The sequence below is a fragment of the Styela clava genome, chromosome 13 (assembly GCF_964204865.1).
Source record: "Styela clava chromosome 13, kaStyClav1.hap1.2, whole genome shotgun sequence".
Classification (NCBI taxonomy): Eukaryota; Metazoa; Chordata; class Ascidiacea; order Stolidobranchia; family Styelidae; genus Styela; species Styela clava.
Genome location: NC_135262.1, coordinates 708,767 through 774,307, shown reverse-complemented (window position 1 = coordinate 774,307; position 65,541 = coordinate 708,767). Strand labels below are relative to the sequence as shown.

The following is a 65,541-nucleotide window of genomic DNA, read 5'->3' as shown; positions in this document are numbered from 1 at the left end:
ATCCATATGGCGAACCACGGCCTCTCGTCCGGTTACCATTCCAAGTCGGGTATGGGATTAGTTATATTGTTTGTTTTCGAAAGCATGGACTTGGTGGTGGAGGAAGCCGTAACCGCGTGAACCACCCAACCTCTCGCACATAACCATCCCTGCATGGGATTCGAACCTGCGAACCCATGCAGAGTAATTAGAGGTGCGGTGGAGAGCGTATTCCTAACGCTTAGCCCGTTGAGCCACACCGCCGCGCCAGAATTAAAATTCCTTGGAGCTTATAGATAATGTCATATTTGAATTACCGTACCGCCTTGTTGACACATTTCGACGCTGCCGTTGTGAAATTTCATTGATACCGTTATTGCTCTTTTGCAAAGCTATAAAATTCGCCAAGTCAGTGTTTTAATAAGTTAACGAATAACTTGGGGAGCCCTTAGGTTACTCTAATGGAGCACTTTCAGAACCTACGGTATGTTATAGATCGGGGTCACTCAACTGGCGGACCGCGGTCCAAATCGGGACCTTTCGAGTATTTGATTCGTACTGCATCTAATTCTTTATTTTGGATCATTAGCCCCACTTTTAAAGTTTCCTCTTATAAAACCATTATTATAGATTTAAATAAATATGAAAAGAACTATAACACCAGGATAAACAATCTTGATTATCCAATAATCATTAGCCGATGGAAGGATGCCGAAATATAATTTCTGGAAAGACCGGACTCAAATAATTTTGAAGTTTTGTATGTGGATCTTGGGTAAAAATAGTTGAGTAGCCCTGGTACAGGCTTTCGGGTTTCTAGATAGCGCAACCAGCGCTTGTCTCTGGAAAATAATCTTTCTGGTTGCAAATATCTACTGTTTTATCAACAAAATTTGTGTTAACTGTGAGACCCTGAAAAAAGCTCCAACCGAGCAGCTGCAGATATGTGATGCTTTCCCGCTCGACAATGAGTACCCAATTTCATCACCTTTGCCCATGAGTGAGAAGGGGTCCTCAGGCATAGATAGGTCGACACCAAACCCAGTGGCGTATCTAGGGTATGGCAACCATGGCTCGTGCAATGAGCGCTGTTTGGACAGGGTAATTTTTAAATTGGGCCGTAGTCTTAATTTTACGTAAAATATGCCACTGCCTAGCCCCATATGTTAGTGATTCTTTTGCAATCAGTAATGTTTTCATTTTTTCAGAATTTTCAAACGAAGAAAAGAGAGAAAATTAAAATTCATCGAGGGAACGCTGCCTGTCGCACAACCACAGGAACAAGCGATAAACTATAATAATGACGAAGTGTCAAGGAACTAATGAAATGACTTTATCGTGATATGGACAACAGAGAATGTGTGGAAGTCGATGCATATTCAATGATTTTTTAAATTATTCACGGCTTCTATCCATGCCTTTCGCTCCGAAGAAGGCTCTGTACAGGCAGCTACTGTTTCCCCACCTAATCTATCACACCACTAAAATTGTGATTTTCAGTCTATAAGTTGTGCATGCAACCTAGGGCCTTGGTTTTGTGGGTCGGAAATGAGATGTAAAAAGAAAAAAACTTAAACCCCCCTCTGATATTTCTTGGCTACGCCCCTGATACAAGTCAAAGAGTTGTTAGTTTACAGAAGCATGTGCAGATATTTGAATATCAAATTTAATTAGATGAATTTAATAAAGTGATTTTTCTATGCATTGTCTCCCTCAGTTGGTTGTCAGACCAGGTATTTTTGTTACAGACACGCTACTATCATGGAAGATTTGTGTTGCCGTTGTTTTATGTGTCATCTGTTTTTGACACCCCTGAGAACATCGCAGCAGAATAGTTAGGACTCAGTTTGAGAAACGCTGACCTATACCGATCACAACAACCTGGGCGTGGTAATAAATGTCTATTTCAAGCTCTGCTCGCCAGGATCCAGATGCATAAGAACGCCTAGTGGGTGACATGGGTTTGGACCCGACATGTGTAAGCTTTGATACCAACAGGGCTAAATTTAAACGCTTCAACTACTAGGCTCGGGTCATCAACCTTTAGCATTGAAAGATCCATTAGGCATCCTTTCAGTCAAACCTACTCGAAGCTGCAAGGGCAGCAACCCCACCCGAAAAAAACTATTCCTTCGTATACTACAATATAAAAACAAATTTGAAACCACAAGATTTATTATGAAATTAAAAATAAAACAGCCCATGCAATGTATGGTCATCACTCCTGTCGAGGATATTGCTGGCCTCATAAACTAACGAAAGCTCGAAGCTTGCTGGCTATTGAAGCGCAAAATTTAGCAGCAATTCAAAGCTTTAGTTTACATTCAACAAATTCTGCAATTCATCCACTCTGAAAATTGAGACAATACTGCAGCTAAACAAAACCTTGTATTTCATGACTTGCTACAAAACACATTCAGGTAAATTTTTTAAACACCAACAATTTGCTGCAGCGATTTCTCATTACAAGTTTGGAACATTTTCCGAATTCACCAAAGCTAGTTCCGTCCTTTCGAGTGTCTGACCTACAACATTGGGACAGACCCAACTAAATTCAATGTCAGAGGAAGAATGTGCGCTTCTTGGCTTACCAGGACCAGTATGGTATAAGCCAGTTTCAGCCCCCAGAATTGGTACCCTATAAATATAAGTTATATCATCATCTTGAACAGTACAGAAGGAATATGCAAATGAGGCAAAATCCATAAACATTATCAAAAGCCCCAAGGTTTTGTGTGGAAATAGCCTACTTTCAAAATCCTGGATCCTTGTAATTAAATCCTTCTCAGAACAGTCAGCCATAGCTCTTTGCATTTCAGTGGTCTTTGTAACTTCGCCCAGAGATAAGTCTACGTGAAGAGTGCGCGTGACCTTGCTTAGAGCAAATTTTTCACGAAAAATGAATCTCACAACAAAATTATTGGATCATGATGTTCTTGACTAAGTCATCAAACAAGGCTTTAATAAGAATATGATTCTCATGAATAAGCCATGCCACTCGCCTTATAAGTTGGTCACTCCTGTCGACCAATCATTTGAGTAAGGATGCGACATCATTTGCTTCGGTTTTTCTTCCAAAAGTTTTTCATAATCTGGCTCGTTCATTCCGCCACACGGTGGCTCAGGTTTATAAACGGAATAATAATCGTTCACTTTCGTAAAAAGAACATTTTTATCGTTCAAAAATGATTTCCTTATTGGCTGAACTTGGGTAGTGGGTGCATGAACGTCTAAAATAAAATACATTCCGTTTCTGTGCGTCTCTCCTTCAGATCTTTTCGAAGCTGGCAACCCTCTCGAGCCAAGGCATTGTATTTTTCGAACCACGTTTCCGTTATTCATGACGTTCTTCAAAAGTCCTTTCATGGTGCTCACCGTCTCGGGTCTCTCTAAAACTTTCATTATGAGTGCGATCTCATAGCGAGGCATTTTTATTATTTCTCTAAAAAGTAAAAAAAAAACAGTTGAAACCGAGTATAAAATTATTTGCTACACTTCACTGCGCAAAAGAATTGCTAGTCTCGTTGCCACTGTAGAGTGGTTCACGAAACCACTGGTCAGTCACAGCTTTCTCCACCATCAAGTCCATGCATATGAAACTGATAACTAACTAATCTCATCCCCGATATGGACCGGTAACTGGACAAGAGGCCGTTCATAATATGGTTAAGCTGTATCATCGACTTTTCTCTCCTCTCAGAATAAATATTAAAAACCTGTGTTATGGAATTGCTGAATTTAGCTCCAAATTTTTTTCAAAAAGCAGTAAAAATGTTACCCATGATTAGCACTTAGCCGTGATAAATGCAAGGGAATTTAGAGTGGAACTACAGGTAATCTATTGCTACAAACACATAATTAAGTTATGAGTATTAAAAAAATTTGATATATACTGATTCGCATCCAAATCCATATTATAGAACAGCGGTTCCTGACCGGAGCCACAGTGGCAGGCGCATAACTCATTTTACTTTTCAATTTACAAGAAAACTCCTCGTTCTTCCTAATTTCATTGCTCGATAAGGTTATTTCACAGGACGTTTTCACTTTGTTGAGCATGAATTGTTTGAACATAATAGGATTTGGAATCTACCAATCAAAATAACACTGGGATGATGAACATGAGTGCCAAAAGCCGCCTGAAGGGGCCTCGAGCTGTGAAACGTTGGGAACCACTGTTATAGAATATGAAACATCGAATATATTCAACATAGGTTATGCTCAACTCAGAAATAAATTTCATCAATGTGTTTCTGAGTTAGGATTAGGTTCTTCTGCGCAGACATATTTCACAGATTAATTAGAGAGCTTCATAAAACCTGAGTCAATGAAAAAAATTATAATAAAAAGAAAGTAAAATATTGCAATAAAAATACAAAAATTTGTTCGTTGATCATCCAAATCAAAAAGTCATTGTCAAGTTTAACAACATACAAAATTGAGAAAAAAAATTAATAAAATCAGCACACTTTTTGCTGGGGAAAGGAAATGCGGAGAACCAAAACTGGATATCATTATCCCGAATGCATTCTTCGTGTTGTTCATTTGAATTTGTTGAATTATTTTGGCAGTGTTCATATTTGTCAAGAGGGACATCGCACAATCGTGTTTCAATTAAAAGTGTCGCACATAAGCTGAAACTACGAATCAGAACACGCTGGTTCGGAAGAAAATTTAGTGCAATCTGAGTCAGTGACGTAGCCAGGGGGGTGGTTTTGCGGGTCAACCCCCCCCCCTTTCAAAATTAAAAAAAATAAAATCATTCTTCTGTATTATAGATAGCAATTTGAAATGCTTATTAGACCCCCAAGACTACTAAAAACACGTGTATTCCAGCGTTCGATCGGGCCCGCTAGCAGTTTCGATCTAACTTTGCGAAAAAATAATTCAGAACCCCCCCCCCCCCCCCCTTTTAAAAATTTCTGGCTACACCCCTGATCTGAGTTATGCTAGTATAAGCCGACCACTTAGTTTGGCATCTTTTTTTTGAGTTGTAAACTCAGCTTATATGCGATATGCCCCTCTCGACTCATAATCCCTCATGCGTTCAATTATACAATTTGTTATTCATCGAGACAAACCAATTATATTCATTCAATATTTGGGCGTCATATCACGAAATACTCTTAGAATTTCACCGTTGTAAAATATGGGAAAAAATGATCAGGAGTCAGAGGATAACCATAAGCTTTCCCCAGGAGCCATCTCAAGAATCAAATAAGCATGAAATGACAGAATACGCTGTTGGCGATTAAGTAGAGATTATTCTGACCAGTCACAGTTCAATGATTACTCAAGTAAAAAGGAGAGGTCAAATTGGAACTAAAGATATAACAGATATATTAAATGGCTGCATTTCATAGCAAAGTCACTCTAGGTCTGTATTCTAGTAACAAAGGCTGTGCTTTTGAGCGCCATCGAGTGACGAGAACAAATTTTAACGAGTGATCTCGTCCAAGTATTTCCTCATTGCATAAAATATCAAGTTCGCTCGTAATTCCGATATTTTTTGCAACAAATTTTTTCAAAATTTTAATCGTAGCGTTTACAGAACAAATCATAAATGGTTTTTCCAATGTTTTTAATTTGTCACTCCCACGGACGAGAGAGATTTGAATTTGTTCGTCATGACGATGGTAGTTTTGAGATTTTCCTCGATCTTCTGGTGAAGTTAAATTTTCCGTTTTGATAGCGACAACATCTTTTCGAGGGCAGTCCAATCCGCGCTCATGATAAAATTTTTCCTCCCTTGCTGTTTCAAGACGCTGTAAGCTCGGAACTAATTTGTTGACGACATCTTGAAGTGTTCTGTCGTAACCAATATATTGTAGCGGATGGCTATGATGAATTTGATTTCCGCATTTCGGGCAATCATAATTTTTGCTGAGTAATCGTTTGATGAGACAGCTTTTACAGAAAGTATGTAAGCAGTCTACGATGGTTGTTGCTTCTATAAGGTATCCGCCACATACGAAGCAGGTTATATGCTCGTTAAGATCTCGAAGTTTGACGTTCCGGTCCAATTGAAGTTCCATGTTGTCTTGAATATAAAATTAAATTTACTGAAGTAATTAGTCACTGAAAATAACAAGCATTTATAAATTCTATTTCGCTTGAAGGAAAGGGCACGTTGCAAGCTACCTCTGACATCATAAAACAGAACAAAGTGAGCTAAGTACCGTAATGTGAACTGACATCATCTAATAGAATTGACTCTTCTCAAAATATGAAGAATTTCCTCTAATGAGATTTGTAGATTATAAAATCCAAATTTCACTCCTTTTACTTATTGGACACGTAGTGGACATAACGATCGTTTCAATATTATGTTTTTCTTGTTGTTTGACACAGAATAACACACCTAGTGGAAATATTAAAAAACCGCTTTTCTCTTCGAATACTGGACCAATTGCTTTGAAATTTTCAGTGGTTGAAGATAAATTTTTTCCCCAGAAGGCTATTACTTTTATTCATTTTAAATATTTCTGGGGTAGTATAGTTTAGTACCACAAGTACTTCCAGTGGGCGTAGCATAACGAATTTTGCATATGCTATTCCTAACTCCCACCTGACTATGCCATCCAAAAATTACGTCACTACGACGTCACCATCACGTCATAGGGATTGCCAAAGTATAATTACGATCGCCCGAAATGACATCTGCGCCGCCGATAACGAACTTGCTAAAGCCGGCGATCTCTCTTCTATAGTGATCGTTGTGACGAGAAAACGAGAGAAATTGCTTGCTCGATTTCGAGTGATCGTCTGCGCGTTTTGGACGACCATCCCATACTTCGGTGGGCCTTATTATGCCACTGTGACGTCGAAATGACATAATTTTTCGGTGACGTAGTCAGGTGGGGGTTAGGATTGACATATGCAAAAATTGTTGAGCCAGGTCAACTAGAAGTACATGTGGTACCGGTACTAAACTATACCAGACCCTATTTCTGTTAGCTCTGTGAGATTTGTTTTTTGTTTGCTATGACGTCATTAAACGTTCTGCGGCATCGGACCCCATTTTGTGTCCTACTGTACCGGTACTGCTTCGCTTGGTGTAAATATATATGTAGACTGTGATCTGACGGTACGGTAAACCGTACTGTACTGCGAACAGACGTGTCCATATATTTGGGCGTAGCTCTCTTGTTTTATTGTGTCTTTATTACTTCTTTTGGCAACCAGGGTTTCCTCAGGGTTTTGTTTGCTGTCCTAATTTTGTAATCAGTTTGTTTTTATTTATTTTTACCAAGAAATATACAGAATATATGAATACCATACCGTAGCGTCTTCAATTATGCTGATTACGGAGCCGAAATAAACATATAAAAATACATAATATTAACTCATGCATCCAACGGATCCAAGTAATCATAATCAACCTATTATTATTAATCTATCCAATGCGTATCCAATCCTATTTATTCGAATACGGTACGGCATTTAATATAGAAAAGACACTTACTTACTTACACTTACACTTACTTACTTACTCATGCTATCCAGCCAGATCTTCGCCAAAATCGTTTATTTGCTCCATAGTGTCGCCATGTGTCAACATTGTGGAACAAAAAAAAATTGAGATTTACATATTTATTTTCAATTTGCAAAAATTAATTATGTACGGTAGAATTTCGCAAAGATTTTGATATTAGGCGCAAAAGTAAAACAGAAAACGCTCGCCAGGGTGATTTTTTTATTTTGGTTTTTTTTTATTTTTTTATTAATAAACGCATCACTTTTTATCCACATGATAACTAGGCTTGCCATAAATCTGAAACAAAAAACCGGGACGGTGCGATTTGGCAAACATTCGGTCGATTGCCAGTCTTGATAATATTGGAACGTCTACCGTGCCATTGCGGGTATATACGGCTGTAAATCTCTACTGATCATTGAATTAGAAAAAACACAAAAAATTAGTTTGTATTATTCATTTAGACCAAAAGTATTAGTCCGCAGATTGAACCTTTCTCAAAAATTCTTGTTTTGATTTTGTCATAAAACTGATAACAAGAGACATCACCATTAAATTTGCAGGTTACGGAGTGGTTTTATATTTTCTTCTGGCATTCTGCACCTGCTTTCGGACCAAATTTTTTTAACAATGGAAAAAATCTTTTTAACAGTAGGCGATGTTCCTTAAAACAAAATCAACCAATTTGCTGCAAATTCGAAATGCTAATATTTCTGTTAGAAAAAACGTTAAACATCTCTGTCCACTTAATTTCAACCGGCAAAGTAAGTCAAATTGCATTTGAACCATGCTCAGATAAATATCTCTTTATCAGTATTCGTCGAAAAGTGCATCGCTATTCAAAACCTGATCAGCTAACCAAACATATCATTTATCAATTTTGCAGACCAAACACTTCAGTCCAGTTTATTTCACTCTTCAAATTTGTCAATATGTGTGGCAGCATTGTAGGCTTCATCGTGCAGCTCTATATACGATAGACATTTCTCGTAAAAATCGCAAACATTCTTTTTAAATACAAATTTTTTCCCTGCAAATTTAGCTTCACCTCTGACAGAATATTTGCAACATCTACGGCAGGGGTCGGCAAACTTTTGTCGCCCGCGGGCCAAAATTAAGGATTGCGAGTCATTGGCGGCCGGCCGCACATATTTTTAGAAAGTTGAAACTGAACGGATGATACTTTTTATATTAAAAATCAAGCAGTGATACATCTCTCGAATAGAATATAGATTTATTTCCTCATTGCATCTCAAAAAATTCCATTTGAATATTTTCAGCGCCATTGAACCCTTTGCACTTAGCATCAACTTTTCTGCGTTTTGTTGCCATTCGAGCTTGAAGTAAATCATCATTAAATTTAGAGGAGAACAGCGGAGCAATGCACCGACTCTCATTTATTTCTGGCTAAACGTGCAAAATCAGCGAATCCGCTTATCAGACAGCGGACATCAGAAATTCTAACTGTGTATATTTACAAGTTAACGCAAATTTAGCCTCAAAAAAATTTGAAATTAATTTAGAGGTGCAGTCAAAACTTTGGTCATGAATAGCAGTGTGATAGGTAAATGTCGGCTCCCAACGACACAGAATCATCCGAGTTTGTTATCGCAAAATTGGTCAGTCGAGCATTTCGACAACTTAACGACATTGCAGTTAACGCCAGAAAACGCATTAAACATATATAGATATACTGTAATGGACCTTTCCCCGAGCATCGACTTCCTTGTTTACCTCGTGACATTGGCCAATCAGCAAGATGTATAAAGTGACGTAACAATGCCCCCTTTTCGCATCCGCTCAGACACTTTTCTCACTCAGGCAGATTTTCAAGCGTGGTTGTAAACATTACCTCGTTTTCGCGTTTTTGAACTCTATTCGTTAGTTTTCAGTTGTGTTTCGGATTTCGAACTTAAATAAAAATCAGATAATTCAATGATTACTCTTCTTCAATGATTACGTCTTCCTAGGAGTTTTAATTTAATTGCAGTAATGAAAAATGGTGTAGAAATAGCTGTGATACACTATCCTGAAATTCTTTAACAGTACTTTTAAAAAACAGATTGTTGTATGCGATGAATCATAATGATGGTTTGAAACACATAACCCATCTACAGGCGCTAGCTCGCAAAAGCACTCTTAAAATAGCCCCGAAAATGTTGCAATGGTAAAGTATGGGAAGAATTTTCCGGGGTTCAAAGGTCGGGGAAAGGTCCATCAGGTCATTTGTCAGATTTTAGTTTCTTAGGGTCAAAGGTTGGAAAAGCAGTTTGCCTTCCTTACTTTAGCAAACTTGGAATTTATGTGGATTTTATCACATCGTAGGGTTTCGTGATACGTTAGTTATCTATTTTATCTGCGCAGCTATAAAGCTATGAGCTACCGATATGTGCAGTACTACGGTACCGGTACTGTATAGGTATTTATTTGTAAACTAGTGAGGTAGTCCTATAATTCCAGTACATTGATTTCTGGATTTGCTTGACAGGGAACTTAAAATGATATCAGGATATACCGGTAGCACTTCTACTGGCAGACTGGTATATACTGGAATAAATAGCTTTAATTCTCACTTGGATAGCCTTTGTGTGTGCTAAAAATTTAGTTTGTAGTAGGCGGGTAATTCAATTGAATTGTTGTTTTTCGCTTGCTTTTTTTCATTAGATTTTTGAAAAATAAAACAATATTGCGAGAAACAATATCAATCAACAAACAATACGATTCCAGATCACACTATGCATACCTTTTATTTTGGATTTTTATAAAATAAAACATTATTGCAGTAAACAATATTAATAAATAATATTTCATCCTATCTAGGCTATAAATTAGGGCCCTTCAGTTTCGTACCTAACGTACTTCTAGTAGGCGTAGCATAACCATTCTTTGACATGCCAATCCTAACCCTCACCTGACTACGCCATCCAAAAATTACGTCACTATGACGTCATAATCACATCATAGAGCTTGCCAAATACTCGTAAGATCGCCCGAAATGGCATCGGCGCCAACGATAAACAGATAAAGAACTGACCAACGTCAGCGATCTCGTCTTCAGGTTCTCGTCTGCTCGTCTTGGATGACAGTTCGTCACTGTGACGTAATTTTTGGATGGTGTGGTCAGGTGGTGGTTAGGATTGATACGTGAAAAATTGTCATGCTATGCCCACTAGAAGTATGTTAGGTAAGAAACTAAGATCTAAATAACACCCGTTTTGACTTAAGACATCGCCGTAGAAAATGCGAAAAGACGGAGAACTTACCATCGGTAGTCAAGTTGTCTGTGTAGTCGAGTTGTCGCCTTTCGTATGTCCCATGGCCACATTGCGTTTAGTGTATAGTATTCGCGCAAAACGGACTTCTATTTTATTTTTTTTCGAATTTGGGTTGCATTTGGCAATATTTAAGTACTCACAGCATTCATTTTCACATCACATTTGTGTTTGGTGTTATTTAAGCAGTTACGACGTTTACTTCGCAAGACGCCATCTGTTGATTACTATTAAACGAAATCTGTTTCCAATTTGTAAGATATGAAGATGTCACAATACAAGGAAAAAATTGATTTTAATTTTTTTTTTTTCAGTAATTTATTTAAAATATGAGTACGATCCTAGAGTCTGGCATGGAGGCGTCAACGTCAGAGCGAACTCAGTTCTTTCATCAGTCGGCTCGGCATGAAAGTGAGGGCGATAAAGAGCACTTCTCTGACTCCGAAGTTTATATTACACACCAACATGAGCGCCATGACAAGCGTTTGAAACATGGATCAGATTTGAACACCAAACCCCACCTAGAGGATGAAAATTCTTTTCAATTTGTATTTTATTTAGCGCATCGTTGCATTTCATGGATGCAAATTGTGACGAAAGATCGATCCTCGCAGACGATTGTTTCATTCATTCTGGGTGTTGTTCTCGGGATCACTCTAACAGCTTTATTATTCCAGCACCGATTTCTGATTGGGGGGATGGAAACGAAGAAATCTGAATATTTTTTCAATGACGTTTTACAACACACCATCCCATATGAAGTCAGGTTAAAAGAAATTAATAATATGATGGGTAAGGATCCGATTATGGAGCCCGAATTTGGAAAAGGGAGGGGAGATTACCCTGTCGTAAAAGCTGATAGCCCAAAACACGTAGTTGAAGAACTCCCATCTGAAGAGACCGTCCCTAAATCGATAAATAAAGAAATAAATTTTGGATCCAAAGTGTTTGTTGGGGTTATTACTGCTGAAATTTTCCTCGGATCACGAGCAATAGCAGTGAATTCAACATGGGGGTCCCAAGTCGATAAACTCTCATTTTTCACCGAGCTTGGATCTGCGGAGAAATATGGCGTTCCTGTGATTAACCTAGAGGGCGTTAGCGATAGGGAGTACCCCCCACAGAAAAAAGCGTTCAAAATGTTGAAACACATGTGCGAGAACCATATCGACGATTATGATTGGTTTATTAGAGCTGACGATGACGTCTATATCCGCGTTGAAGAGCTAAAAGAGTTTCTGGGCTTGATTGACAGCAATAAACTAATCTACATGGGTCAACCGGGGCATGGGGTCCCAGAAGTGCGGGACCGACTTGGACTAAACGGACATAATTTTTGTATGGGCGGCCCTACGGTGATGTTTAATCGAAAAGCACTCAAAAAACTGTGCCCACATCTCGATGAGTGTATGGCTGAGGTTGTCTCTGGTGAGGAAGACGTTGAAATAGGTCGTTGCGTGAGTAACCATCTACATATTGAGTGCACTCATGCTTGGGAGACTTTGAAATTATTTTATCATTCCTACCAAGAAGAATACACTGAGGAACGTCCGTTTTTAGGGAATTTAGCCGAGAATGTTCATCTCCAGAAAGCAATCACCCTCCACCATGTTAAAGTACCGTACATTATGTACAAAATTCATCGACATTTTACAAGTTTACTTTTGAACTCTTCGACCCAAGAAATATCGTATTTACGACACCAATCAAAAGCTTTGAACGAGCACCTTCCAGTTTTCAAACACCGCCAACTATCGACGGTAAAAATTCCTCCCCGGCCTTACAAAGCTGAAAAAATTAACGGTGTTACATCGTGGAAGTCGTTCAACGTCGAAGCAATGTTCGGTCTGTCGTATATGACTCCCAGTCGAGACATTACAAACGATTGTTTAGCTGATCTCAAACAAATCGGGGAAACTGCTATCGACGTAGCGATAGATCACAGCGCTACACACTTAACATACAGTCATTTAGCGGGGGGATATTACCGTACTGACCCATTACGAGGCACAGACTATCTATTGGATATTTCGTTTTCTAGCAAAGAGGAAGGGAAACCTAACGAGGTGAAGCGAGTTCATATTTTACGACCGTTAGAAGATTTGAAAGTGTCAGCGATTGAAGAATACGACAACAAACTAGAGACGGTTAATCTTTATATCATTCTGCCGATTCGAGAAAGTCCGAGTGCTTCTGGGGATTTAGAACGCTACATTCGGAAATATTACGAACCCACAATTTTACAGCGTGCTTTCGGATCTCAAGATTCTGTCAATATCATTCCTACGCTGATTATTTCAATGTATAACAGTAAATCCAACGGAATTTCAGATGCTCAGGATTCTATAACACCGTCCGTACAAGACGTGGTAAACTGGTTTCGTGTAAAATATCCCGATTCAAAAATGGAAGTTTTTCCGAAAGGGAACACTGGTTCGCAAGCGGAACAAAACACTTACTCACATAATATAGATTTTGCGTACATGCAAGCTGTTTTACATATTTCGAGATCTCGAAAAGAAGTTACGAGGTCTAAAGAAGATAATGAAAAAGACGTAGTGCTGCTATCTTCAATGAAATTTAGTCTAACGAAAGCGATGCTAGACACATGTATCGAAAGATCATCTCTAATAACCAAAGAAGAAAAAGCCGATTCCGAACAAAACGGCAAACACATCCAACTTTATCAGCCTGTACCGTTCGCTCTTCATCCCGGTAAAAAACTATCCGATTCGAATAATATACCAGAAAAAGACACAGGTTTTTGGTATCAAAAAGGCGACGAAAAAAATGATTTAAACATGCCGATATGTGGATCTGTAGCTAACTTTATATCTGTAGTCGATAACGTACAAACTGTAACTTCTTCATTTATTAAAATGTTGTTCAAAAATATTTATGATTCTAAATTTATGCTTCAAGTTATTCCTGATGAGAACGTTCTATTAAACGATGCAAGGTAGTGGTGACGAACAATTATTTTTACGATGCTTACTTTTCGTTCTCAATGATTCCTTCTGCAAACGGCCACAAATATCTAGTGACTGAAATCTTTCCTGTTTACAATTCGAAATTCATCTCTGACGAGAATGTTGTTAAACGATGCAAAGTAGGGGTGATAATTCCTTTTATTTTTTTATTCAATGATTACGCCTTTTGTTTTAAACAGGGCTTTATATAAGCAACCACTGATATCTACCGATATGCTGTTTGGTGGAGCAATCAGAATCTTTTGGTTTCGGCGTTACCTATCAAATTTATTACAATCCGTTTGAAGTGGTGGGCTCTTGATTTGAACCTGAGTAATCGCCATAGTAGCCAATCATAAATTTATATGGTATGGGGTATAGTCGATTTATTTATCGATATAATCTATTGGGACATCCTTGCTAGTTTTTCTAAAACAGTGTTTCTCAAACTTTTTTTGCCCTGGAACACCTATGCTTTTTATCTTGCCTCATGGAACACCAACAAATTAGAAGGTAAAATGTATGGGTGGTTTCCAGAACATTTAGCCTATGGTAAAATTAAAAAGGTTTGTTTGTTGTACACTTGGTTGATGATATTGAATTGTTATTAGCGAAAATTCTATGCTTTCCGTACTAGCACAAGGCATGTGCACCTGTTTAAATAGCTAGGCTGTCCGTCGTCTGTTTGTTGCCAGTTAGAAGACAAATTTACGACCCTGCGATTGCTTTGGGGACCAATTTCGTCGTACGTTCGATGCCTGTTCTGCAGAACGCTCCAAAGAAGCTCTGTTCCACGGAACAAAGTTTGAGAAACGCTGTTCTAAAATTCATTATCTTCTGTCTTAGAAGTGGCTATTTGTTCAGAGTGATACATGTATAAAAAAAACACTCCTCACTTTTTTTCCTGAAGCACATATTATGTCCTGTATGAGCACTTTATTCCAATCACTGTATATATTTATATATATTTGTATTTTTATTTTTCTCCCCAAATCAGAAATATAGCCTTTTTTCTGACAAATATTTTGATATTTTTGACTGGCTTTTATAGCTCTTCTTAGTGATTATCTGTAACTTTGCTCAGAGATGAGTCTCCTTCACTTCTGAGTGAGTTTCTGTAACTTGGCTCAGAGATGAGTCCCCATTACTTCTGAGTGAGTGCCTGTAACTTTGCTCAGAGATAAGTCTCATTCACTTCTGAGTGAGTGCGTGTAGTTCATAGTTCCAGCAGACTTTGGCAATATTAGTAGTTTTCTGTAACTTTCTACGTTGATTTCGTTATCGTTGATTTCAAAGTGATTGTGCAAAGCTTTGCTCAGAGATTGGTTATCTTAACTTCTGAGCGAGTAATCAGGTAATTGACCATCATGCTTTTGTATGGTTTCAGTAATTATTTCTGTTGTTTCCCATAACTTTGCTCAGAGGTAAGACTCCTTTGCTTCAAAATCTACTTTTTGAATTAATTTTTTGGTTACTCAATCAAATTTTTGAATGAAATTTTTTATTTTTATTTGTGTCGACAAGCTAATTTCTATTGATAGGTAGGTTTGGTGTCAGAATGTTATTGAATCAATGGCTTTTAATAATATGAATAAATGTGTTTTTGTATATCATGGCTCACATGGACAGGGGGGAACTCCCAAAAATTTGAATGTATCCCAGATTTCTGAAACTTTTGGGTATAATCATACACAGTGCAAAATAAATTTTCTCATTATTGTAGTAGATTAAAAATTCTGTTTTATTTTTAAGAGAATCACCCTGTATTGGTGTCCATTTCACATGATTTTGCAAAAGCATTAATCAACCAAGCATTTTTATGACGTGAATATTCAAATTTGTTACTTATATATTCTTCTATGCCATATTATTTGCCCACAGGTTTCAAATAATGTTAGCAGCTTCATTTATCAAATTTTGCTCTTTTAAAAATCATTTTTTTCCAAAATATGCTATACCATTGAGTTTCTGCTGTTAGACCTGCTATTTATATTTCCTCTATGTTTTGTGCAGGTGTATATATTACAAGAAGTGAAAAAACTATCTATTTTATTCAAGAGTCTCACTGCACACTAATATAAATATATTTCTGTACCGTTTTGTTTGACCAAAATCATATTTCCTCATACAAACGTAATCCAATTCAATTAGCATTTTCGGGGTCCAATTGACCTTTTGTTGTAGCTGAAGCCATGCTTACCAAAATATCTAGTGGTTAGGGTTAGGCCATAATTTTATTCCGGTTTTCCTTATTTTAGTTCTATTACGAGTTTGGGGACTGTCTGTATTAGCCAAGTAAATATACCCCCTGCCAATAGGTTTCAGTCCCTTCACACAACATGATGTGAAGTAAGCGAACAAAATTAGTTACTTTCATATTGGTACACATACTTCTGGAGCGCAGGTATTAATCTTTCCTGCTTATTATTTTCATGTACTTTTTATTATTGTAATATTATCTGTATTATCAATCACTGCATGTATTTTTAGAAATTCAGATTCTAGATAAAATAATTTACTTTCTTCAACAAAAGGAGGGGGAACCACCTACTTAAAATTAAACCTGGTGAGTTTATTTTCATTCTGTTTGTAAATCAAGTAGGCAGTAAGAATGTTGGAGTTCACTTAAACTATATTGCATAAAATGAATTTATCATTCAATCTTCAATGCAGCGGTTCCCATCAAGGGGCTGTGGCCCACAGATCAGTTGGAAAAACTGATTCTGCCTTTCTCTTCACAAGAAAACTCACAGTTCTTCCTAGTTTCATTGCTTGATAAGGTTATTTCACAGAGTGTTTCACTTTGTTGAGCAGGAATTGTTTGAACATGATGAGATGGAGGGACATGAGTGCTGAAAGCCTCTGGCCAGGAGCCATAAATGATTGGCAATCACGGCTTCAATGGGTCCTTAGCGTTGGACTTCACTTAACTCTCCATGCATCCCTCCAGTGGTTTGATGATATGCGTGTTTCAACGCTTGGACAGTGGTGCCCAACCTAGTTCGTTAAATTCCTCTCGTTACTTATTAACTTTTTATTTCTCCCTCACTACCCATATGAACTACCTTAGTTATTCAGTCTTTAATCGATCCTTAGATAGTGTTATGAGCATGCCAGACTCCTTTTGTGCAGATTAATTAGTGCATTATGTGTACATAAATAAGGGTACTCCCATTCCAGGTTAGGGTAAGGCCCTAATTTTATTCCGATTTTCCTTATTTTAGTTCTATTACGACTTCAGTGACTGTCTGTGTTAGCCAAGTGAATATACCCCCTGCACATAGGTTTCAGTCCCTTTATATCGTTCCAATTATACCTATTTTATTCGTAAACTCATCTGACCTTCAAATTTTCTGCTTTTCTAGCGACCGCCCTGTATAATGCATATTGTTAATAAGCTTTAATGACTGCTTATGCGAGGCCATGTTCAGAGCAGAAGGCATGAATTAGCGCAGACATGGGCAAAGTATTGCCTGCAGGCCAAATCTGACATGTTGAGTGATTCAATCTGGCCCGCCTGATGCTGCCACAACCAAACCAAAACCAAATTTTGATGTTAAGCTAAAAATAGCTCAAAAAATTTGTTGAGATTGCAGTTAAATTTAGTTTTTGCGCGAAGCCTGTTGTTCTCCACTTTTTCTTTTGTAAAGCTGTGAATATTGTTCATAAAATAACTTTTTGTGGCCCGCCAGTCAACGTGGGCAAAATTTTCGGCCCCTGACCCATAAACTTAGCCCACCTCTGAATTGGCATCGTATAAAAATACCTCTGTAATGTTACATTGAACATTTGTATTTAGACAACACTTCGTAGCAAAGGCCATGTCAAGTCCTGAGGAGGAGGGGGAACCCCCTGCCAGAATGATAAAGCTATGCTCACATGATTCACTGTCAAGATCGAACTTAGTGGTTGCAAACAAAACTGAATATGATGTCACAATAGAGTGGATTGATTTGGCAGGTGACCGAGTTTGCTATATAAAACAATTACGTCCAGGAAAAGCAGTTGCAATTGTTACTTACGTCGGCCATTACTGGGTGTTTTGTGAAACAAACTCTCGTCACCCTCTAGTGGTAATTCCAGGAAGGCATTCTGTTTATTTCCCGATACCAAGTCACGAACGTGAATACCAAACAATCAGGGTTTCGAATCCTTTATTAACTTTACAACAGTCGTGTTTAAACTCAATCCACCGGAATATATTATCAAATTACTCCCGGATGGAAAATATTTTTCAAGAGATTGACTGTCTTGAGCTACCAACGTCAATTACGAGATCTCTGAAAAAACTTTTCGAAGACCAGAATAATAAAAATATACCGATTTATATTTACCCCGAAGAACTTGAGGAGTAATATATATTTTTTTTTTTTGGAGGTGGTTCTTAATCTTTTTTCTTTTAAATCATGAATTAATTCTCGGTTAAAATTCATTCTAGAATTGTTGAGAAATAATAATGTTCTCATTTTCGTAAATAGCAATAAAATTGCAATATTTTCATTTCGTTTTTGTGAAAAATCTGTATTTCTTTTCATCAGTACATAAATAGCTGCTATATATAACGCTGCGTTGTCTCTTTACCCATTTACTATTTCATTACTTTATAATAAAATTCTTAGTTTTCCTCGAATTAAGAAAAACTATAGCTTAGAGCAGCGGTTCCCAACCTTCTATTGATCATGGTCCCATTCAGAGGGCTCTTAACACACATGGCCTGCTGTTTATCATTCCAATGGTATTTATAGCGTTATTTTGATTGGTCGATTCCAAATCCTATTACCGTATGTTCAAACAACATCATGCACAAAAAAGCAACGAAAACACCCTGTGAAATAACCTTATCAGGCTATAAAACTAGGAAGAACGAGAGGTTTTCTTGTGAAGGGAAAAGTTAAATCAGTTTTGTGCCAAGCATTGTGGCCCTCCCTCCAACTTCTCTGTGGCCCCCGATTGGGAACCGCTGAGAATTCCGAGTGTGTCATATTTTTTTAAATACTGTATTATGTCTTTGGAACTACTTTTGATTTCAATCAATATTAATTTCACACAGGGACGTTCAAAACAGATATTGGTTATATTCGATTTAGTAAATTAGGATAGGATAGGATTTACATATTTATTCCGAGAGAGAGTAAAGTTGATAGGACGTCTTAACCATATGGCGAACCACGGCCTCTCGTCCGGTTACCATTCCATGTCGAGTATGGGATTAGTTATTTGTTTTCAGAAGCATGGACTTGATGGTGGAGGAAGCCGTAATTCTTGAATTCAGGAATAATTTTGAATATTTTCTTTTGAAAATGTCTTTTTGAGCATTTATTATATTGTGACAGACAAAAAATTAGTAACTTCTCACAGAATAAAATGGAGAATACCAATTAAAACGGTATTTATCCCAATTATTCCGCTTAACCAAGTTTGATTTTATGAATCTACAATTTTCTTCTTTTGAAGAGACTCATTTCAGAATGTATTCGATATTTTAAATTCAAAAATATTATTTCAGGAAGTATTCGTAGTATTACAGTATTCACTCTTCGCTTTAGTTTTTAATCATTTTGGCTTCTTACTCTTGTATGACCTAATATTAGACTTTTCCTAGGTGTCACTGCTCGATAACCAGCACAGGTTTATTGTTTCCCCTTTTCACCCAAAAAGGCTTTTTTTTTCACCTCGTTTGGGGCTCCCGAAGTATGCGAACCAAGATGGCGGACATCGGAATGTAATATGTGTACTAGGTTAGGGTTAGGCCATAATTTTAGGTATGAATACTACGGGAGGCTCTTCGAACTGATAATAGGACTAAAATAAGGAAAATTGGAAAAAAATTATCGCCTGACCCTAACCTGTTACCCATGTTACGTTCCGATGTCCGCCATCTTGGTTCGCATACTTCGGGAGCACCCCTCGTTCTGTATGTAAAAATTATTCACAATATGGTGAAAAAACTAACTACTGATTACAGATAGATAAAATATTCTTAATTATTTCTCTCATTAATTGTTTAACATAAGTGTTTCTAAATATGCTTTTGTATCGGAATAACTGTTTTAAATATATATAAATTACTTATCTATACAAATTTTCTTTTTTATTTCAGTCTTAGTAAGACATATGCCCTTAGCAATGCTACCTTTTCATTTATCGGCTGATGATAAAGTTTTAAATAAAAATTTCCTTCATTAATTGTTTATATCAAGTAATTCCGAATACTAAATATGCTTTTGTATCAAAACAACTGTACTAAATATAACAAATTTTCCTTATTATTTCAGTTATTGTAAATCTTAGACAAAGCAATTTTAGCAATGTTACCTTTATCTTTATTAAAGACAGCTGTGAACCATCCCATGCTGGTGGAATTGAAGAATGGAGAAACGTATAACGGACATCTGGTTAATTGTGATAATTGGATGAATATTAATCTGAGGGTAGGTTTTGCTCTTGGTTATGGATTTGATCATTCAAATTTGGAATCGTTATTTCATCAAATTTCTATGAAGCAGGGTTGAGATGCTTGGCGTGGCACAACACTGGGTGATCCTCCCCCTCGAAGGTTGAATCCTCTGGGAGATAGAATAAGATTTACATATTCGTCCCTGGCGAGAGAAAAGTCATTAAGACGGCTTAGTCGTATAGCGAAGTACGGCCTCTCGTCCGGTTACCATTCCAAGTCGGGTATGGGATTAGTCAGTTATTTGTTTTCGGAAGCATGGACTTGATGGTGGAGGAAGCCGTAACTGACCAGCGGTTACGTAAACCACCCTATTGGGCAAGGAGTCCAGAAATCCTCTTGCACATAGCCATCCCCAAATGGGATTCGAACCTGCACACCCATGTAGGGTAATCAGAGGTGTGGTGGCGAGTATATTCTAAAGCTTAGAACAATGCTATAAGTTTGAAATGATACGAAGAGCTTGTTCATATGAATGATTGTTTTTTTTTTACATTTCAATGCAGTGTTCAAGTTATCTGACTAAATAACAACATGTTTGGTGATGCAAATGAAGTATTAAACTTCCAGGCAAATCTCATCAAACCTATCCTAAGATCAGGGGCCAGGTTTTCAAAAGGGGGCGGTTCTGAAATTGGGAATAAACACACCAGCTTCTAAAACAGGCGCCGTGATTAAGTTGAAATGAACTTTTTCATCGGATAATGATTTTTCTGTTTCGTAAAATGTTCAATCCAGGGCCGATGTGAAATAGACTTTTCAACCCACAAATTACCACACACCGAAGCCCCCCCCCTGGTAATTCCCCTGCCTAAAATTAACAGAACAAAACAGATCAGAAAATTGATGACGGAGCGTTACATGAAAGCTCTCCCTATTTTTAATTTTTCATGTATCTTTTCATGTCTCAGGAAGTCATCTGCACTTCAAGAGACGGCGACCATTTTTGGAAAATGCCGGAGTGTTACATACGAGGCAGCACAATCAAGTATCTACGAATTCCCGATGAAATTATCGACATGGTAAAAGAAGAAAATTTCTCTAAAGGTCGCGGAAGAGGGCGAGGTCCAAGGGGCCGTGGAGGAGGCCCGAATAGAGGTGGATTTGGAGGTCGTGGAAGGTCACAAGGGGGAGGACGTGGAGGCCAGGGAGGGAAAAAACCACAAAGACCCAAACCCCAAGAGTGATAAAGGGGAATCAATTTGATGTGTCTGTTTGGAGGAGAAACTACTACAAGTCATTCTTGTGTGGTTACTGAAAGAAATTCTTGTCTGATAAGTTGACTTGATTATTTATTCACATACCACTAGCTCGTGGCTCGATTCATGATTAGTTTTTTTGCTAAATAACCATTCAAAGTTGAGTCTCATTTACCTCTGATTGAGTGCCCATAATGCACCATTATAGTCATAGTCTAGTTTATTTTTTCCCATTCAGTAAAAAATAACATACGAAATTAACAAAATACAAAACTGAAAACACATTTTTACTGGGGAAGGGAAGTCGCGGGGAACCAGGAATGGTTATCGAGCAGCGACACCCGACATTATGATTCTATATTGTTCCAGTAGCTTTGACTTTTTTAGTGATTGCACATAACTTCACTCAGAGATGAGTCCACTTTACTTTTTGGTGAGTGCGCATAGTGCTTCATGATTCTATATATTTTTAGTGGTCGCTTTCTGCGATTGCACATGACTTCGCTCAGAGGCGAGTCTTCTTTACTTTTGAGAGAATTCTTTTAATGGATAATTTGAACTACGGTCTCTTGTCTGGTCACAAGTTTAGGGTGGATATAAAAATAGTTACCGTATGTACTTTTTAGTTATGTAATTCACTTCAGGTTCGTGGACTTGATAGCCAGGAATTTTCAAAGGGGGGAGGGGATTCTTAAATTTTAATTGCCAAGTTAAACCATAACAGCTAGTGGGTCTCAATGCTTGCAATATTCGAGAAATTGAATTGCCTTACATGTTCTCTCCCCGGGCTTTGCCCTTGTTGGTGGCGTCCTAAACTAAAATGTCTCGTGTTTTAAACCTCAAGCTTTGGCAATATTCCTGAATTTCAGCTTTGTGTGTTTGTATTTTTGTACCAATGTTATTTCACTAATCAATCAAGTTTGGAATACAGAATAACTGCTGCAATGTGAACACTGAATAAATTTGTGTGGGAACAGGATATTTTCATATTTCAGGAAGTTGGTTTTCTTATTTCAATCATAGTTTCTCATTCAGATAACAACGAGTGTAGAATATGGAAATAAATATCCGAACCAGATATGTGGCGCTGTTTTTTTGCTGGTAGTTAGGGAATGTGTTTTTTTTTTCGAAGTCCAGGTAACTTCGCTTCAACATACATACATGTATGTTTATTCGTCTCGTAAATACACTCTTAAGGCTTTTCGAGTAGTTATAGTTCTCAAAAGTTTGAATACTTTTCAGTTCTCACAAAACTACATTCTCACAAAAGTACGTTTTCCCAAAACTTCATTCTCACAAAAGTACGTTTCCCCAAAACTACATTCTCACAAAAGTACTTTCTCGCAAAGCTACATTCTCACAAAAGTCCGTTCTCGCAAAACTAGATTCTTACAAAAGTTCGTTTACGGCTTTATGCAAAACTACATTCTCGCAAACCTACCTTCTCACAAAAGTACTTTCTTGAAAAGCTACATTCTCGCAAACCTACATTCTCACAAATATGCGTTTTCACAAAACTACATTCTCACAAACGTACTTTCTCGCAAAGCTACATTCTCACAAAAGTTCGTTCTCGCAAAACTACATTCTTACAAAAGTCCGCTTACGCAAAACTACATTCTCGTAAAAGTATGATCTCGCAAACCTACATACTCACAAAAGTCCGTTCTTGCAAACCTACATTCTCGCAAAACTACATATTTTTTTAAGTACGTTTTCGCCCGTTTAAATCGGCGAGTCGCAAGTTCACTTGGGAAGAGAGAAGAGAAGCAAAAGCGACGAGAAACGACGGCAAGAGAGGAAAAAGTCATTGCAGGAATCGTTTGAATGAATCGGTTTACCAATATATTCTCTCGTTGATGCTTGTTTCTCCGTCGGGGATATAGCTCAGTGGTAGAGCATTCGACTGCAGATCGAGAGGTCCCTGGTTCAAATCCGGGTGTCCCCTGAAATCTTTTCGCCTTTGTCGAACTTAATTTATTGCTCGAAATCGGTTATCTTAGTCTCCACAATCACGAGATGTTTATAATTTGTTGGCCTTTTGTTACGTCACAATTTCCGTTCGTCAGCTGATCGGTTTTGTTTATGAAACGTGGTGTTAATCGGTAACTAAACACCTGGGGAAACGTTTTTTCGCGCTATGATTTTAATATACAGATATACGACTCGTTGGAGAAAAGTTTGAAAGTTGCTAAGACAGCTTAATCACATGGCAAACCACGGCTCTCATCCGGTTACCGGTATCAGTTAATTTCAGATGAAAGAAGAGGGTTAATCCGATATAGCCGCTGCTTCATGGAGAGTAAAGTGACTAAATAGTCACTTTATTGGAGAGTCAGTCGTCACCCCTGTAGAGTCGGAGGCGGATAGTTTTGTGATGTAGCTGTGTAGGGTCATGTTTTACTGTTGAGTTACCGGTATGGCCGGTTTTTATGTACGATACCGCACGGTACTGTCTTCAAGGGTATTTTCTATTTTATTACGGTACCGGTACGGTACCGGTAACACTTTCAACCCGCAAAGTTTATGTTTAATCTAAAGGCCGAACGAAGTTGGTTGCTCATGCCCCGAGGGCAGTCTGGCAGTTGACTTGATTCAGTGATCAGAATTAAGACTGTCGCGTGTACGTGTAACCAGTATCGTATATGATTAAACACAGACAGACAGAGAGGCAAGAAAGGAGAGGGGATAGCCTATGTGCATTAAACTCTGTAAGATTGATAAGATAGGATAGTATTTACATATTTTTTCCGGGGGCTAGTTTTCGACATAAAAAGAGATTTAGGATAATTTTTATAATGAATTTTGTGTGAAATGCAAGTATTGTCAGATTGTTGATTTCAGAAGGATTTTTTCTTACGCTATTTATATTCGGGCAGAGACAAGACGGCTTTAGCATACCGGTACGACTGTACGATGAACCACGGCTTCTCGTCTGATTCATGTCGGTTATCGAATCAGTTAGGATCAATAAATCAAGTTTATTTTCTCCAACCGGTAAAAATAAATAAATAACACAGGCACATATTACGAGAAAATAATAAAATACACAATTTTACTGCAGTACTGGGGGAGGGAAGTCACGGGAAACCAAAGCTGATTATCGAGCAGCGACATCCGAATAGAATAGGATTTATATATTTATCTCGGGGGAGAAGGAAGCCGATAAGACTGCTTGATCATAAGGCGAACTACAGCCTCTTGTCTGATTACCATTCCATGTCAGGTATGGGATTAGTTATTTGTTTTTGGAAGCATGTGCCTGATGGTGGAGGAAGCTGTAATGGATCAGCGGTTACGTGAACCACCCTACTGCGGCGAGGAGTCCAGCAATCCTCTCACACATAACTAACCCCGCAAATCCACGCAAGGTAATCAAGAGGTGCGGTGGCGAGCATATTACTAAAGCTTAGAATGATGTGCCACACCGCTGATACATTGAAAGGTTATAAAATGGCTATGTCTCTACTAAATGGCTCTAACTATACTATATTCCCACCAAAAAGGGTCTGTCACTATGTCCGCCGACTTAGTTTGTAATAAAATTGCCAGACATTCCGGTTGGCGACTTTTAAAACAAAATCATAGCAATTCATAAAAATTGGTTGAAAAAAAATTTTCATATAAGATTTTCCTTTTAGTTGTTTAAATGTTTGTCTAGTTGTTGAGTAAATTGTCTTGTCAAATGTGAAAGTATCGTCAAGGAAGTTGCTTACTCATCCATAAAGACACACCTCATACACACCCCTTCACTCGACCAATCACACACACTCGTTAAATGAACGCGTACAGGATAGCATTGGATGCTGAAAATCTTCGAATTATGTTGACAACGTTGGTAAAATGGACTGCTTCTGGAGCGATGGTTTTTGGCGGTGTCGTACCATATGTCCCCCAATACAGGGACATAAAACGGTCTGAAAATGCGGAAGGATTCTCCACTTATGTCTGTCTTGTACTACTTGTTGCAAATTTGCTGAGGATATTTTTCTGGTAAGAATTTTTTAGTGTTTAATTATTGATAAATACTGAAATTTAATTTCAGAATCACAAATATATTTATGCTGGACCAATTATTCATCTTTGCTGAATTATTACGCGTATAATGTAAGAATACTATAGCATGGTTTCCAGTGCACTACTATTTACCCTGTGCTTCAAAACTATGGGGACTATTATGTGCAAGACGTTGCTAGACTCCATAATTGGCGCTCCAGAAGTTTGTGTACCAATATGGAGGTAACTAATTTTGTTCGCCTACTTTACATCACCTATATGGGCATCACCTAACTGAAACCAGGAAAATCTAGTAAAATAAGTCAAAACTTGCCACTAAAACTCAAAAAGTATTGAGTTCACTAAGCATTCTAAACAATCTATTGAAGGAGGCTTGCATTCACCAATGTTTTGATTATTAAAATTTGATTTGCTCAGAATTAGGAGCTGGCATCGGAGTCTGGTGTGAAAATTCAGGTACTCCCGTAGCATGTGTACCAGGATAGGGTTGGGGCATAATTATACGGATTTTCCTTATTTTAGTTCTATAACGAGTTCGGGGACTGTCAGTGTTAGCCAAGGAAATATACCCCCTGCCCTAGATTTTAGTCCCTTTACACAACTTTATGTAGGTAGGCGAACAAAATTACCGTAGTTACCTCCATATTGGTACACACACTTCTGGAGCGCCAAAATTTGTCTCAAGCTGGAGTATCGATTCCAACAGCCCTGCTTCCGGTATCAACATGATAAATCATATCTATATTTTTTAATTTTTTTCAGGTTCGGACGTCGTTTCGAATACCCTCTACTTGCTCAAAGTGTTATCATGATATTTACAATGTTGGGAATGCTGCATCTATGTGTTCGAGTTAAAAGTATGCACGATATAAGCACAAGGAGAAGAGCATTTATAGGTGAATTTGTATTGTGAACTAGTAGCTGCCATTGCAAAATATTTTGGTATAAATTTGCTCGATTAAAGACCCCAAGGACAATACTATAGCCATTTTCTGAGTTGTGTAATACTTCACTGCCCTGGTAGCAGACTCAATAATGTATTTTCAATGTTTTTTTTTCTTCAACTTTTCGTAACGCGCCACAGTAATTTGATAATGTTTAAGAAGCCCATGGCACTTCAGCGTTTGCCCAAAACTTTGCTCACAGATGAGTCTTCTTTACTTTTGTGTGCATGCTCATATCACGCATCATGGCACTTTAGTGATCGCTCGTAATTATTTCTGAGTGAGTGCACATGAACTTGTTTTGAAAATTTTTTTATGAAAAACTCAATGTATTTACCATTCCCTAATTCTGTAACCATGCCCAAAAATCCACATGCATTGTTTATGAACAACTCCTAATGTAAACATAAAATCAGCTCAAAAAGTCGGAAAAGTCTGCAATGTTAAAAGTCTGTATACCGTTTAGACTACGGGCTTCGAGACCCCCGATTCTTTGAGTTGGGAACAACACATCCACACATCCTAATAATCCAATCTCTATGATTTTCAGATTTTGACGTGAGACATTTCTGGAAGTGGAATCGCTTTTCAGATTATCTGCAAGCTGTCTTATTGTTCACTGCGATCGGAGGATATTTAACGTACTTACTAATCGATTCGTTCATATTCGTAGAAGGGATCGGATTCTTAGCTGTGTTCACGGAAGCGATGCTCGGATCGCCACAGTTTTATAGAAATTTTCAAAATAAGTCAACTGTTGGGATGAGGTCAGAAAATTTTTTAAAATATGATGTTTACATGGCTTATACTCTACTCATGTGTAAGGACCTGCTATTATTATCAGGAGAGCCAGAATCATTTTGAATAGGGCTTATGAGGTTGTGTGCGTTACGTTTCATTAGGGAATGTTGTTTTGCGATTCCAACACATTTAACACTTAACTACTAGGATTAATCCACTCATAGCATTATGGGAGCTTAGAAGTGAAGGAGACTCAACTCTGAGCAAAGGTACGCTGTGGTTCTCTATATGATTGAGTTAGCGTATCCAATCCCTTTTTCCTCGTATTCTTTGTATAAAGTGTATTTTTCAATATGGTGAAAAAATTAATACTGATATATGGAAATTCTATCTCCAAAAGGTGTATATTTGCCGCTCACAACTTATACTCCATCCACTACTAATTCGGCATTAACTGAAGTTCTTGTTTCAGTGTCCAAATGGTGTTGATGTGGACCAGTGGAGATGTTTTTAAAACGGGGTATTTCATTGCAAACCAGGCTCCGGTACAATTCTGGATCTGTGGATTACTGCAAGTTGGCGTGGACATTGCAATTTTAACCCAAGTTTGGTATTATGCACGGTATCCCCAAACAGTCAAAAAAGCAGTTTCATGATCAGTTTTTCCATTTTTTTTGTTTCATAAGAGAATTTTCGTAAAGAAAGGCCACACGTACTCAACTTTGGAATAAGAAATTCGTCTCAGTGTACTGAACTATATAGAATTATGGTGGTATGATACCCACACACTCACTCATAGGTAAAGGAGACTCATTTCCGAACAAAGTTACCACCGAAATTGAGAGCATTACTCGCACTCACTCAGAAGTCAAGGAGACTCGTTACTATTCAAAGTGACAGTTATGGTCTTCCACCTAGATTTATGGGTCCTTATGTTACTCACTTTGAAACCTTACGGGCGATCAATGAAATATCATGAGTTACTGATAATATATCGATCAATATTATGGAAACTCACTCATAAGTAAAGGAGACAAGTTAAATTACGGGCAGCAACTGAGTTCTCAAGATCATAACTCGTGCTCACACAGTAGCAAAGCAGAATACGAATGACCGCTGAAATGACAAAAAAGCTTCCGAAACTATATTATAAGTCAGCGATCGGCAACCTGCGTCGTCGGAGCCTCACGCGGCACTTTGTTTTCGGAGCTCTGGCTCCCGGGAATCTAAGTGGCTACAGCACTTTTTTGTTGAAACAGTGGGGATTCAATGAAAGTCGAATACTACTTACTGATTAGAGTAGATGTTGCGGGCTCTAGTAGGTTTGAGTTTGACGGAAAAGATGCTAAATGTCTCTTTTAATGTTAAAGGTTGCCAAACTGTGTTAAAGATTTCTGGTGCCTCAAATATTAGAAATAAATGATTTTTTTTTTGAGTTATGGGATTGTGAATAATATATTGCTTATCAGCCTCCATATGATAAATACTGAGAAAGAGTTTTTGAAATAAAAAACGAGAATCTCAAGAACTAGTTTTTTCATGACCCCCCACCTCCCTGAGAATATATTGTGACAATCATAGTTAATCTACCTCTTTATTATGACTAAATAGAGGTGTTGGAAACCAGATTGTGCTGGTTTGATTTTAATGGGAGATGTATTCCCCAATGGCCAAAAAACATTCCAATTGCAACATTGATCTTATCAAACTGAATATTTTAAATATAGACACATTTTGTTTTTATTTATTGAGCCTCATTTTTTGAAAAATGTTTTATGTTCATTAAATAAATCAGGATAGTTTACTGGAAATGTTATGTGGCTATATATATATATACGGTGTCCATATCGTTTTAGAATTTTTTTAAATTGCAAAGATAATTCATCGATTTGATATATTATTTTGACCCTCACAGACGTATTAAATGAAATAAAAATACTTAAAAAATTAAAAACAACAAATCTGGTTAAAGATATATTGAGAACTGACTTCATAACAAAATTGAAATTGTTGAGAGACTTTTTTGTGACACCCTGTATATTTTTATGATAAAAATGGAATCTAAAAAAAGTTTGTGCTACTTTGTTATGCGATCTAAGCGACTTTAGCTGTATTCTTTGGGAATGTCTTTATCTGATTGAGCTCATGTTAAGCAAATGAAATTGCATAAGGAAGTCCGCACAAAAAGTCTTAATGAGGTGTTTTCTATTCAGCATTTTTCAGTGTTTTATTTTGAAATGTCTAAAAGGTATTGACATCAGTTTCGCCTCTTAGTTGTGAATCCAAAAATTTCTCAGAGGCCAAACCAGTGAAATTTTAAGCACGTTGATAAAATCATCATTTTATGTTTATTCCCCAAAATGTTTTTCATTTATTTTTATTTGTACTTAATTAAAATGTGTCAAAAAGTAGGAAATTTTTTGTCTGTTTATTTTTTCGCTTGTATGTTCCTTTCTGAAAGCTGATTTTAAGTGTTTATAAATGAAATAGCGTTTGGTACTTTTTATGATAATTTTTTATGTCTTTGTTGGAATTTTCGGAATTTTTAAACTTGGGGCTGGAGAATTATGGGGTTTGATTCGGCCCAGCATAGGGGTGGGCAAGGCAACATCAACAATTTTAAATGTTTGTAAGGAATATTTACAACTTTCTCCAACAGCAGGGGACTGCACAAATGGCGGGCCCCATACGTCACATGGTTTGCCTACCCCAGGCCTATCATGTATTTTAGTTTTTGTTTTACCCATTTAAAATCAACCCTTCTAAAGTGCCTGATTCTTTTCATGTCCTTTCAGTCTTTATTTCCTGATGATTATATTTGGACTAGGGATGTCCAAAACTAAACGAATAGTCGAATTCAACAAACTCTTGGAATCATTCGATCTCGATGCACAGTCCCAACTGATTCATTTTGATAACTCTCTGAAATTAAAATAACCGTAGTCACACACATCGGTGTCAAAATAGATTGTGAGCTTTACGTTAGCACACAACTTTATGGCCACTCTATTGCATTCTGGATTTCATGAATTATTTAAAATGCTTTAATTTAGAAACTTGTTATTTCGCACATTTTACATCTGATGGTTGGACATAGAAAAGCCTTGAATCAATCAAAATATTTATCTCAACTGCCCCCCCCCCCTCCCAATTTTCATAAATTTCAATGGTTCATGCCACAAGCCGGTTTCCTCCATCATCAAGCTCATGCATCTGAAACAAATACCTGGCTATTCAATCCCCAACATGAATTGGTAACCGGACGAAAGAAAGGCCATGGTTCGCCATATGATTAAGCCGTCTTATCAGTCGGGAAAAATATGTAAAACCTATCTAATTTCCCTTTAAATTTGACCCATTTTGGAATATCCTACAACTACTCATACACATTTTCTTCAGAATAATAACTAATCCGATTATGGGGTCTCCCGAAGTATTCGTACCAAAATGGCGCACAACCTCAACATATTATGTGTACCCGGTTAGGGTTTCTCAGGTTGTGCGTCATCTTAGTACGAATACTTCCGGAGCGACAGGTTACGGCCATTCCTAGTACTGGCACCATATATGGTAGTACATAAAACAGCATTATTTAAATATGCTATGCATCAAAAGTCTATAAATTAGTTTTATAATTATCGAATTTAATAATCGCCTGTTAATTTATTAATTAGATATTAATCAGAATATATTTGTTTGATATCAGTGTCTTTGTGCGGTCAGGGGAGAAGATAGCATTGACATTTATAGGTTAGGATTTAAACCAACGGTTTTCGTGAACCCACCATATAGCGCCGAATAGTTTAGCAATTCTCTCGCACATGAAATTCCTTCTCAGAATGTGGGCCCATCGGTTATCAGAGGTGCTCAACGCTTAGCATGATGCGCCACAGTTCACACAGCCATGGTCCCCAAAAAATGGAGACACAAGAGGGACAAAATGTCTACATCATAAGGCTAATCACTGCTTTTCGATGTTAGACAGTTCAGGTTGGCTACGGTAGCCAACGACAAAGAAAATGATAAGACTTATATCAGGGTGGTCCAAACCCAGGCCCGCGAGCCACATGTGGCCCTCCGGTTCATTTTTTGTGGCCCGCGTAGCATTTGCGCGAGTGTAAAAGAAACGGTATAGGGCAGGCGCAGAGAGTGTTTCAGTAGTCTATATTCTACGAGACTATCCGTATCTCCCATTCTTTCATGAGTGATTGCATGGGTACCGGTACGGTCAGACGGTACCGCACCGGCATCGAGTGTTCAGACAACTGAGCAGTTAAGCAGCATTTTTCAATTCAATTACCTTCTACACGTAAAACAAATTTCCGTATTCAATTCTATATTCTCTTATCATTATTATAAATATATTGCTTGTGGTTGAACTTGTAGCATGGAGAATTTATAGAACATTTTCGTTTTGAATTTATTGGATATTGCTCATGAAAATCAGTAGTGAGTTAGAAACCCAGGAAACAGGCGCGGCGGTGTGGCTTAACGGGCTAAGCGTTAGGAATACGCTCGCCACCACACCTCTAATTACTCTGCGTGGGTTCGCAGGTTCGAATCCCATGCAGGGATGGTTATGTGCGAGAGGATTGCTGGACTCCGTCGTTGGGTGGTACGGCTTCCTCCAAGGAAGTCCACCACCAAGGAAGTCCATCACCAAGTCCATGCTTCCGAAAACAAACAATAAAGTAAAACTAATCCCATACCCGACTTGGAATGGTAACCGGACGAGAGGCCGTGGTTCGCCATATGGATAGGCCGTCTTATTGGCTTTCCTCTCCCCGGGGATAAATATGTGAATCCTATCCTAAACACATTTGTGCGTGTAGGATTAAGCCTGACAACGTTGGTCCCAAGCAGCATCAAATTCTCTAAAAATAAAAACGCGTGACAACGATGGGCCACGAGGCGGACCATCGTTGTCAACCTTTTTATTTTCTTTTTATCCATTTTTTTTTTTTAATTTTTTTTTTTTTTTCGTTTCTATTTTTTAATTTTTTTTTTTAAATTTTAATTTTTTTTTTCTCTTTTTTTCCAATTATTGTTATGCTTTTTCACAACTTTTTTTTTAATTTCGCTTTTTCATTTTATTTTTTCATTTTTTTTTAAATTTTACACGTGACAATAGCGACTTTATTCCCGCGCCTTTGTTGTTACAAAGAAGGCGAGGAAAGGGTTGACTATTTATCCAGCAAAGAGGAGATTTATTTATTTATTTATTTATTTATTTATTTATTATTTACATATTGAATAATCCACATTGTGGATCCATTTAAAAAAAAAAAAAAAAAAAAAAAAAAAGAGGAGAGGGAGATTGAATAGTTCGTCAATCAAAAAATACAGTCATCAATGCAATGAAGAAGTAACAACAATAAAATTGCTTTGGTATGGACAGGGAGGGAGCGATACAACAAGTGGTGGGATTCAAATTTTTTGTCAGCCGGTTCTATCACACAAAAATTTCATATTTTTCAGTCGGTTCTGTTACAAAAAATCATGTTTTTTTCAGTAATGCTAACCAGTTCGCTGGTCTCATAAAATTCCATGAGACGGTTCTATAGAACCGGTGCGAACCGGCTGAATCCCACTACGGGCTACGGCACTCACAATTGGATACCGGTACACCCGGTCAACCATACCGTCATCGAGATCAACTCCAGAACTCCCATCATAAGTATAAGTTTATTTCAACTCCATTATCAGCATAACAGTAAAATGATTGATAAATACAAATAAATAAATAAATACTGATTATCAAATCAGTAAACCATTTTCGTTTGTAGGAATGAGATTCAAATTTGAAGATGACTTAAACCAGTAATATTTTTACATGATTTAGAAACAACAAATTCTGAAATTATATCAATGTCTGAATGTTACATGCGGGTGTAAGGGATTGGGGCTTAAGCTAATCTCCATAACTGGAGAGTTTATAAGATGTTTCAGATATCACAAATCAGTGGAAGCTTGCTTCAGTGCTTAGAGCCTTCTTTGCAGTGAAAAAAGATTATACAAATATAAGGACAACTGTTGTTGAAACTGTCTATCAAAATGTTTATTTCATGTTAGAACCAATGGTAGGAAGTTTCTTGTCTTTATCAGAGTTCAACAGCCGGAAGTTTGAAACATTTGTATAATTTTTGTTTGTTTATTTCTGGCCCAAGCCTTGTTACTTATCGATCTTAAGATTGGTGAGTATGTTGATAGGTATTTGTCTGTCTGTCTGTTAGATACACACGATATCTCACGAAAGCGAGGTTGAATCTGCTCCAAATTTTGCATGTGCATCCATCATAGCTCGGATCAAAATCCTATTGATTTTCGATGAATTATGTCGTATAATTGGTAAGTTATTTATTAATTAGTGATGGGACACACGGTGTCACTATGGAGTGAGAGCGCTGTTTTGAGGGATCCCCTAACCTTCGATCGATAAGTCTTCGGTTATATCTCGTTTTAATAATAGGTTTGTGATTTTTTGTGTGTGTGTGTGAGCGGGAACATGATATTTCACATGTTTCCAACTTTTTACAGGTTTCGCTTTCTCTCAAGAATTCTCCATTTTTATTAGTGTAGGCCTATATATTATGGTGTTTTCAAAATAAACTATCTATCTATCAAAGTCTAAAAGTGAAACGACCATCTTAAAAATGGATCCAAAACTTGTTGAACTTGCTCTTGAATGCTTCCGAAACAAGCCAAGGGTTAAAATTAGAAAATTGAATATTTCTGGAAATGATTTTATTCAAGTAAAAAATGATTCTACAAGTGACAAAAATTATGTTCAAGTCAATGTAACACAATCACAGAAAGGGAAAGATGTTAAAATTGAGAAGCAAAAGAAGGGGCAAAATTCTGGTACAGGAGGGAGTAATGATAATGTGGCAACACTGACCGTATCTAATGGTAACAGGAATCAAAAAACAACAAAAAAGATAACGAACGAAGAAAGAGAATCTGTTCTTGTAGGAAATGAATCAGAACATGGTTGCGAAGTTTGTGGCAAAATTTACGAGACAGAATGCAGCTTAAGGAAGCATTCATGGACACACACGAAAGGAAAACCATATTCGTGTGATATATGTGGCGCCAAAGTTACAACTAAGAACAGCTTAAGAAAACATATGCGAATCATGCACTCAGAGATAAGAGTAAAATGTGATTTATGTGATAAGGAATACAAAGAGATATCTACGTTGAAAGCTCACAAACGAGCTGTGCATGAAAACAATAAAAAGCATAAATGTACCATTTGTGACAAGACATTTCTCTTTCTAAGTGCTTTGAAAGTCCATATGGACACTCACTCAAACCTGCGTAAGTATAAGTGCCACATTGAGGGGTGCAATAAAGCTTACTTAATGAAAATAGCACTTTCTCACCATCTACTGGTTCATTATAACATTCGCCGATTTGTTTGTGATATTTGCGGAAAGAACTTCATTATTAATGCACATTTGAAACTCCATATGAGAGTACATAGCGGAGAAAAACCATACAAATGTAAATATTGTGGGAGAGCTTTTGCATATAAAGCATTTCTCGTTAACCATACACGCGTACACACAGGTGAGCGTCCTTTTAAATGTAAGGATTGTGGCATGGATTTCAAATATGCAATAGCATATACATACCATAAAAGAAAAAATCACCCAAGTGAAACACAGCCAACATTTGCCTGTTTGATTTGCTCTAAATCTTTTCGGGACGAATCATCTCTAGCACGACATATGTTAGTTCACACGAATGAAACTCCTCACAAATGTGAGACATGTGGACGCGGTTTTAAACTAGAACAAAACTTAAAACGACATTACATTGTTCACACAGGAGAAAAACGATACAAATGCACGATCTGTGAAGCAGAGTATGGGTATCCAAACTCGTTAAAACAACACATAATTGGCGTACATTTGGGAAAAAGAGACTATAAGTGTGAAATATGTGCGAAAACTTTTGCTCGCAGTCAAACACTTGCTAGTCACCTATATATGCACAAAGGCGAAAAGAAATTTCCATGCAAAAAATGCGGCCGTAAGTTTCGATCCAAAATCATGGTAGCTGTTCATATGCGAACTCACACAAAAGAAAAACCATTTGAATGTGACATATGTGGGGACAGATTCGCTCATTCAAGCAGTCGTGATATGCATTTGAGACTGCATACAGGTGAAAGACATTACAAATGTAAAAAATGTCCTGAGTCATTTATGCACAGATATCAACTCTTGAAACACAATGGCTCCCAATGCAGATTCAAAGTTCTTCCAAATGAAAACGATCCAAGGATTGTGGCGCTAAGTTATGTCAAGTGATGAGAAATTGATTGTTGTAAACTGCTTGTCTGAGGAAGTCTAACTTTGGTCAGACGAAACGTTACAGAAGTACATTTGTGTTAGTGTGCAGCTGGACTTTTAATTGGATAGTCATGTTTATTCCGGTGACAGCATCCTTGCAGTATACACATATCCACTAGCATCAGTATTATTAACCTGGTGCTTTTATTGAAAGATGCCATGGGCGAAGAGATATGGCCAATGCTGTACAATCTACGTTCCGAATACCTGCTAGAATGTTATTACCAGAGTCAAATATGGCACAATATTAGCTGATACCAAAGGGATGAAAGAAATTAAAGGGTTCGAAGGTGCCATGAGCTAGTAATTGTCATCTTGCTTTTGCATGTTAACGATCATCTCTTAATCTTACTGTGTAGGAATGGAAAAAGATAAAAAAAAATTGTAGTAGTAACGCCATTAGTATCTGAGAACTAAAACATTGTTCAGAGCAAAAACAAAATAGCAGCCTCATGGCTGCTTATCTGAGGCCTTCTTCGGGGTAATAACATAGACACTATCATTGGAGTCTAGAGCTGGCCGTTGCTGCCACAGCCAAACTCAAATTTTGAAATCAGCATTATTTTGATGTGTTTGTATTCAGTGATGCGTATATAAATGACATGATGTCGCTAATAGGCTATCTAATTTTGGAAGAATCATATGGCTGTTCCTGTTGTCAATTTATTGTGGTGTTGTTTTCCCATGATTGTGTGATTTAGAGATAATTTTTTTATGAGATTGCTATATTTGCTGCTATATTACAGCATGTCGCTCACTGGATGACTCACTGAGTCTTTCGCGATCCCATGTTAATTGCTATGAATCAATGTTTCGTTTTTTTAGTTTACTGTGTTTTTCTTTTGCTTTATATTGAATCTTGCATGATGAAAAGTAAATATCGGAATCTGATGTTATAGCTAAAATATACCTCAAGGAATTTGTTGAGTTTTGGCAAGAGGCGCATTGTTTTCCACTTTCTTTTTTATAAAACCGTAAATTTTGTATTTGAAATGTAACTTTCATGCTACACTCACATCTGATTCAATACTCCCGAATTTTAATAAAATGTTTGGTTCTGATTGATCTATATTACCGGTACAAAAAAAATTTTTGCATTTTCATCTTTTTTGCTAGATTTCCTGTTAAGTTTTGACACGTACATTGAGAAAGAAATTTTTTTTTCAAGGTTTTCCCAAAATCGGGTTTTTGTCATATTAAACAGCCTAAAACTCAAAACATAGTTTGGTGCTGTTTTTTTAGTGTTTTTGATATTCCAGAGACATGGTTCTTTGTATTGCACCTATGGATCGCTTTGTTATTATGGGTTCCATTACATTTGAACCCACGACAATTGCACCTGCATACTATTGCACCTATGGAAATTACACCTTCGGATATAATTTCACACAATAGCGCTTATGAAAGTGGCCGCATTTTATGCCAGACTCTCTATTGTTCTCAGTGCAAACTATGATAAACAACTCAAGTTTAAACAAAGGTTTTCTACATTTATCTTTTACAAATCTTTTCTCATGTCATGGCCCCATCCAACGTTGGTTTCTGGCAAGTTTATATCCCGAACAAATCTTTACGTGTTTCGTGAGACTTAGTGTAAAAACATATCAATTCAGCGACCCATACCCTATCTCCATCTTTTCACACTGGAACCTGGGATATGGACGTGCCATAAACTGACTATTGTACATATCACCGTTGTGCCTTACCTATTTGTCTTGTGTATTTTACTAGAGTGTTATTTGTATATTTCATGTCTGTTGTCCTAGTATAACGCAGCAGTCCTAAACTGCTGTTATCATTGTTAGGGGTACATGTCGCACATCTGTGTCTTAGGCCAGGAAGGTCTTGAACATGTATCTCGTCTCTGTTTTACTGTTTAATTATTATGCAGATACTGTTACATTTTTGAGGCAAATAAACATACATACATACATATTTGAACCCATACTAACCCTAACCCATGGATTTAGCTCCCGCATATAGATTGAACCCGTGGATATACTGGTGCGAATGTATGGGTTCAAATGTGCTGTCACTTTATTATGTTGTTGTTATACAAAAAAAATATTCCAGCTATTGAACCAACTTTTCAATGGTAAAAGCTTTTACTTTTATTTTGTGTAAAACTGTCATTAGTTTCAACTCTTTGAGTGTTTTTGATTTGTTTTTCGTGTAAAAAATCGTTAAGTAGCAATACAAACCCATTTTAATTTAATCTGTGCACAACTGGAACTGCCTCAATAATTTAATGTTCAACTTCTTTATTACTGTCGCTGCTCAATAATTGGTACTGTTTTACTGCGTCTCCTTGAACTCTGAATTGCAATTATTTCATATTTCTCCACTTACAATTTATGTTTTTATCATGGTAATTACTGGTTCACTAAATTCCAGAGCTCACTGTAAATACCTCAACTCCTGGCTTCTGCACCTAATCATGCAATTGATATGCTTTTAATCTAATTTGTATGTTATGGTTTTGTGATGTTGCCTAGTTTTTAGTTGTCACGTTTATTCTAGTCACCATACTTAAATTGCACTATTTTTGGACCTTTTCCAGTTTCCATGTCACTATATATTTTTTGATCAAGTTAGGAATTGTTGTTACTTGTCGATCTTAAGATCGGTAAGTATGTTGATAGGTGTTTGTCTGTTAGATACACGCTATATCTCACGAAAGCGAGGATGAATCCGCTCCAAATTTTGCATATGCATTCATCATATCTCGGATCCAAAGCTTATCGATTTTGGATGAATTATGTCGTATAATTAGCGAGTTATTAATTAATTAGTGATGGGACACACATGGATGATAAGTCTTATCTTTATTTTTTGGAATGAAAAATTGAGTAGACAAAAATTCCCCCTCCTTGGAAAGTTACGTATGTAGAAGTGTTTAATGGAGTAATGACCAATCTTTTTGTAAGTCCACTCATTACTTATCGATCTTAAGATCGGTAAGTATATTGATAGGTATTTGTCTGTATGTATGTCTGTCTGTGTGTCTGTTAGATGCACGCGATATCTCACGAAAGCGAGATTGAATCTGCTCCAGATTTTGCATGTGCATTCATCTTATCTCGGACCAGAAGCCTATTGATTTTGGGCGAATTATGTCGTATAATTAGCGAGTTATCAATCAATTATTGATATAGTGATCTAGATTTTTGTAAAGCGAGAGAATTTTGAAACCCGCCGAGTGTGTGTGTGCGATGCGCAGTGCGCAAGTTACAAGAGCGGATGAATCGAAACTGCAGTTTCTGTTTCGGGGGATCCCCTAACTATAGATCGATAAGTCTTCGGTTTCCAACCGATATTCTCGTTTTTATTTTATCGATATCCATCTTTTTCGTGACACTGGTATTTTTTCTGTATAAATCATTGTTCGTAGGTACAGTTGTAATAAATATTGAAAAAGGTATGTGTGCACCATGATCTTTATGTGCAACTGCTGAGGTGGAGTTTCAGTGTTGGGATTTACATATTTATCCCGGGGGAGAGAAAAGCTGATAAGACGGCTTAATCATGTGGCGAACCACGGCCTCTCATCCGGTCACCAGTCCAGGTCGGGTATGGGATTAGTTAGCCAGTTATTTGTTTTCGGAAGCATGGAATTGATGGTGGACGAAGCCTTAAACAACCAGTGGTTACGTGAACCACCCTAAGGCGGCATGGAGTCCAGCAATCCTCTCGCACATGATCATCCCCACATGGGATTCGAACCCACGAAAGGTAATCAGAGATGCAGTGGCCGGCGTATTCCTAACGCTTAGCACAATGCGCCAAACCGCCGATTGGTTCTGACGGGTAATGATTTGCACGCGTGTTCCAATGAACGAGATAGGAAGGCTCAAATATAGCAGCGCCACAAGCGCGCATCTACACCTATGGGAGGGAAAACGATAAGCAGCGAGATTGCTGAAGTGTCGACGAGAGGGAGAGATTTCTTATTTCGTCAACTTATAAAATAGTCATCAATTAAATAGCAGCAGCAATAAAATTGTTTTTGCAAGGACATGAATTTACGAAAGTTATAAAGAATGTCCATGATTAATACAGGTCAGTAAATTAATGGGTTTTATAGTGCTCGAATGGACAATGACCGGTGACCGCACTGACGCTTGAATAAATCTTGAAGTTCTAACCCTGCATTTGCGTATTCTCGATTTTCCCATTGTCTTGCACGTTTGAATTGTATTTATTTTTGCATTAATCTTTCTAGATTGGTCTCTTCTTTTAAAGGGCGAAAAATTTCGGTCTTCAAAGGTATAGCAACTTGTTGCATATCAGTGGATGCTTGTACAGGGCCTTATTCGAAGCGAAAAATGTCGCAAAATTTTTTGTGTAAGCGTAAATATATACTACTACGTATAAGTACAAATACCAAATGCATAACAAGTCAGAAAACTGCTGTAATTTGGAATGATGTTTTGAAACGCACAAGCACGCGTTCACCCACCGACAGTTCACTTACTCGAAAACAAATTTTGGTAACTTTACTAAATTGCTGTCTTGTTTATTTGTCTTGTCTGTTGCAATTTTATTTTTGTACCATAGTTCAGAAAAATATATATCTTATTCGAATCTCGCATCAATCTTTGTTCACCGAGGTTTGGCATTGCACCATCGTAGTTCTATATGATTTTTAGTGGCTATTAGTGGCTATCATTGATGGCATGTAACATTTCTCAGAGGCAAGTCCACTCTATATTAGAGGAAGATGCGCCTGGACAAGCTTTGAGTAATTTTTAAAAAAAAAACTAAACAAACTAAATTAATTTGTAATGAACATTTCGCATAGGAAAATATTTTTTTTCTATAACTTTGAAATTTCTGATTCCTGAATGAAAAACGCTTTTGTAATCTTTTTCATAATTTATTCTTTAATAAAATTAAACAAATTAAATTAATTTGAATAAATATTTCGATTCTTATTCTTAAAAAACGTTTTTTTTTTACTAAATCCAAAATCACTGATGCGTGAGAAAAAAGCTTTTGTTCCTTTTCGTAATCCTTCTTGGATTTTCGTTTGAGCGTTGACGTTCGTTTTTTGTGTGAAACAGAATTCGGTTTGTTAAATTTGTGAAAATGTCTGATACTAGCGACCTAGATAGACAAATAGAGCAACTTCAAAGATGTGAAATTATTAAAGAAAGCGAAGTAAAAGCTTTATGCGCCAAAGCGCGTGAAATTTTAGTCGAAGAAAGCAATGTTCAGAGGGTGGATTCACCGGTAACCGTGTGCGGAGATATTCACGGTCAGTTTTATGATTTAAAAGAGCTTTTTAAAGTCGGTGGGGATGTTCCGAACACGAATTATCTATTTCTCGGTGATTTTGTGGACAGAGGTTTCTACAGTGTTGAGACGTTTTTACTTCTATTGGCTTTGAAAGTCCGTTATCCAGATCGTATTGTCCTGATTCGAGGAAACCATGAAAGTCGACAGATCACCCAGGTTTATGGTTTTTACGATGAATGTTTAAGAAAATATGGATCGATCACTGTTTGGCGCTATTGTACTGAAATTTTCGACTACTTAAGTTTGTCCGCGATTATCGATGGAAAAATCTTTTGCGTCCATGGTGGGTTATCTCCATCAATCCAAACTCTAGACCAGATTCGTACTATCGATCGCAAACAAGAAGTACCACACGATGGCCCAATGTGCGATCTACTATGGTCAGATCCAGAAGACACCACCGGGTGGGGTGTCAGTCCACGAGGAGCTGGATATCTTTTCGGAAGCGACGTTGTTTCGTTGTTTAATCAATCCAATGATATTGATATGATCTGCCGTGCTCATCAGCTCGTAATGGAAGGGTATAAATGGCATTTCAACGAAACCGTTTTAACTGTCTGGTCGGCTCCGAACTACTGCTACCGCTGCGGAAACGTAGCTGCCATTTTGGAACTTGACGAACATTTACAGAAAGAATTTACAATATTCGAAGCCGCACCACAAGAGGCAAGAGGAGTTCCGATGAAGAAACCGCAAGCGGACTATTTTCTCTGAGATAATATTCTATTGTTTTATTCACTTGTTCAAAACTTTTATCTCCTCAAGTCTCTGATTGAGTACATGGTGAATCTAATGGAATAATAACTTATGGGTTTGTTCTTGATTGCTATTCTGAGTCTCTGTATTCTATTCTGCTGTTGTTCCACAATAACTTCTAGTGGGTGTAGCATAACAATTTTTTCAAATGACATTCCTAAAGCCCACCTGACCACGTCTTTCAAAAATTACATCACTACGACTTCACAGTGACGTAATAAGGTCCACCAAAATATACGGATGGTCGTCCAAAACGCGTTAACTATTACCTGAAGTCTAGCAATCTATTTTGCTCATCTCCGAATATGATAGAGATCACTGGTGTTAGTGAGTTCTTTATAGTCAGCGCCGATGCCATTTTGGAACTAATTTTTTAGTGACATAATTTTTGAATGACATAGTCAGGTAGGGGTTAGGAATAACAGATGCAAAAATGGTTATGACAAGCCCACCAGAAGTACTTGTGATACTAAACTACACCGACCCACTATTCTGTTGTCGCCTGATCAGTTTCCTTTTATATTCTTCAACTCCCTAATTGAGAAGAAGGTTATCCATGCGGATTTGTGTCCTCATTTATTTTAGTATACCATGGTATTCTTATTTTACAGCTGCTTTGAATTGTACTTCTTAATAAACTGTGTGTCACAATAAATTTCAATGAGTCTCGAAATATCAATCCATCATTTTTTGAAAGGCACTTCTTATCTGCCGAGTTTGAAATGTGAAATCTAGTTTGTTGAATTAACGTTGCGAAAATTATAATTGTTTCTGTATCTAAGAGGCTATTTTTCTGTTTTATTCATGTGTTCAGAACTTTTTTAACTCCATTTCTCAGTGAAATCTCTGAATTATATGAACTCGTGGTCCAGGGGTGTGCGACATTTTTTGTTGGTGATGGGAAGTTAAAGTTTAACATTCCATATCCACCACCTCCTCCGGGATGTAAGAAATCTCTATCAGTACTGAAATAACCCAAAAGTATTCCCTTCATACAAAGGGTACTTTTGTGGACAGTTTTATCCTAGGATAAGTATGTTTCAATGGCTGTGTGCACATGGCCGTGTTCAGAGAGAAAGACATGGAAATCGCTGCGCAAAATGAAGTCTCGAGTGGGCCCTTTTCATGGAGGCCATAAATGTCTTTTCATTCCTTGAAACTTTATTTTCAATTCTTACATTATTTTTTTGCTTGGAGAATTCTTTTCATGCTTGAGTGTTTTTGTGCTGTCATTTCAATTTGCTTTAGTATTGTTGACCTCACAATTTTCTTTTAGGAAATTTATTGTCGCTTCATAATCGCAGTGCTTATTTCTTTGTGATGTGATAATATAATTTTATGCTATGCCCTCAATTTGTAATGTTCATATCAATCAGACCTATTTGAACAGTTTAACATGACTGACCTGGCAGCTATAACCCTAAAGGGCGGGACCCCCAACTTATAATAATACTCGAAGGCTTTGTAATGATCAACTGCAGAGGTTTTTACAGCATAATATTGAATAATTTATGATCTGTACCAGGACCATATTCTGCAGTATTCTGTTCACTCAACCGTGAAGGATTCTGCCACAATTTCCCCTAATTTAGGCCTGTTATTTTATGTATTATAAAGTGTAATTTATGCCAATTGAAAATTTGTATGTTTTCTTTTAAATATAGATGTCTAAAATGAGAAGTTTAAAAGCTAGCTAGACTATTTCGAAAGGAAATTTTTGACAACTGGAACACTCAATTATTACCGGTAATCAAAATATTGCAAAAGGGAACACTTTGATTTTTCCGATTGGAATATTTCGAAAAGTGCAGAATGACATCACAGGTGACCGACCCCGTTGAAGAACTTGTCTTTTTACGGCAAATGGTCCAGAGATTGAACTCTGCTCTTGCAAAACACCAAGGAACAGACCATAGCCTGGTAGGTCGCCTGACAGAAACACCATACATCAAATTGTGGAATTGTAGGGTCAGAATAGTGGTGGGCAAACTGGGGCCAAATGCGGCCCACAAACAATTATTTGTAGCTCTTGAACGACCGCACTGTTAATGCATAACAACAAAAATTATCGTACGGTGTTTGTTTTATAGTAATTAGCATAAACGAAAACACATGTCAGTTGTTTGTCCATTAAATGTTGAACGTTCCTATCATTAGTTTGAAGTAACATAGGAATACGCCTTGGAAAATACTCTTGGACATAATTGTTCTTTGCCTGTTTTGTTACACTGGCAGTAGATTTGAGAGCTTACAAGTGATGACTGAGATTTATTTTGGAAGGACAAGTTTCAAAAGAATATGATTTAAATTTAGAGATGGATTTCCAATATGAACAATATTAAAATTTTTCAATACGTCTCGAACATCTTTATGCGAATCTGATCCCTTATTTTCTTTACAGTTAGATGCAGAAGCGTCCATTGACCCTCCGGCACCTTGGCTGACGAACCCACAACATTTGGCTCCGTTACTGAACGAATATGACACTCATCTAACACATCTCGTGTCCCAAGTTACGAAGATAAAAGATGAAAACCATGAAAGGAAATTGCGATTGCAGGTGTGTGTTTTTATATGTGTACGTGTCTTCATGTGTGTTTGCATGGGAGTGTGTTATGTAGGTTTTATATTGAGCATGCTTACATTTTTACTGGGACTTAATTAGGTATGTCCAGAATCAATTGATTATTTCAAAACATTCAAAATTGGTTATATTCAGTTTACTTTTTGACTTTATGAAGAATTTAGAATATTTTCATTGGAAATATTTTAGCATTTATTTTTTTACAATTGACGGAAAATTAGTTAAATCCTCAAGGAATAAAATAGATAATACTAATTAGAACAATGTTACCTCTACCATTCTGCTTTAACAAATTTGATTTCTACGACTTTCTACGGTTTTGGCCATCCCTGATAACTTCAGTTATTTTTCAGTCTGTCTCCGAAGAAAATCAACGTCTTCATGCAGAATTGCAGGAAATTGTTCAACAACAAATGAAAGAAGCTGATTATACAGGTGAGCATGGAGATCTAGTGTAGTTGTTTTTAAATCCCTCTGCCACTCACTTCTGCTCTTCAAAAAAAAAATATCTAGTTATGCTTTGCTCGTCATGTTTAATAATGAAGACAACCGAAAGCAAAATAATAAAAGCATTGCAGTCAAAAAATCAAATGAATCACAGTAAATTTCTTCAAATCAATGAGGTTGTAGTAAATGGTCGTAAGTTATTTAACGCGAAATATTTAATACAAAAAAAACCAACAAACGAAAGCAAGAATAATTATACCATCACTGTAAATTTACTTTAACAAATAGATGTAGGCACTGCACTGGTAATGATATTTAGCAAAGATCATTGCTCCTAGCTCCCATAAATCTACTCTGTGGCCCCTAGAGAGGGGTTGGGGCCAGTTTGAGTAACCTTCCTCTTGAGCAGAGCTGGGTAATTATCTTTGCTATGGGTCTACATCGCAAATTAAAAATGCAGTCGTGGGCTGGACTAAGTAAAGTCAAAGTTTGTGGTACACAACTTGCACAGGCCTTCCTTATAGTGTATGAAGAATGCACAAATTCAATTTTTGCCGTCTTTTCAGATCACCCACAAGGCCAGGGCAATGAAATGCTTGAGAAAGAGTTGGGCCAGTTTGGGTAACCCTGCACTAAAGCCCATGAAGATTAAAAAAAAAATTTTTTTTTGCATTTGTTCAGATCACCCGCAAGGCCAAGGTAATGAAATGCTTGAGAATCTTCAACGACAGGTAGAATTGGCGAGTGCTGAGAAGGAGGACGCTGTGAGAATGTGTCGTGATACAATGCAACAGCTAGACAAGTATGGTTTTTATTAAATATGTTCGCCACAAACTTTTGAGACAAAGTAAAAAAAAAATATTGATTGATATGTTGTTTAAGAGGTTCCCGAACTAATAAAACTCACAGCATACTACTTTTTTATGATTACAAATCGCAAGAAATTGAAAACAAATTCACTTTATTAAGATTGATTCACAATAAAAATTGGTTTTATAATACATGCAAACTGGTTTAGGGCGATACATGAGCTTGCTTTGTGCAAAATTTCACACAAATAATTTTTATTCTATCATTTCCTACAGACTCCGACACCAACGACAAACAGAGTCGGCATCAGTGAAATCTTGTTTGCAATCTTACGATGACACGAGGAAACTCAACGAGCAACTTCAGGATGCAAACCTTAATTTGCAGATGTCATTGGATGCGATCAGGAATGAGAATCAGGCTTTAACGAGTGCACTACATCAGCAGGTAGGTGGTTATTTAATCGGCGTAATCCAGAGTGAAGAGTGAAATGCTCTTGAGATTACCCTGCATGGTTTCGATTCCTGTGGAAGATGATAATGTGCAAGACGTTTGCTGGACTTCTCACACTGTCATAGGGTGGTGCACGTAATCGCTAATTTGTTATGGCTTATGACCCATTTCCAAATATATTCCTTATTCAAAGGCATTGCTTTATAATAGCGGTGTGCAACAGGCAACAACCTGGATCTCCAAGTTATTTAGTGTTGGCTGTGTGGTCACACTCAGATTTATCTCCATCAACCATAAAATCCCAATTCGACAGTTTATGCTTTAAAAGGTACTCCCATGAGTAACAAACATAGATAGCGTTTTTTGCTCTTGTCGCTGCGTTGAATCTTTCGTTGTTTTGCCCGGTGTCTTTATTACTGGAAGTCTAAGCTATAGCCGCATTCTCTCTTCTTGCTCTCCCGCTAAATTTTTTGTGTGGTCCAGCTAGATGTCTGAAAAATGACGACACTGACGAAAAATGTTGCACACCCCTGTTTTAGAATGTATTCAGAGTGATTGATATTCATTTTGACCATTGTTGATCTTTGGTTTTCACTCGTTATTATTTTACAACTATATTATTTCTATAGGAGAACGACCTTCAAGAAACTCGAGAAAATCTCAAGGTCACAAAGACGGAATTCCATAAAAACAAGGTCGAATTAGGAGAAAAGAATCAACGAATCGAAACTTTGACTGTTCAGCTCGAAGCTCTGGTATTTTTTTTTTTTTAATTCAATTTGTTAACCTTTTATATTTTCATATCAATTTTTCATCTTCCTATTGTTTACTGGTGTAATATAATGTTTTATTGAAACAAGCAATATTTCTTAAACATAAACAGTTCAGTTGTCACCACAAATAGCAGAATATAAAGTCAGACATAAGACACATGTTGTCTCTGCTACACCAAAGTACTGAATGACCTCTGGAGACCAGCATGTCAGTCTTTATACCTCGTAAGCATGCTGCAGTGGTTTTACCCATAATGCCGTTCTGTTATTGGTTTGCTCATTTCCATATTCTCAGCAAAGCGACAACGGAGAAAAACATCGACGACAACTCGCAACTCAGAACGTCACAGAAAAGCTTCAACAAGAATTAACCGATGCAGAAGGGAAACTTGCTCAAGCATTGCAGGATCGGACAAACGCTGTCTCGGAAATTGATTCGCTGAAAATCGAAATCGTTGCATTAGAAAAAATGAACAAAGAAATGGAACAGAAAGAACTAAATAACTTAGAACAGGTATAACAGGGTTGGGCAAAATTTTTCAGTACAAGAGCCTAAAATTGATAATATTAGAATAACGTGGACTGAAAATAACTTTACACAAACGTATAATAACAATATTGTAAAGTATATATTCTTCAACTTCTCAATGAATTAGAAAAAAACTGTTATGCTACAGTTTCTCTTAGTTATTAAATTTGGATAATATATAATCATTGCTAGCGAGGAGAGCCGCATAAAAAAACACTGGTGAGCCGCTGTTTGCCCACCGTTGAGGTAAAATGTGAAGAGAATGATCTTTATTTGCTCAACACAAGGCTCTGCTTAAGCAGCCATTGATATGCAGAGCAGGCGCGTAACCAGTCCATGTTGCAGAGTAACCAGAGGTTCGGTGACGAGCGTATTCCTGACGCTTAGCACGATGCGCCACACCGCCGAACCAAAATTGGGGAGGCAATGTAGAACAGGAGAGGGATCACAGTTTGCAGAACCTATGAAATAGGCTAGTCGGTTACGACTTCCTCTACCGTCAAGTCCATGCTTTCGAAAAACAAGTAACTAACTAATCCCATACCCGACATGGAATGGTAACCAGACGAGAGGCCGTGGTTCGCCATATGGATAAGCTTGAGTTTTGTTTTTTTGTTGCGAAATTAAATTTTTAAATTGCAAAAATTAGACACCATACTTAAATTACAGCGCTCTGGTTGATAGACATGAACCCGGCAACTAAAGTCATATTGATATATTACAGATTCGCGAGCACACTCAGATGGTCGAGAATGCGTTACTAGCGCGCGACAGTGCGATGGAGCGGGAGAGAAATAAGCAAGAGGAAGTGGACCGTATCCGTGTTGCTATGGAAACCCTGGTTGAGGAAGCAGCAGAAAGGGTCAAGAATGAGGTCAACAGGGTCAAGGGTCAATACAACAGTAATATTCAACGACTAATGGAGGAAATGCAGGTAAAGTCATTTAGCTCAGTGTTTCTCAACTCATGGGTCGTGATCCAAAACTGTGTCGCCTGAACATTTTCTTGGGTTGCTTGCTTTTTTCTCCTTGGGGATAAATATGAAAGTTGTGTGGCTAAACAACGCACAGAATCTTCTGAGGGTTTTACCAGCGCAGCAAATGGTAACTTTAACTAACTTGTAATTTTTAAACTTCAAATTTTTAATTATTTAGTCCACAGAGCTTGAGAATCACAACCTACGCAGCGATGCTGATCGTTCGAAACGAGCGAAACGCGCAGTGGAAGAAGAGTTCGATAAATATCAACAACAACAACGAGAAAGTTTCAGCAACCGTAAATGGGAGGATATTCATGCCAGGATGCTGATTGCTGAGAGAGCGAAAGATGATGCTTTGGTCACTGTGCAGGTAAAACCTGGCGGATTGTGGTCCCCAAACTTTTAATTATCGTTACCCTTATTAAATCGAATCACCAAAGCCAAATTATCCCTTCATAATAGCGGTAATAATAGCATAAAAACCAATAGTTTCCAAAATTGGGTTAATTACCCCCAAAGAGGTAATTTAGCAATTTTTTGGGGAGAAATCAAGACAATTTTTTTGTAGTCACCCTACTTTTGACTAGCCTGGAGAAAAGCTGGACATTCAATGCTCGCATCTAGTCAGATTGTAGGCTAAAATGCTGGGCTGGCGCAAGTTTAGCATCTTGATGTCGTATTGGAAAATGCAATAGGTGTTAGTATAGTTTTCGTCAAAGTAAAATTAATATGACTGCCGTATTTTTTGAGAGAAGTAACTGAGCTTTTGGTAATTCCATATAGGGGTAGCGATATTAAAAGCTTAAAAACCTCTGCGATAAACAGGAGAACAATATCCCGATTCCTACTCAGTAAGAAGGGTGGCACTGTTCGTGAGATATAAAACGATCAAAACCAAGCAAAATACATGACAGACAGCATCTTATATCATTGTCAATCATAAGAAAAAAAAAATGGATAGGACAGTGAACATTTGAATTACCCCCAAAAAGTTGTCAAATTGCCCCCAGTTTGCGAAGCACTCACTGTTAGGATTCTAACTGAGCTGGATCATGTTATCACGCAAAAATATCGTAAATTAAATATGAAATCAAGAATTTAAAATATGAAAAATAGTTAATTATGAATTTATTTGAATAACTGATTTGTTGGACACGTAGTGGACATAACGATCGTTTCAGAATGCGATTGTTATTATTTGTCTCCGTCAACACGTTTTGAAGAAATCGCTTTTCTCTTCGAATACTGTACCAATTCCTCTGAAATTTTCAGTAGTTAAAGATAAAAATTTTCTCCAGAAGGCTATTACTTTTTTTTTCTCCATGGCGTCATCAAAATAATGTGACTCTACGTGTCCATATATTTGAGCATAGCTCTCTTGTTTTGGATGTTTTCATAGCTTGTAACTTTATATTTTTTTGTGTTGCCTTGGGTAATAATGGTGCGAAGAGAGCTTTATAAGGGCAAAGGTACCTAAAAACATGAGAACCACTGTTCTGAACAAAAACAGGGCATTCATAGAGTCCCTTTATAATTTCAATTTTGTTAAGAAGTCAGTTTTCAATATACCTTAACCAGGTTTGTTGTTTTTTAGTCAGTATTTGTTCAAGTATTTTTACTTCATTTAATACATCTATGAGGGCCAAAACAATATATTGTATCGATAAATTTCCTTTGCAATTTTGAGACTTTATGGATACCCTATATTTTTTATGACATTACCTCCACCATTTCAGTCTCTTGAAGATAAAATCAAGCGAATAAAGATTGAACGCGAGAATGACACAATATCGTGGGTTTCGAAACATGAATCACTGGAGCGGAACGTAAAGCAACTCAAGCGTGACCTAGATGAGTCTCAACACCAGAGAATGTTGCTAATGGAAACGATAAATAGATACAAGAATGAAGCTCAGGTACGGTTTTTGTGTTGGTCATATTCGAACTCGCGAAGCTTGGAACTCGTAGCAAATCATCTTTCTGGTTTTGGATTTTTTTATTCACCCCTCACTAGGTTAAAAGTTATGTTTCAATTATTAGTTCAACCTTTAAGCTTTCTTAGCTTGTGTTAAGCACAATCTGCACTGTTATAACAAAATAATACTGAATAACTAATCTATATAATTAACTATATCGAATACAAAATAATATTTTCTTCCCAAAGAACAGCAAAATAACATGAAAGAACGAGAATATCGGTCAGAGGCCGAAGACTTATCGATCGAAAGTTAGTGGATCCCCCAAAACAGCGCTCTTACTCCATAGTGACACCTTGTGTCCCATCACTAATTAATTAATAACTCGCTAATTATACGACATAATTTGCCCAAAATCAATAGGCTTCTGGTCCGAGATAAGATGAATGCACATGCAAAATCTGGAGCAGATTCAATCTCGCCTTCGTGAGATATCGCGTGCATCTAACAGACATACATACAGACAGAAAATACCTATCAACATACCGGTACTTACCGATAAAATTGATAAGTAATAATAAGTAAGTAATATTTCTTCAAAAATACAGAAAATGAAATTTTCCTAAAATTTTCCTCCCCAGGGGATAAACCCCTCCCCCAGTTTGAATGAAAGAGTTGGGATTCAAATTATTAACAGGTTCTTTTTTATATAAAACTCACTAATTCTAGGTTTACTCATTTCAGAAAATACATGTTCGTCTCTTAATTAGATGCATTAACATGAAACGCTTTACACAATCTAATACATAACTCTCAAAACGCCGAATATTATTCTGGTCGTGAGTTACGACTGCAATCTTCTGATGTCTAAAACAACATTGGGTTCGCTAAATATCAACACATTTCAAGTACAGATTTGCTCAAACACCCCGAAACCTATTGGCCTTGGGAAACATCAAGAACATTCAGTATCACACAGTTAAACGCTAGCAGTAGGTCTTTTTTCTTTCCCACTTTTGTTCTACAAAAAAAACTGTAGCACATCAACTTTCCCATGCAAGAAAAAACTACGAAAAAAAAACGAAAAATTCTTCTCAAAAAGGCAGACGTTTTAATAAAATGAGGATAGCCACTCAGTAAAAATAACAGCATCATCATTCATTGCTACTACAATCAAAGTTTAACTAATTTATCAACGACTTTCGCAATTTTTAATATGTCTGCGGCTTCACCTACAAGTATTTCTTTGAAGTGGGCCATGGTTCACTGATTAAGAACGGTGCGCTAGACACTTCAAACACAAGAATGAATAATAAACACGAAGACAAGTAAAAGCAAATAGCAATTACGGGAAAACAATTATGACATCATTATCACAAATCCATGTGAAAAACAACAAGCTATGATGCAAATACACAACACTGTTCCTGGTAGGACCCAAAATAAGTTTTTACGAATCCTAATTCTTAGAAATTCGAGACCACAGCAAATGAAGTGAAACTAGAGTGCAGTAGAGAGACAGCGCAGGTCAAATCGCAAGCAGAACGAGAGAGAAAACAATTAAAAACCAGAGTCCGAAGTTTAGAAGATTCAAATCGAAACGGGATTCAGCATTTACATAAGATGCTTGCAGATCAACAGAGAATGACAGCCAAGTGAGTGAAAGTTTTGAAATTTTCAGATGCTCTTGACATTTCAGTAGAGCAGCGATTACCAAACTTTTTGTTTGTGCGTCGCCAAATTATCAGGGAAATAATCCATGGTGCACTTACGCTGTTAATTTTCGGTGTGCACTTAGCGAATCGTGGTGCCCCCTTTGGGAACTGCTGCAGCAGACTTAAACTTTCAGTTAATTTCAAAACAAGGCTGTGGAGTTGGGTCAAAAAAAATTTTGATTGCGACTCCTGAGTTGAAATTAGGCAGTGACTTTGACAGGTTTGCATTCATATCCGAGATCCTGTTTTATTTGACACGAAGTTAAAGATAATATTTTTCATTAGAAGGCTATAGGGATGCACGTAATTTACGAATTTATGGAATTACGGAATTATTTCGAGTTACGGAAGGGAAGTTACGAATTACATAAAGTCATAATTACTGGTCGAGTGCATGTCGCGATTGAAACGAGCTCTCTTTAAAGCAGTCAATTCCGTCGATTGTAAAAAATCAAAAGTTTAATAAGTACTTTTGTTCATTTTCAAAAATTTCTGTAAGCTCTCGTTTTTGTGTGTGATGACGTCATCAAAATCAGAAATTGCGCTCCTTGTGCTGGTTCCAAGCACCTCTATAGAGATGGCCATTGTTATCTAACAATATTTAAAAAGCTATTTTATCATTTATAGCTACTTAAAGGAATAACATCTTATCTTTATCATTCAACTCCTCAGATGGAAAGAAGAATATCAGAGCATTTCAGGAAAATATGAATCAAAAATCTCAGAACTCCAGAATCAGCTCAGTAGAACAAAGAAAAGATGCGCGGAGTTGACTAATAAACTACAGGTATATGTTCATGAAGGTGACCGTACATTTGAACCCATGCGTATATCCACGGGTTCAATCTATATGCGGGTGCTAAAACCCATGGGTTAGGGTTAGTATGGGTTTAACTATCCGTGAAACAAAAAAAATATATAGGTGCAATAGCATACAGGTGCAATTGTCATGGGTTCAAATGTACGTGGGTTCAAATGTAATGGAACCGTTCAGGAAAGTTGATAAGACACCTTGATCATATGACATACCACACCCTTCATCCAATTAGCAGTACTTGTAGGGTATTGAAAATAGTTTTCCAAATGCATGGACTTCATGGTGGAGGAAGACTTCACCTACCTGCAGTTATGTGAACCACCCTACTATAGGCAGTCTGGCAATCCTCTCGAACATGATTATCCCCTGCAGGATTCTAACCTTCGAACCCATGCAGGCAGGCCATTATTGCTTCCTGACTCATTTCCTAATGCCTAGCACTATGTGCCAATCTGCAGAGCCGTTGTCTGCTAAACTGTGAAGGTATTCTTTATATGCGATGCGTTTTTGTGCATATCTACTCCGAACAAGACCCTGCACAATTTGCTGCTGTGTTTTTTTCACTGTTTCCTCGGCGCTCCCGTAGTATGTGCACCAAGATGGCGCCCAACCTGAACCCTAACCTGGTACACATTGTTCAGGTTGTGTGCCATCTTGGTGCACATACTACGGAAGCGCCGTTTCCTCTGCATTAGTCCTCCCCACTTATAGGAAAAATCTCCAATTGTCTTTCTTCAGCAAATGAAAAACCAACACACAGAAATCTCGAGTCAAGTTCCAGATCTGAGTGAAACAAATCGAAAGCTACGGGCTCGGTTACACGAAACAGAATACCGTTTGATATCGGCGACGGAAAGACTTGGCGAAATGCAGGGACGAAAGACTGCGCTGACTTTAAAGGATTTAGAATCGTAGAATTTATTTATGAAATTTTGACTTGCTCTTTACAAGAGCTGGACATATACGCCCTGCAGGCCGGATCCGGGCCATCGAAGTGTCTTATCTGGCCCATTTGTGCCCGCTAAAAAATTACGATTTAAATTTCTGGATATCAATTTTCGTTGAAATTACCTCACAATGTTACATTCTGCTTCCTATTATTATATAAACGTTAGCTTAGCTTTTGGAATAGCTGTTTTTTTTCATAGTTTTTCATATAGAGGTTTGAGCAGTAACCAAGTCTATTATCTGTAACTGGAACTCAGAAAAGTAATTTTCCACCATCTTGGAATTGGGTATGTTTAGGTAACAGCTGAATGGGTCCCAGTCTCTGAAATCTTAGCAAATCTTTTATTTATAAATCTATTTTTTCAAACAACTCCCACATGGCTGGGCCAGAAGGGTAATGCAGAGGTTGAAATGCAGTTTTAAAAAAAACAATAATTTATTTTATCTCCCTGAGTGATTCAAGAGTCTTGCTGTGCACTAACACAAATATATTGCTGTATCGCATGGCTACTCAACTGGCGAACCGTGGTCCGAATTCGGACCTTTCGGGTATTCGATTCGGATTGTGCCTAATTCTTTTTCTGGATCATTACCCCCATTTTTGAAGTTTCCTTTTATGAAATTACTATTATAGATTTAATAAAAATAAATATGAAAAGAACTATAACACCACGATAAACAATCTTGATTAGCTAATAATCATTAGTCGGCCGAGGAAGTGCGTTTTTAAAGATGCCGAAATATAATTTCTGGAAAGACTGGACCTAAATATTTTTGAAGTTTTGTATGCGGATCTTCGGTAAAAATAGTTGAGTAGCCCTGCAGTGTAACGTTCCATCTGACCATGATCAGACTTCTTCAGACATACATAGTTCAACTATATCAAGAAAAACAGTTGCATGAATCATTGCATCATTTTATTTTGCTGCTATTTGAGAAACAGTCACTTAGGGCATTTTCATTAAACTCGTTTTATTTTGCTGCTATGTTAAATGCTACTGATATTTTGTATGTTAAACACTGTTTTTATACCAAAATATATAATATATTCTTCAAAAAATATGTTGCTATGAGAGTGAAGACATCAAAATTGTCTACAGTAACTCAAAAAAGCTCCGGGTTGGGCGCTCCTCACACACGCAGAAGTTTCTTCATTTTTAGAAGTTGATTTCTGTGGAGCATTGGCTGGAGTCAAAATGTATTCCTATCAACATCATTTTACCGGTTTTGGTTCTGTATTTTAATCCACTCCTCGGGTCTAGACAGTGGAAGTGTATTAAGTTGGCTGAGGCTTTTTGAATTGTCAAAAAAAAACATCTCAATCTCAATTTGCAGCAATAACAGCTGCATCAGAAAGGCTTTATCGTCCCAACTGTCCTTAAAACTTGAAGTAAGGTGGAAACCGAACCATGCCCCTCACTCAAATCACGGTGCTCCTGAAGTATGCGAACCAAGATGGCGGACATCGGAACGTAACATGGGTAACAGGTTAGGGTTAGGCGATAATTTTTCTCCAATTTTCCTTATTTTAGTCCTATTATTAGTTCGAAGACTAGCCAAGAGCCTCCCGTAGTATTTATACCTAAAATTATGGCCTAGCCCTAACCTAGTACACATATTACATTCCGATGTCCGCCATCTTGGTTCGCATACTTCGGGAGCCCCCAAATCAATCCCTGAACCTTTCTAACTAGCCGCCTCCCTAAGCTTTTCTTGTCAACCTTCTCACTCGACTCATTTCGTCTCCATAAACCAACGGTTCACAACCTGCGGCCGTCCACATACAAAATCCTATAACGAAAAAAAAAAATTAAAATACAGGATATGGCGGCTATGCTTTGCAAACTTTTATAGAATAAATTCATTAAAATATTTGACATTTTATTACTTTTGGGGACAAGAAAATGGGCCGCAATATATTTGCTCAAGAATGGGTCCACCGAAAAGAAAAATTCGTTTAAAATGCGAATATTATACTTACTTCATAATTAGGCGGAGTGAACCTCGTCAAATACGCGGTAATGACGTCATAAAAAAACAAGAAAAATTTCTTATCAACCCCCTGGAGTGGAATGTGGCCGACAATAGGAATAAGTTGAATAAAAGCAAAGAAACATTTCGAGACATAAAGCAGCGCCGTATTTGCTTGGTAAGACAAATGCCATCAACGCTATTTTAGTTTTTAAAATGGTGATTATTTAACCACCATAATTGGTAGCCCAAATCATTTCATCAACACGTCATTTAGCCAAACATGAAAAACAGACTTTTGTCCAAATAGCGCCAAGCGGGTTTGACTCAGATATGACGTGTCTCTAAGACACTGATCCGAGCTTTCGGGAAATTCTGATCAACGAAATAAAAAAAAACGGGTTTTTGGGGCTGTCATAATTCTGCTTTGAAGGATGGCATGGGTATTCTTCAAATATGCAGCAGCAGTTCTATAAATGTCGAGTTAAAAAATTCTCAAAATTAATTATCGAGTAGCATCGATTGAAAAGGGCAAATTTCGCAGTCGCAAGGAATACAGTAGATTATTCAGGGTACAAGGGTCAGGAAAACATCTATTCAATAATATACCTTTTTTGACAAGCCCTCTTATCAATCATCATCTCTCCCCACATCAATGAAAAAAATCTTAATCAACTCTGGAAAGCCTAAAATTATGAAATATACATGCACATATGTGACGCTATTCTTAAAAGGAATATATATAGTCCGCGCCGCTTATCAATCCGTAAAATAACGTTAAAATTTTTATTATTATTTAATACTGGTGTGACGAATTCGATTCACTCTACTCAGGGATCTGTGGTGATTTATGTCTTGAAATCTAGCAACGCCTAAAACAGCCACGACATTTGACCCTGCTGACGTATACTGTTCGTCCTTTCATAGCATGGTGTTTTGATTTGAAAGTCATTCTTTGGTTTGTGCTGCTCTAAGACTCTTAGTCGACGTTTGAGCTAATAAAAGCCCAGTATACAAGTTTGTTTCTTTCTGTATTAGGTTTACCACAATTTTATTAGCTCAAAACTTGAACTTGGAACGATTGACTGGTTTTCTGAAAGCAATGGCAACTTCCGACGAAAAACTTATTCGGGTGCCAGTGCTTGATGTCTTGCCGAATGAAGTTGGAGCTCTAAAAGTATTTTCCCATTGGGACAGAATGCTTACAAATTACTTGGAATCCTGTGGAATCCAACAGATCCACGGAAGGTGTTTCAAGGCAAATCAACGAATGTGCTATCATGGGTTGATATTTATCACCTGACGTGTTTTCTTTTGTGGAAGATGTGGATGTGTATGATGAAGCTATGGTGATTTTGCGCAAACATTATCATAAAAAGGAAGAATATCATATATGCAAGACACACGCTGGCTACACAGGTTCAGTTGAGCAGTGAAACTATCTCCGAATTTCCCCAGGCGCTCAGGTCGATTGCGAAAGATTGTAATTTCAAAGCAGTCAGCGCCGAGCAACACAGAGAGGAGGCGCTGAGAGATGCGCTCATAACAGGGCTATGTTCCGCTAATATTCGACAAAGATTGCTAGAATATGACGAATTATCACTGGAAAAAGCTATTCAAATTGCTGATTCTTTGGAACGAGCCGAGAAATTTTCGCATTCGTAACAGCAATCATTGCCTCATCAAGCAGCCGTTACTTCAATGGATGATAAATTTTCGGTAAACAAAGAAGACCAATTTTCTGAGTTTAGCTCTAATAGTGACCAACACGTAGCTGCTGCAAGAAGTACTTACGGAACAAAAGTTAACCGTAGAAGGTCTTATTTTTGCAGACGAATTCATGCTTTAACTCGACTGAAGTGCCCTGCTAGGAACGCAGAGTGTTTTAATTGTGGTCTTCGAGGACATTTTGCAAAAGTTTGCCGTAAAGCGAAGAAATCGGTTGCTACCGTAAACGATTTGCACCTGACTTCAATTATGGCTGGTATTCATACTTCGTTGTCACGAAGAAAGGTTGAAAACCCTCTGATGGCTCTACTAGATTCCGGCGCTTCACAGAGTTACATAAAGGCATCCGTGGCAAGAAGTCTTGGCCTCGCCCTCTACGGTCCAAAAACTGTAATCGCACTTGCTTCGAACGAATCAGTTGCACAAACCATTGGGTTTGTGGACGCACCGCTAAAGATTGGAACGAGAGTTTATGATGCAATGAAATTTGCTGCTGTGGAAAATCTGTGTACGGACATCATACTGGGCCAAGATTTTTTGAGCAAACATCGAAAAGTTGTCTTCAAATTCAACGGAGACCTCGACTCCTTGTACGTTGGTAAAAATGTCTGCAATTTGGCTAGCGCAAAATTAAGTGAACCTTCACGTATTTTTCGATTTGTTGACGATAACTGCCGTGTCCCTTGTTATATTGAAGGCAAATAGACACGTTGTTCGTATGAATAGAATAGTCTTTAATCTTAGCAGCAAAACAGTACCATCCAATCAACAACAGCCTACTCGAATCCCATTATTACGCGTCTGCGTCGAGTAGACCCAGACGCTATTATTACGTCACAATACTAACATACACAACAATAACTTTCAACTAATACATCATTTCCCCTCAAAGGCAAAGCTTTATCTACTTTTAATCAATTGAAAGCTGATTTGTTAAAAGCGTGCTTGGGGTGCATATATGAAGATGAACCGTTTGTCATTGAGTGCGATGCGTCCAAATTTGCGATTGCAGCCATATTGATTCAAAAAGGAAGGCCGGTTGCCTTTAACTCTCGAACACTCGGTAAGTCAGAATTAAGGCATCCGGCCGTAGAAAAAGAAGCGGCGGCGATTGTTGAAGCTATAAGAAAATGGAGATATCTTTTGCATGGGAAAAAGTTTAAACTGATAACTGATCAAAAGGCTTTGGCATTTATTTTTCGGAAAAATCATAAAAGTAAAATTAAGAATACAAAGTTACAATTGTGGAAACTAGAACTTTTTGTATTTGACTATGAAATTGTCCATCGCCCAGGTGTAGAAAATGTGGCACCAGACGCATTGTCAAGAATTTGTGCTAGCAACACTTGTTGTACTATGAGTAATCGACGAACACCAGGATGACCCAATTGAATATGAACTTCTCTTAGACTCTAAGAGAAGTTCATACTCAATTGGGTCATCCTGGTGTTCGTCGATTACTCAATTTCATACTCTCTAAATCTTTGCCCTTTTCTGTTGACGATGTGAAGAGAGAATGCGCTAATTGTCGACAATGTGCCCAAATAAAACCCAACTTTTATAGATTCGATGGGAGCCATCACTTGGTCAAAGCTACTCGGCCGTGGGAGAGAATTAGTATATTTTAAAGGTCCCGTCGCGGGAAAACGGCGATATTTGCTCGTGGTATTAGACGAGTATAGTAGATTCCCTTTTGTATACCCATGTGCAGACATGACTGTAATCACTGTCACTAAATGTCTCGCATCATCATTTTCATTGGTTGGTCTACCGGAATATGTTCACAGCGACAGAGGAACTTCCGTTTTGGCTAATGAACTGAGACAGTTTCTTGCAAGAAAGGGTATAGCGACTAGCAATACAACTCCTTATCACCCGAAAGGGCAAACCAGACCATATGAGAAACTATCAAACTAATGCTGTTATCAAGAAATCTGCCCGAGAGTGCTTGAGAGGAAGTTCTGCCAGACGCTCTACATGCGACAAGATCACTTCTTTGCACCTCCACTGGTACTACGCCACATAATCGCATGAAACTCCGTACCAGACTGGCTATTGAATGACGGTAAAGTACTCCTACGCAAGTTTGTACAAACGAAAAGCGACCCGATTTGTGAAGAAGTTGAGCTTCTGGAAGCTAACACCAAGTACTCGTTAATCCATTATCCCGATGGTCCAGAATCTACGGTTTCAGCTCCTAAAGTACTCCTACGCAAGTTTGTACAAACGAAAAGCGACCCGATTTGTGAAGAAGTTGAGCTTCTTGAAGCTAACACCAAGTACTCGTTAATCCGTTATCCCGATGGTCGAGAATCCACGGTTTCAACGAGTGATCTGGCGCGATTCCCGGAAACTGTACAATCTGACTACAAGCAATTGGAATTTGAAAAGACTAAATCCATATCGGAATCAACTCCTAAGGATGTGCCATTCAGTTTTGAGAATCTCGATTCGAAGAACGATGACACAATCCCTTCTGATGACTTAGTTGAAGTAGCAGATAAAACTTCTACTCCAATTAAGAAGGAAGAGATGCCTATTCGTCGGTCGAGCCGTTTCAAAAGGGCGCCTGATCGTTATGAAGACTGGGCCTCGTATTTGGGCGACTTTTGAATTCATTTATCTCAGGTTAACGTTTCCATACTTGAGTCATTATTATACTTTTATTGTCTTACTTTTATCAGCTGGGGAGGATGTGGTGATTTATGTCTTGAAATCTAGCAACGCCTAAAACATCCACGACATTTGACCCTGCTGACGTATACTGTTCGTCATTTAATAGCATGGTGTTTTGAATTGAAAGTCATACTAAGCATGCTGTAACCTAGAATTTCAAGAACAGAAAGTACGCTCATATGTAATGATAAATCTGATGTAGCCTACCTAACAACGCTTTCAAAGAATCTTCAGCAAAAAGTAATGTGCAATTGAGTAATAATTTAAATGAATTGGATAGTGTCAATAGGGCGGTTGTTAAACATGCTCACTCACTGGATTGTAGCTCTTTTTGAGAGAAAAAAAAGCATTGAAATTGTAAATTGAAAGTTTTCCGAAATATGCTTCCGTGTGAAATATATTACCGCTGTGGTTGTTTCCTGTTCATATTTTTCAAAAAAAATTTATCACAATTAAGGGTTGGCAAACCGTCAGTAACAATTATCATTTCAATCTCTTTTTTTTAAACAACTTTTTTTCAGAAAAAAGCAAAATTTCACAATGAGTAAAAGTTCAACAATGACAAACACGGTTTTCTATTTTTCTATGATTTGACTTCTGTTCCTTATGATCGTATTGTATATATACTTATATATACTACGTTTTCTTTGATCACTTGAAAATATGGCGAATGAATTTAACAGGGCGTTTTGTAGGCGTCAACAAAGCATCATAAACACAATGCCTGTCTTCACTAAAGAAACTCTTCTCACATGTACCCACGCGGAGTAGTCATTCAGAAACTTCGGACCCTTCCACCTCCTTGAACCCTTCTAACCAGCCCTCCCACTCGACCCCTTCCGCCTCCCTAAACCTTTCTAACCAGCCCCCTAACTCGACTCCTTCTGAATCTTTCTAACCAGCCCCCTAACTCGACTCCTTCCGCCTCCCTAAACCTTTCTAACCAACCCCCTAACTCGACCCCTTGTTTCTTTCTGAACCTTTCTAACCAGCCCACTAACTCGACTCTTTTTGTCTCTCTAAACCTTACCAACCAACTCCCTCGCTCGACCCTTCCGTTTACTTGAACATTTCAAACCCCTCACTCGACCCATTCCCTCTCCCTGAACCTTTCTAAACAAACCCTCTCACTCGACTACTCCTTCCCTCTCCCTGAACCTTTCTAAACAAACCCTCTCACTCGACTCGACTATTGGTAATGCTTTAAAGTAAGTCCTTCTTATTAAGTTACTGCCTAATATTTCTTAATTTTTGACAACAATTATTTAAGCTTTTCATGCATTCGCAGTTCGTACTCGAATAATTAAGTATTGCAGCGAGTTTATTTACAAACTCAAACCAGTGACTAACAAAAAATTCGACAAAACGTGTAAAGAGAAGATACTCTTTTAGGGATATTTTGATAAAAATTACTAAATGTTAGCAAAATAGTTGATGTTTTAAAGATTAAAAATATGAAACGAAGTCAAACTAGTTGGTTTAAACTTTTTTCAAATTAAAACCCGTCATAACTTGTTTTATTGTGGACAATATCAAGTTACACAGCTCTAAAAGTAATTTTATTACGACAAGTTTTAATATAATTTTATCCTACCGTGTTTCCCGAAAATAAGACCTAGCATGAATTTTAAAAGTGATTTCAATATAAGCCATCCCCTTAAAATAAGACATAGTCAATAGCAAAATATCTTTCCTACTCGTTTTGAAGGATTATTAATCTATGTTTTGCAGTTATTGAAATAAAAAGTGTTATTTATAAGTAAATGGATATCGGTTTTCCATATTTTGTATATTTAAAATCTTGCAATTCTCCACTTTGTAATTTTGTTTTTGATAAATTGAAATAAAAACATTCTCCGAAAATAAGTCCTAGTGTTATTTTTCGAAAGAAAATTGAAATAAGACAGTGTCTTATTTTCCGGGAAACACGCTATTTCCACACTTGATAAAGCAATTTCGATGCATTGGTTATTCAGTATATAAATTGTTCGACATTTGCTGATTGAGTTGAGTCGGAGACAATCAGCTGCTATTAAACTGTATCGTTAAATTTTCTGACTAAGATTTGCGGATTGGTGCAATTAAGGCTGAAAGTATATTATTTACTGTTTGTTGTGTGGTTTAGGACAAATTTTGGGGCTCCCGAAGTATGTGAACCAAGATGGCGGACATCGGAATGTAATATGTGTACTAGGTTAGGGTTAGGCCATAATTTTAGGTATAAGTACTACGGGAGGCTCTTGGCTAGTCTTCGAACTGATAATAGGACTAAAATAAGGAAAATTGGAAAAAATTCTCGCCTTATCCTAACCTGTTACCCATGTTAAGTTCCGATGTCCGCTATCTTGGTTCGCATACTTCGGGAGCACCCAAATTTTGGTACTTCCGAAGTATGTGAACCAAGATGGTCGACACCGGAACGTAGTATGTGTACCAGATTAGGGTTAGGCCATAATTTCAGGTACAAATACTACGGGAGTCACTTCGCTAGTCTTCAAACTCGTAATATAACTAAAATAGGGAAAATCGGAACGAAATTATGTCCTAACTCTAACCTTGTACACATACTACGTTCTGGTGTCCGCCATCTTGGTTCACATAACTTCGATAGTACTAACATTTGTCCTAAACCACACGACAAACAGTTAATTAAAATATACTTACAGCCTATGCCCTATACTATCATGCGTGTAGAGAAGTGGTGGGCAAACTGCGGCCCGCGGGCAAATGCGGCCTGTAAACAATTTTTCTGTGGCCCTCGAACGACCTCTCTTTGCATATAAACAAACTGGCTGTACCTTGTTTGTTTTGTAATAATTTGTAGTTGCACGTACGTCATAATTCAAAATTTAATGTGATAATTGTTTATATGTGAAAATTACTGTGGCCTGCAATCTACAGTCATTGTCTATTTTTGACTTAGCGGCGCATAAAGTTTGCCTAGCACTGCATGGTGTGTGGTCATATTTAGAAGCCATCGTCGAGTTTTCCAGCTCTATGCGAAAATTTCAAATTTGTTGATTCTCTAAGCACGAGTATGATTTGCTTTGCGAGTTGGCCGTGTCAGGCATCAACAATTCTACAAAGCGATCTATTTGCATTCACCCATGCTACTATATTAGGCCATGATGAATATATACAGCATATACACAAGGGTCGAGAGCCTAGATCAGGGCTACTCAACTATTTTTACCGAAGATCCACATACATGGGTTCGGTCTTCCCAGAAATTATATTTCGAAACCCTTGAAAACTCACTTCCTCGGTCGACTAATGATTATTAGCTAATCAAGATTGTTTGTTACGATGTTCTAGTTATTGGACACGTTTAGTGGCCATAACGATCGCTTCAAAATTTTATTGTTATTGTTATTTGTCTCCGTCTCCATTTTTAAAAAATCGCTTTTCTCTTCGAATACTGGACCAATTATTTGATATTTTCAGTGGTTAAAGATAAAATTTTCTCCAGAAGGCTATTACTTTTTTTCTCGCTATGACGTCATCAAAATTATTGCCACTGGGTGGCGCTACGTGTCCATATATTTGAGCATAGCTCTCTTGTTTTCATATATATTTAAATCTATAAAAGGGATTTTATAAAAAGAAACTTCAAAAGTGCGGCTAATAATTCAAAATAAAAACAAGAGAGCTATGCTCAAATATATGGACACGTAGAGCCACATAATTTTGATGACGTCATAGCGGAAAAAAAAGTAATAGCCTTCTGGAGAAAATTTTTATCTTTAACCACTGAAAATTTCAAAGCAATTGGTCCAGTATTCGAAGAGAAAAGCGATTTTTTAAAAACGTGTCAAAGAACAACAACAACAACATAATATTGAAACGATCGTTATGTCCACTACGTGTCCAATTAGACGCGGTCCGAATCGAATACCCGAAAAGTTTGGATTTGGACCGCGGTACGCCAGTTGAATAGCCCTGGCCTAGATGACCTTAATCGGTCCTGCACACTAACCCGCACAAAACAATAATCAATCACTGCTGAAATATATTCTTTATTGTATTATGTCTATAATAGTGACTTTGTTTTTGTGGCAACAAATCTCTCTCTCTCTATAGATCTATTTCGTGTCCAATAAAACGCTTAAACATCTTGTTTCGCCACCCACAGTCGGAATCACCACTACAGTGACGCATTGTGAACAGGGAGAGAAAAAATTGACAAACGGTTGTTAGCTGCAGACTACCGGTATAACCGAGGTCTGCGCGCTTTCAAGGCACTTTACCTCGGTCATGGATTCTTATATATACTCCTATTTCTTTGATCACTTCAAATTATGGTGACTGTATTTAGCAAGGCGTTTTGTAGGCGTCAACACTGAGTGATATGTATTGTTGGAATAACAAAGCATCATACACACAATGCCTGGGCTTCAACAAAAGAACATTTCTCAAATGTACCTGCGCAAAGTAGTCATTTAGAAAAACAAGAGAGCTATGCTCAAATATATGGACACGTAGAGTCACATAAATTTGATGACGTCATAGCGAAAAAAAAAGTAATAGCCTTCTGGAGAAAATTTTTATCTTTAACCACTAAAAATTTCAAAGCAATTGGTCCAGTATTCGAAGAGAAAAGCGACTTTTTAAAAACGTGTCAAGCGGTACTGAGTTAGCAGTCAGGCAGCATCTTACCTGTACACTGTAGGCCATATACGGTAATTGATCACAGAACAGTTGTTCCCTTGCAAATTTTATGTTGTTTACACTTTAGGACAGATAATTGATCACAGAACAATTCTTCCCTTTCAAATTTTATGTTGTTTCCAGTAGACTCTCATCAAAATAAACAAATATAGTAGGCTACAAGTGCTACAACGCTTGCATTACTGCACTGGTAGGACCGTGAAAGAATAAGTTATGGTAATTTCATTGTGGTAAGACACCGGTACCGGCACCAGTACCAGTATCGTACTTACGTACTGAGCTACCAGTACCGGTTAGCAGTCAGCCAGCATCTTACCTGTACACTGTAGGCCATATACGGTTATTGATCACAGAACAGTTGTTCCCTTGCAAATTTTATGTTGTTTACACTTTAGGACAGATAATTGATCACAGAACAATTCTTCCCTTTCAAATTTTATGTTGTTTCCAGTAGACTCTCATCAAAATAAACAAATATAGTAGGCTACAAGTGCTACAACGCTTGCATTACTGCACTGGTAGGACCGTGAAAGAATAAGTTACGGTAATTTCCTTGTGGTAAGACACCGGTACCGGCACCAGTACCAGTATCGTACTTACGTACTGAGCTACCAGTACCGGTACCGAACCTGTAGGTCTGATATTCCGTTCCGCATACGATAGGCTATAAAACTTGCATTGCAGCATTAGTAATACCGCGGAAGGAATAAGTCAATTTCGCTGCGTTACGGCACCGGTATGGCAACTTACCAGTACCGACCTACAGTAGCTGAAGTACTGAGCAAGACAATCGATCGCGAAACCGCTTGAAATAAGTGTAAAAACAGTGTTCCCATGAGTAAAAATAAATACTGCGAAATTTTGTATGAAATATCATATCTCATAGGATTCATATAAAATTTAAGAATAAACAAAAGTAATAGCCTTCTAGCGAAAAAATTAATCTTTAACCACTGAAAATTTCAAAGCAATTGGTCCAGTATTCGAAGAGAAAAGCGACTTTTTAAAAACGTGTCAAAGAACAAGAACAACAACAACAACAACAACAACATAATATTGAA

The 65,541-nt window shown here is 37.5% G+C and overlaps 9 protein-coding genes and 1 non-coding gene across 11 annotated transcripts in view; 8 read left to right on the top strand and 2 right to left on the bottom strand.

The window, feature by feature from the left end:
- Positions 1-1,681, top strand: part of LOC120332386 (UPF0415 protein C7orf25 homolog) — a 5,393-nt gene extending 3,712 nt beyond the window's left edge. The window contains exon 2 of the mRNA XM_078119093.1: positions 1,188-1,681. The gene's annotated coding sequence lies outside the window, so the exon portion shown is untranslated. The remainder of the gene's footprint in view (positions 1-1,187) is intronic.
- Positions 1,682-2,348: 667 nt separating this feature from the next.
- Positions 2,349-3,422, bottom strand: LOC120332251 (small ribosomal subunit protein bS6m-like). The gene has a single exon (XM_078119267.1). The coding sequence runs from the start codon at positions 3,406-3,408 to the stop codon at positions 2,983-2,985; it is 426 nt and encodes a 141-aa protein (XP_077975393.1). The 5' UTR covers positions 3,409-3,422; the 3' UTR covers positions 2,349-2,982.
- Positions 3,423-4,400: 978 nt separating this feature from the next.
- On the bottom strand, positions 4,401-6,104 carry LOC120332804 (polycomb group RING finger protein 3-like). The gene has a single exon (XM_039400120.2). It carries the CDS (start codon positions 6,012-6,014, stop codon positions 5,337-5,339), a length of 678 nt encoding a protein of 225 aa, XP_039256054.1. The 5' UTR covers positions 6,015-6,104; the 3' UTR covers positions 4,401-5,336.
- Positions 6,105-11,042: 4,938 nt separating this feature from the next.
- On the top strand, positions 11,043-14,534 carry LOC120332584 (chondroitin sulfate synthase 1-like). The gene has a single exon (XM_039399863.2). The coding sequence runs from the start codon at positions 11,058-11,060 to the stop codon at positions 13,689-13,691; it is 2,634 nt and encodes an 877-aa protein (XP_039255797.2). The 5' UTR covers positions 11,043-11,057; the 3' UTR covers positions 13,692-14,534.
- A 5,415-nt stretch (positions 14,535-19,949) lies between these two features.
- Positions 19,950-22,329, top strand: LOC120332382 (U6 snRNA-associated Sm-like protein LSm4). The gene is made up of 2 exons (XM_039399615.2): positions 19,950-20,128; positions 21,063-22,329. Exons 1-2 carry the CDS (start codon positions 20,006-20,008, stop codon positions 21,336-21,338), a joined length of 399 nt encoding a protein of 132 aa, XP_039255549.1. The 5' UTR covers positions 19,950-20,005; the 3' UTR covers positions 21,339-22,329.
- Positions 22,330-23,226: 897 nt separating this feature from the next.
- On the top strand, positions 23,227-23,298 carry Trnac-gca (transfer RNA cysteine (anticodon GCA)). Its single transcript has one exon. It is a non-coding gene; the product is annotated as a tRNA-Cys (tRNA).
- Positions 23,299-24,991: 1,693 nt separating this feature from the next.
- LOC120332718 (solute carrier family 66 member 2-like) lies at positions 24,992-30,757 on the top strand. Of its 2 annotated transcripts, XR_013479903.1 has the most exons (5): positions 24,992-25,343; positions 26,130-26,263; positions 26,862-27,078; positions 27,525-29,624; positions 29,848-30,757. XR_013479903.1 is itself a non-coding variant. In XM_039400025.2 (4 exons), the coding sequence occupies exons 1-4, from the start codon at positions 25,129-25,131 to the stop codon at positions 27,706-27,708; spliced, it is 750 nt and encodes a 249-aa protein (XP_039255959.1). In that variant the 5' UTR covers positions 24,992-25,128; the 3' UTR covers positions 27,709-30,757. The 2 variants fall into 2 exon arrangements, 1 of the variants encoding a protein (XP_039255959.1); XM_039400025.2 differs by having other exon boundaries at positions 27,525-30,757.
- Positions 30,758-33,569: 2,812 nt separating this feature from the next.
- Positions 33,570-35,753, top strand: LOC120332814 (uncharacterized). The gene has a single exon (XM_039400130.2). It carries the CDS (start codon positions 33,706-33,708, stop codon positions 35,368-35,370), a length of 1,665 nt encoding a protein of 554 aa, XP_039256064.2. The 5' UTR covers positions 33,570-33,705; the 3' UTR covers positions 35,371-35,753.
- Positions 35,754-40,419: 4,666 nt separating this feature from the next.
- Positions 40,420-43,131, top strand: LOC120332278 (serine/threonine-protein phosphatase 4 catalytic subunit). The gene has a single exon (XM_039399487.2). The coding sequence runs from the start codon at positions 40,501-40,503 to the stop codon at positions 41,422-41,424; it is 924 nt and encodes a 307-aa protein (XP_039255421.1). The 5' UTR covers positions 40,420-40,500; the 3' UTR covers positions 41,425-43,131.
- Positions 43,132-43,251: 120 nt separating this feature from the next.
- LOC120333151 (sodium channel and clathrin linker 1-like) lies at positions 43,252-54,500 on the top strand. Its single transcript, XM_078119192.1, has 13 exons — positions 43,252-43,386; positions 43,868-44,026; positions 44,404-44,485; positions 45,179-45,299; positions 45,583-45,754; positions 46,390-46,515; positions 46,829-47,047; positions 47,787-47,996; positions 48,217-48,411; positions 49,778-49,957; positions 51,428-51,612; positions 52,345-52,459; positions 53,228-54,500. Exons 1-13 carry the CDS (start codon positions 43,279-43,281, stop codon positions 53,402-53,404), a joined length of 2,049 nt encoding a protein of 682 aa, XP_077975318.1. The 5' UTR covers positions 43,252-43,278; the 3' UTR covers positions 53,405-54,500.
- The last annotated feature ends 11,041 nt before the right edge of the window (positions 54,501-65,541 follow it).

Coding starts and splice junctions, on each gene's coding strand:
- LOC120332804 (XM_039400120.2), bottom strand. CDS start 6,014: ATGGAACTTCAATTGGACCGGAACGTCAAACTTCGAGATCTTAACGAG.
- LOC120333151 (XM_078119192.1), top strand. CDS start 43,279: ATGACATCACAGGTGACCGACCCCGTTGAAGAACTTGTCTTTTTACGG. Junction 44,486..45,178: donor GAAAGAAGCTGATTATACAG/GTGAGCATGGAG, acceptor GCATTTGTTCAG/ATCACCCGCAAGGCCAAGGT. Junction 47,997..48,216: donor GACTAATGGAGGAAATGCAG/GTAAAGTCATTT, acceptor TTAATTATTTAG/TCCACAGAGCTTGAGAATCA.
- LOC120332584 (XM_039399863.2), top strand. CDS start 11,058: ATGAGTACGATCCTAGAGTCTGGCATGGAGGCGTCAACGTCAGAGCGA.
- LOC120332382 (XM_039399615.2), top strand. CDS start 20,006: ATGTTACCTTTATCTTTATTAAAGACAGCTGTGAACCATCCCATGCTG. Junction 20,129..21,062: donor GGATGAATATTAATCTGAGG/GTAGGTTTTGCT, acceptor TTCATGTCTCAG/GAAGTCATCTGCACTTCAAG.
- LOC120332718 (XM_039400025.2), top strand. CDS start 25,129: ATGAACGCGTACAGGATAGCATTGGATGCTGAAAATCTTCGAATTATG. Junction 25,344..26,129: donor TTGCTGAGGATATTTTTCTG/GTAAGAATTTTT, acceptor AATTTTTTTCAG/GTTCGGACGTCGTTTCGAAT. Junction 27,079..27,524: donor AAGTCAACTGTTGGGATGAG/GTCAGAAAATTT, acceptor TTCTTGTTTCAG/TGTCCAAATGGTGTTGATGT.
- LOC120332814 (XM_039400130.2), top strand. CDS start 33,706: ATGGATCCAAAACTTGTTGAACTTGCTCTTGAATGCTTCCGAAACAAG.
- LOC120332251 (XM_078119267.1), bottom strand. CDS start 3,408: ATGCCTCGCTATGAGATCGCACTCATAATGAAAGTTTTAGAGAGACCC.
- LOC120332278 (XM_039399487.2), top strand. CDS start 40,501: ATGTCTGATACTAGCGACCTAGATAGACAAATAGAGCAACTTCAAAGA.